General features: G+C 42.4%; 2 protein-coding genes across 7 annotated transcripts; one reads left to right on the top strand and one right to left on the bottom strand.

The window, feature by feature from the left end:
- Window positions 1-21,269: 21,269 nt before the first annotated feature.
- Plek (pleckstrin) lies at window positions 21,270-54,131 on the top strand. 3 transcript variants are annotated; one of them, XM_087583982.1, is made up of 11 exons: window positions 21,415-21,520; window positions 26,141-26,210; window positions 35,178-35,333; window positions 35,658-35,839; window positions 37,559-37,650; window positions 40,387-40,571; window positions 43,028-43,132; window positions 44,990-45,073; window positions 46,477-46,546; window positions 48,051-48,183; window positions 53,735-54,131. In XM_087583982.1, the coding sequence occupies exons 3-11, from the start codon at window positions 35,205-35,207 to the stop codon at window positions 53,736-53,738; spliced, it is 984 nt and encodes a 327-aa protein (XP_087440108.1). In that variant the 5' UTR covers window positions 21,415-21,520; window positions 26,141-26,210; window positions 35,178-35,204; the 3' UTR covers window positions 53,739-54,131.
- Window positions 54,132-65,516: 11,385 nt separating this feature from the next.
- On the bottom strand, window positions 65,517-71,795 carry Fbxo48 (F-box protein 48). Of its 4 annotated transcripts, none has more exons than XM_087583978.1 (3): window positions 71,762-71,795; window positions 70,256-71,123; window positions 65,517-69,812 (listed from the first exon to the last, which is right to left on the bottom strand). In XM_087583978.1, the coding sequence occupies exons 2-3, from the start codon at window positions 70,556-70,558 to the stop codon at window positions 69,633-69,635; spliced, it is 483 nt and encodes a 160-aa protein (XP_087440104.1). In that variant the 5' UTR covers window positions 70,559-71,123; window positions 71,762-71,795; the 3' UTR covers window positions 65,517-69,632.
- Window positions 71,796-72,089: the final 294 nt, after the last annotated feature.

The raw sequence follows: 72,089 nt of genomic DNA, 5'->3' as shown, positions 1-72,089 counted from the left end.
AATGAACATTTGCAAGATGTGTAGACAGAGGGATATAGTGTGGTACACACTGTGACACACTACATCCACGATGAAGTATTGTAGTAGTTTGAATACGCTTGGTTCAGGGAATGCACTATTTAGAGGTATGGTCTTGTTAGAAGAAGTGTGTCATTGTGGGCATGGGATTTAAGACCCTAGTCCTAGCTTCCTGGATGCCGGTCTTCTCTTGGCAGCCTTCAGATGATGTAGAACTCAGCTCCTCCTGTACCATGCCCACCTGGTTGCTGGCATGTTCCCACCTTCATGATATTGGACTGAATCTCTGAACCTGTAAGTCAGCCCTAGTTAAATGCTGTCCTTATAAGCGTTGCCTTGGTCATGGTGAGTGTTCACAACAGTAAAACCTTAACTAAGACAGATGTTTTCTATACTTTGTTTTGTTTATTTTTGCTTGCACATATTTTATTTTCTTTGGGTGGGGGGGAGGTTGTGAGGGCAGAGGGTGGATACAAGGGGACAGGGAGATGAGTGGGATTGGGGTACATAATGTGATACAAAGAATCAAGCATAAGTATTTATGGAATTTGCAGGGCATGGGCCGGGCCAACAAGGTGCCACAGAAGATAAAGGCATTTGCTGCCAAGCTTGAAGACTCGTGTTTGATCCTCAGAATTTTAATTGTCAAAAAGAAACTTTGCTAGTTGTCTTTCTCACTTCACATGAACACCATACACGTATACACTCACACATACCCACCCACATATAAATAATTAAGCAGAAATTGCATGGCAAGCTCTAATAACAACTTTTCTGGCAAGATATGCCTAATGGTACAATAGTGATGTGGATGCCATGGGGTAACTAACATCTTTTTGATTGGCTTTAAGGCCAGTTCTATAAGAGGGGACCTATACCTGGCATAATTATCAGGGCCATGAACCAAGATAGGGTCACCTACTACTGTCACTCTGCTAATGGGACATAGAACCAAATCAACTCCTAATGGCTATTACACCCACAGTTTAATACATTACTCATTTCTCATTAGAGAAGTTTGTACTTGTAATAGAGAACTATAACTGGTCAAGATGTATGGAATAAGGTAGTGCAGAATGCTCAGGCCTAAGTGGGACTTCTACACCATACAGACTTCTCCTCCCAAGGCTCTGCTGTGATTTCGGAAGAGGGGGAGGAAACGCTGAGTATGAGAGCCAGAGGCTGGATGACTCTGGCAAGCAGTGTTTTCCAGGCATGATAAAGCAATTACATGTATGAGCTCAGAGCAGTTGTGACAACATGCACAGAAGCTGTGAAAACCCAAGCTGGACAAAATCCATTGAGGATGGGGGAGGTAGGCATGAAGTGCAAACTCTAGCTGGAGAGATATTGGTGACTGATAGTTTCTGAGGGGTGAAGAGTTAACTTTCTTTAAGGATGTAGGCTTTAGTAGGGCTAAGATATCCCAGTGGGTAGCCACACACTTAAGGCTACATAGGCAACACTAATGGGACTTGCTAGTTATTTTTTAAAAATTTTTATGGGAACACAAAATTGGGTGGGTGTAATGGGGGTGCATCTGGGAGGAGATGGGAAAGAAGAACATGATCAATGTGTGAAATTCTCAAAGAGCTAATGAAATATTAAAAACAATTTAAGGGCGTAATATCAGAGAAGAGGTGACTGCATGCATAGCAGGGGATAAGAAGCAGTCTTATCACTCTGCACATTGGATCTTCTCTTATTCATTCATTATTTAAATTTTATATTGGCTGAGTGTGGTGATATATCCCAGACCTCGGTAACCGGAAGCAGGCAGACTTCTGAGTTTGAGGCCTGATTTATAGAGTGAGTGCCAGTACAGTCAAGGTTACACAGAGAAATTTTGTTTCAAAACAATACAAAATAAAATAAAATCTATGTATCTATGTATCTATCTATGTATCTATCTACGTATCTACATATCTATGTATCTATGTTTCTACATATCTACATATCTATGTATCTATGTGTCTATGTATCTATCTATCTCTCTCTATGTATCTATCTACCTACCTACCTATATATCTATGTATGTATCTATGTATCTATCTATATCTATCTATCCTATGTGTGTGTGTGTGTGTGTGTGTGTGTGTGTGTGTGTGTGTGTATCATTATCCACACACACACAGACATGCGGGGACACACACACACACACACACACACACACACACACACACACACTGCTCCTAATATATGCCAGATCCTATTGTGAATGCTGTTGAGTCACCTGTCTTACCTGATGCATTTTCTCATCACTAGTTGGAATTATCATCTAAAACCTGGACTTCCAACTGGTGAGACATAATGACACTGTGTTTTGTGCTAAACTAATTTTCTCAACAGAAATAGATTGGTGGCCAAAGCATGTGAATATCTTTGGTTTTATCAATTGTATTAGTCAGGTTCTCTAGTGTCACAGAACTTATGGGTAGCCTCTATATAGTCAGGGAATTTGTTGATGACTTACAGTCTGGAGTCCAACTCCCCAGCAATGGTCAGCAGCAGCTGTGAATGGAAGTTCAAGGATCTAGCAGTGGCTCAGTCTCACGAGGCAGGCAGGTGAAAAAGAGAGCATCTTTCTTTTTCCAATGCCCTTATGTAGGTCTCCAGCAGAAGGTGTGTCCCAGATTAAAGGTGTGTACCACCATGCCTGGATCTAGGACTTGCTTTGTTTCAGATGACCTTGAACTCAGTGATCTCCTTGCCTTAGTCTCCAGGGATTCATAGCCACTATGCCTCAAGATCTCCATGCCAAGATCCAGGTCAGAAACTTGTGTCTCCCAGCCTCAAGATCAGGATCACAGGCGAGCCTTCCAATTCTGGGTTGTAGTTCATTCCAGATAGAGTCAAGTTGACAACCAGGAATAGCCACCACATCAGTGGTACAGCTACTGATTGCTAAGATACCAATGCAGTTTGCATTAACCAGGATGAGGAACATAAGACTCATCTTGAAACATAAAAGGACTGCTCTGAATCCTGCCTGTTTTTTAATTGTTATTATTTTTTACAGAATTGCATTAATATCAGGCCAATGTTAAGTGCCATTTGGAACTTACAGTAAAAAAGACAGCTAATTTCTATAACATTCGTCATGTGTGAAAGGAAGTGTTTTAAAGGTTAACCACTGAAATGCTATCCTTTGATGAATAATAATTTGACTATACTTCAGAGGATAGAAGTATAGTTATGTTCTAGAACACACACTTTAAGGCTTTGCCAAAAACTCATTTTGTTTCAGTTTGTGGAATGACTACGCATTTACACAAAGTAATGTTTAAAGGATTTTCTTCTGAGATGTGTGTGTGTGTGTGTGTGTGTGTGTGTGTGTGTGTGTGTATGCCTGTGTGTGTATGTGCATGCACGTGTGTGTATGAATGTTCTCAGATTTTCTAAGTCTTATTTTTGAAGACAGATGGCTAGGGTTCCCTACATGTCTCCTATTGTCTTGCCAGTCATTGGAGTGAGGGTCTTTTCCACTTTGGAGTAAAGAGATTTCTTTTCCTAGATTTGTTAAGAGATTTAAAAACTCTGTGCCATAAAAATCTATAAAAAAATTAAAAAAAACCTCTGCTAAAAAATAAAAATCTAAACCATTCTAGAATATTTTATTGTGTGCCTTCTATAGTATGTATGTATGTATGTATATATGTATGTAGGTACACATGTGTGTGTTGTATGTATGTATGTATGTATGTATTTCCGTTCATAGTAGGAAATACCATTCAAAACTAAAAGTTAAAGAGAACTTTATTCCCTCCATGGACAGGTGGATTTGGGTCAATTTCCTGAATGATTTATCTTGGGTGCCAGTCAAGGTAGCCTAGAGGTGACATTACATCAGGCATTGTTGAGTCTGTAGTCCCTGGCTCTGGGAGCAGGGTGGGCTCAGCCACGTCTCAATTTTCATTCTTCCGAATGGTGCTGCCTGTGGCAAGCTATTTAACTTCTCTGATCTTGCTGCCTCAACTGTAAGACAAGGAGAATAACAACAGTAACTGTTGCCTTGTTAAATTGAGAGGACTAGATGAGATTAAAATTAGGGAGCACCATTGCATGGGGTTTGCAGAATCTAGGTATGGGAAAGAAACTCACAGGTCATCCAGTGGTGTCTTTGCAACTGTATTTGATAACTATTTAAATAAATTCAACTGTTAACTTTTCCCCATGTAAGTATCCTTTAAATAAAGTAGTGATTTGAATAATAATAAATTATGTATACATGATTTACATTTTAGCATTGTAATATTTTCATAATCAAATCATGTTCTGATGTTGCATTTCATTGGGGTTTGTTTGGGAAGAAACTTTTATCGATTTCTCTGAGAGTCTCGCCACTAGGTCTTGCCAGTGTCTGGTGACCACACCCAGCTCTCCATGGCCCTTTGCAGCCAGGCAAAACTAAGCTAAAACCATGTTGCTGTAAGGAGAATGAGATGCTGACCCAGGAATACCAGCTCTGAGCTGATGATGTCAGTGGCTTCCAAAATAGCTTACTCAAAAAATCGTTCAGTGACCTCAGCTGCATTTAATCCCACTAGCTCATCTCGATGTGAGCAGGAAATGTAAGAAGGGCAAGTGATACCTGGAGCTCCAAGCAGACACATCTGAGGAAGCCAGTTTTATGAAATCACTTGTCTGAAAACGTAGAAGAATCAAGACACCCTTAGTATCTAGTGATCACCATTCAGATGTAGATATATATCCTTTGGCTGCGTGAGTCTGGGGAACATCTCTTATCACAGGAGCAGTTGCACATGATGTTTCTTAAGTTCCGTGCATTTTCCTTGATGGCAGCTCCGGCCCCCTTCAGTGTCTGAGTATTTTGGAGATGACTGTGTGGAACCAGAGACAGTGATATTACACACACTGTTTCCTTCTTTTTGGTATTCATTTGCATTTTAATTCTTGTGACAATTTCCTAAAATCATGTGATACATTTTGCTCATCTCATCCCCACTGTATGTATGCTGTGGTTGAAATTAAAAGAGGACAGGCACAGGATAAGACAAGGCCTGTGATTGGACAGTAAAAAGTAAGGCGGGGACAGAGTTCTGGAAAGGCGAGAGAAGCCAGGAGGGAGGAAGAGGCAAGATGGAGGAGGACGAGGAGGGTCATTCTCCGTGTGGCTTTAATTAGCCACAGGTAGCTGTGAATATCATATATGGGATGGATTATTATAGGACAGTTTGTCTTGTGTAAGTGGGCAAATTATATCACACCAATTGACTCTGAGTTTATTGAGTGGATGTTTTGTGGAGTGTAAATTTACTCAGATAAATCTGATTGTTAAGTTACAAGCTTCTGCAGTTTTGACTTGCTCTAGCTGGTGTGGGTTGTGGCGGTGACCGCAGGGGGCAGTTGATGGGAGTGTGAGCGGAGTTCGGCAGCAGAGAGTCAGGAGGGCAAGCAGCTGCCTGGGACCAGAGAATAGCTAGAGATAGTGTGGTGTGGCGTCCTGGAACTGGCCGCCACTGAGATGAATATACCGTCCGCTAATGCTATATGGCTGGACGATGCCAGCCAGTGAGGGTTTGTGGTTATTTTTAATATCTACTCCAACAATATGGTTCTCTCATATGCTTCCCACCCCTGTAGAAGCCCCTATTTTTATAAGTACCCTCTCTACTTTTTTTTTTGTCACTGTTGAGTTTAATAAGGGCTCTTGCATGAGCATGGGCAAGGGATTATTTACTGGCACAGAGACTAGTAACTAGTAGCTATGGTACTAAAGGACAGGATTTTCCCCACTCCTGGAACAAATAACCGTCATTAGCTCCTCAGTGAGGGGGAGGGGCTTGTGAGCATGTCATTCCTTGATAGAATGTTGATGGGCCTCGTCTTGTGCATGTCCCGTGCATGTAACAATTGCTGAGTTCAGGAGTACAGTGGTCGTGTCACGGTCAGAAGACAGCATTTTGCAGCAGTCCTCTGTATTTTCTGCCCCTCTTATATAATGTTCCCTGAGCCTTGGAGGGGGTTATATATGTCTTGTACAGGGCTGAGAACTCAATATTTGCTTATTCTCAGCACTTTCAGGTGTGAGTCTCTGTGTTAACCATCACCTGCTATGGAAAAGAATCTACGAATAAGACAGAGAGAAGCATTAAGCCATGATTAGAAACAAAAGTGTTTACAAAGCAGTTTGATACTATGCCCATTTAGTGAAACAACAGAAAGCAGCCTTTAATGGTCTAGGACCTCCCCATGTATGACTAGGTTGACAGAACAAGCTATAACTTCCCTCTTGAGGAGCAAGCATCCAATTTAAGCAGAAAGAAGTAAGTTGCCCCATGACAACCATGCCATGATTTTACCAGTGAGCATGAGGAAGATGGCCAGGAGGGTTGGTACTCTAGCTCACAGCGTTCCAAGCAATTTTAGGCCATTGATAGCTTATCTCTTCCTGAAGGGTGAATAGCATCTTCTAGCCATATGCAAGCTAGTCAGCAAGGAGAAAGCTTTCTTCCCAGTTTCGACTTAATTTCCTACAATTAGTAATAAAAGTTTTTGGTATCTTCAGAATAGGGTCTTGTCATATGGTTCTTATGGGAAACAAAGAACAATTACAAAAGGCTGTGTCATTTTGTGGACCTCCCTGACAAGTACATAACAGAAATATATCCCTGGCATTGGGACTTTTCACGTAATAGCCTATGGCCTCTGGGGTCTACGTCATATATCCATGTACGGTACCTTATAAGAAACTTAAGCTTTTAAAAATTGCATTTAAAGATTAGCTTAAAATATAGTTTTTATAATCTTTCTCTCTGCCACTCACTCCCATTCTTTCCCCCAATTTCATCCCTACTTCAATTTTTTTTGTTTTTTCCCTACTTCAAATTTTTAACACCAAGTATTTTCAACTCTGTCGTATCACATATATTCTGCATATATGTCCCTCCCTCAAAGCTTTTCTTAACTCAGTCAATGCCACTTTTCTAGCTTTATGGCTTCTCCATGCCACTCAGAGAGAAATAAAAAACTTTAAAGTTAGTTTGCACATGTGAAATAACATGCAACATTTTTCTATTGGTCCTGGGTTACCTCACTCTGTATAAATTTTTCTAGTCCCACTCATTTTTCTGATAGTTCCAGAATTTCGTTTTCCTCAGTTGCAGTGAAAAACGCCTGGATTGAGGGTGCCACAGAGAGAGGCTGACGCTTGTCACTGTGTTGGCAGCATCTGAGCTCCTGAACAACCCAGAATAGGCCATTGTAGAAGGGCTAGCCTCAGTTATATACCTGTGTGATACTTGTCATACAAGTGAGGCAGGTACAAGATAGAATGAGGCCTGTCATTGGACGAGAAGGAAGGATGGGCGGGAGAGAAGGGAAGAGGAGGAGACTGGAACGAAGGAGACTGGAGACTCAAGGAGAAGGTGGAGAAACCTCTGAGAGAACATGGAGGCTGACGTTAAGATTCCACTCTGTACCTTTACAGGTTGTTATGAATGTTCTTAAGGGATGCATGTGTACAGAACTTTGTATGTTTAGGTGGGCAATTATATCTTATCAACTGGATCAGAGGTTATTGTGTTGTGTGTTCTTTCTTGTGGCAAATTAAGTTTTAAGAGAGTATGTGGTGGCTGAAACACCAAGCCACCACGGAATATTTCTGGCATGGTGGCAGTCTGCCTTGGAAACTGGATGGGTAGAGAGATTGCTGTCAGGCTCAGAGAGAGGCCATTGGCAGTGTGATACGGGATGGAGCAAAGAGGGTGAGAGGCTTTGCTGACTGAGATGAAGGTATCTACCAGACATCTTGGGATACTGCGGTGTCAGATCTAGTGGGGGGTAAAAGAAAAACCATTTAATGTATTTTACAACAACAGATACCCTAGCTTACTGGAGGTGTCAGGACTGTAGAATGACTGTCAAAGACAGTGGAAGGGGTGGGGGGAGCCTGTCTGATTCTGCTTGTCAAGCTGTGTGTATGCTATGATGGCAGACTGGAGAAGTGGGTCAACTCAAGCTCTTTGAAACCAAGGTAATAACAAGTGGGTCTCAGATGTCAGACACTGAGCCTTTTGTACTGCAGGATGCTTGGTTTCCTTTGCTTTGACTGTAGCCGTAGCCATGTTTTACTTCTCTCTTAGAATAAGAATATCTCTCTCTCTCTCTCTCTCTCTCTCTCTCTCTCTCTATATATATATATATATATATATATATATATATATGTAAAACTTGATTTTATTTTACAGTAACTCAGTTAAGAGACTTTGGATTGGGGATTTAGCTCAGTGGTAGAGCTCTTGCCTAGGAAGTGCAAGGCCCTGGGTTCGATCCCCAGCTCCGAAAAAAAGAACCAAAAAAAAAAAAAAAAAAAAGAGACTTTGGATTTTTCATGAGAACTTGGACTTTTCAATGGTTGAAATCATTTTAAGACAACAAAGCTTTTAAAGTTGTAGTATAATTTACATTGCAATTTTAACACGAGATCTTGGCGATAAGTAAGTAAAGACACGTTATAGCTTAATAGTGACACGCTTGTGTTTAGATTTGACAGTTTGCTGTGTTGATTAGATTTTTATCAGCTTATCACTAACAAGAGTCATCTGGGAAGAGGAAATTCCTTTGAAATATTGAGTCCATCAGATTGGCTTCTGAACATATCCGTATGACATTTCCTTGGCAACTAACTAATGTAGGCGGGACCAGATCACGATGCTTCTGAGCCTGGGATATATAAGAAATGTAGCCGAGTAGACCAGTCTACCCTGCTTTGAATTGAGAATTCAAGGGTTACTTCTGCGTACTTTATCAGAGTTCAAACTGGATATCCGTTTTTGTTGTTGGCGTTGTTACTTCCAAAACATTAGTTGGTATTGTGAAGGGTAGTAACAGAATTTAAATACTCATATTTTATTTTTGGAAAACTTTCATAGATCTAAGCCTTTGGTAAGTCTCTCAAAAGGGAAGTCAAACTCCTTTAAGCTCATATTGTTAATGTTATCAATAAACTCACTTTAATTACTCTTCAGGATTTCATTGTGACCAATTCCCATTCAACTGTCATGACCTCTGTAATTATAATCCACGAACTGTCAAGCAAGGCCAAAGGAGCCGCTCTGCATCCAGTTCATCCGGGCCTAAATCATTTTCAGATTTAACAATTTGAACTTGGCAAACGCTCAGTTATTAAAAAAAAAACCGTCCTATGGTATCGCCTGCTATCACTGGCTGGTGTCCTCATTCTGTTGTCACCCTGGTGGACAGGCTGAGACCACATTCTTTCTTTTTAGGCAGGCCCTATCTCACCCACACTGGCTCTGCCTCTCCGAAGCTCCAAAGTCGCCCTCCCCTCCCCTCCCCCCTCCCTTCCCTTCCCCTCCCCTCCCCTCCCCTCCCCTCCTCTCCCCTCCTCTCTCACTAAATTCCCATGGCTGGCTGTTGCCAGGCACACCCCACACTTCCAAATTCCCGTGGCTCTGCACTTTTCCCTGGAACCTAGTTGAGTGGCCGTGTGAAGGAAAACACCGCACAATTTTAGTTCAGAATCAACAGGTAACACAATCGCTGGGCGCAGAACTAACATCCTAATTTTGTAAACTACTGTATGTTAGAAATCCTCTGGTGGCAGATCCTGGCTGCCACTTAAACCAATAGACTCTGTCTTCCTATGTTCTGTCTACTCCCTTGCTGTCCGCAGCTCCAAAGGGTCGTTCCTCTATCCTGCCTCCCTCATCTTCTGACCCCTAAGTCCCGCCTACTTGCCCAGTGATTGGTCCCTTGTAATGTTTATTTATTAGGGGTTAATTCTACCACAGAGGAATTACTGTCCATAGTTCCTATTGCAGAAATCATACTCACTCAATTGCAAACCTTCCTGAACAGATATATTGTGAAGAGAATGTCATAAAATGGTTGTGCGGCAACCTCCAGTCATATTGAACATATTTGGAATATATTTGAACATATTCAAAGAGTGTTGAATATGGTTCACGAATTCTTACTTTTTATGAAAATAAGCCTTTGTAGAATAGTTCTCAAACCAGTGTTTCCATTGTTAGCGTTTACATTAGTATGCCACATTTGTCGTTACTAGATAGCCATTATCGGTAAGTTTTCATTAATGGTCAGGGGCACCCTTTCTTTCTAACACTACGTTTTTAACGTCTTCTTAGGTTCCTTTAGCTCTGGTGGTTTCTCAGAAGTGCCCTATTTTATGACCTTGACACTTTTGAGGAATTTAGTCAGAAATTCTGCAGAATATAAATCACCTTGGGCTTGATTTAATTGCTGATTCATGATTGGATATCAAAATATTCACCTCCACCCACTTGAATTAACCACTATTAAAATTAATGGTGGTCACTAGGCTAGGCTCTGACTGAACAAGTATCTGCCATATCTCTCCCCAGTGAAGTTATTTTCTTCCCCCTCTCTCTTTGGTGAAAAGAAGTCATTAAGAAATGGGAAATCTATTTCATTTCCTTTGGTAGCCTAGCTACGTGAATTATTTGAAATTCTTACGATGGATGTCTCTTTCTTTACGTACTCCACGTTATTTATCCGCTTTATCCTTTGGTCTATAATCCCATACAGTCATCCTTGAATACTGTAGTGGTTCGAATACGCTTAGCCCAGGGAGTGGCACTATTAGGTGTTACAGCCTTGTTGGAGTAGGTGTGGCTGTGTTGGAGGGAGTGTGTCACTGTGGGCATGGGCCTCACGATCCTCGTTCTAGCTTCCGGGAAGCCAGTCTTCTCCTGGTTGCTTTCAGAATAAGATGTAGACCTCTCAGCTCTTCTTATAGGTCTGCCTGGATGCTGCCATGCTCCTGACTTGAGGAGAGTGGGTTGAACCTCTGAGCCTGTAAGCCAGCCCCAATTACATGTTATCCTTATACGAGTTGCCTTAGTTGTGGCATCTGTTCACAGCGGTAAAATCTTTTTTCTTTCTTTTTTCCTTTTATTTTTATTGGATTTTTAAAATTTACATTTCAAATGTTATCCCCTTTCCTGGCTTCCCTTCAAAACCCCCCTATTCCCTCTGCCCCTGCTTCTATGAGGGTGTTCCCTCACCAGTTCCTTCCCACCTTCCCACCCTGACATTCACCTATACTGGAGTATCCAGCCTTGGCAGGACCAAAGGCTTCTCCTCCCATTGATGCTCAACAAGGCCATCCTCTGCTACATATGCAGCTGGAGCCATGGGTCTGTCCATGTGTACTCTTTGCATGGTGGTTTAGTCCCTGTAAGCTCTGGTTGGTTGGTATTGTTGTTCTTATGGGGTTGCAAGTCCCTTGAGCTCCTTCAGTCCCTTCTCTAACTCCTCCAACTGCGTTCAGTGGTTTGCTGCTAGCATTTGCCTCTGTATTTGTCATTCTCTGGCAGAGCCTCTCAGGAGACACCCATATCTGGTTCCTGTCAGCAAGCACTTCTTGGCATCAACAATAGTGACTGGGTTTATTGGCTGCATATGGGATGGATCACCAGGTGGGGCAGTCTCTCCATGGCCTTTCCTTCAGTCTCTGCTAGAAATTTGTCTCTGTATTTCCCCCTATGAATATTCTTGTTCCCTCTTCTAAGAAGGAATGAAGCATCTGCACTTTGGTCATCCTTGAACTTCGTGTGGTCTGTATATTGTATCTTGGGTAATCCGAGCTTTTGGGCTAATATCCTCTTATCAGTGAGTGCATATCATGTCTTAACTAAGACAGAAGTACACTCATGCACTGGCTTCAGGTTTCAGTTTTTTTTTTTATGTAAAATTGTATGGTATTTGCATGTAACCCATTTACTATTCTCATATATTTAAAATTATCTCTAGATTGCCCATAAACTTAATGTAGCATGAATCTTGTATGCTACACTTGATCTTAGCCAGAAGGCCATAAAATAAACGTGCAAACAGTTATAAAGTTATGCTACTTAGGTAGTAATGACAAAAATTCTGTAATATTTGATATAGGTACAAGTTATTGAATATTTCCTTCAATGATTGTTTTCATGAGTAGACTTAGTGTTGTAGACTGACATCATTATGCAAGTAAAGGCGATACAGGATAGAACGAGGCCTGCCTGTCATTGGATGAGAAGGAAGGATGGGCGGGAGAAGAGTTTTAGAGAGGAGAGGAAACCGGAGTGGGAGGGGAGAGCAGTTGAGAAAGCCTAGGGGCAGATGTTAAGATTTCTCTCTCTGCACATTTATAGGTTATTATGACTATTCTTAAGGGATGGATGTGTACAGGATTTTATATGTCTAGATGAAGAAATTATATCTTATCTAGGTGGGTGGTTTACATCTCTATCAAATGGTTGTTAATTGTGTGGATGTATTGTACATTGAACATTTAACATATAAATCTGGTTGATGGGTTACACTTTATTGAGTCATGTTTTCACTAGATCGTTGGGAATGTGAATAGAGTCTGTGACAGGAAGCTGTGCTAGGCTATAGAATGCTTGGGGCTAGTGTGTCATGGGGCCATGCTAGCACAGGCCCATGGAAAATGATATGTGTCAGGGATAAGAACACTCCAAGAGGACAATGTATGAAAGTGGTAACAGAGAAACAGCTAGAATTCACAGATCCGTGGGGACACACACACACACACACACACACACACACACACACGCACACACACACACACACACACACACACTATATGCATACAGAACCATTCCATGTGAATTTTCCTGACTGTTGATCTGGAAGCCTATCTACTGGGCACCAACTCTATATCCTCTAATGAGTTTAAACAAATGAGGAAATGTTTTTGCATGGGTGACTATTTTCATTGATATCTTAGGGAAAGATCCTTACGAACAAAGGCACATTCTTGATATTTGCACAAGGGAGAGGGGGGAGTGGAGAAAGGGAGAGAGGGAGGGACGGGGACACACACACACACACACACACACACACACACACACACACATACACACAGATAGAGACAGAGAGACAGAGACAGAGAGACAGCGACGGAGAGACAAAGAAAAAGAGAGAAAGAGAGAGACAGAGACAGAGAGACAAAGAGAGAGAGAGAGAGAAGAGAGAGAGAGAGAGAGAGAGAGAGAGAGAGAGAGAGAGAGAGAGAGAGTTAGTTCTTGGTTTCAGTCTACTGCATCCAGGGGCAGCAAAATAAAACCTCAGACTCCAAGACTTGCTGATTTAGGATTAGCACTAGCAATTTTGTGATATTTCTCAGGTAAGTTTAAGGTCTTTTTGAATAACCAGACCTAGTGGATAAAAGTCAAAGAGGGATATTATTACAACTATCATGAATATAAATACAATGAATTGCAGCTCAACTTCATAACTTGTTCAAAGGAGATTTCGAAGACAAATCTACACAGAGCAAAGAAGTGGTGAAATCCAGTCATAAGTGGATAAAAACCTAGGAACATGGGGCTTGATGTAGTCTCTTGAAATGTAATTCCAGTCTTAGGATTTGGGTTGCCATTAGTTATCCGTATTTATAGTTATAAAAAGAAAGGAGAGGCACAAACATTATAGAAACACATAACACAGATTTCCTGTTAGACGTTATACTGTAGACACGTAATAATCTTATTTCTTATTCCAGAGTCTTAAATTTTTCATACACCAGTGATATGTGCTACACACTTGCCAAGGTTATAGGTGAGATGTGGGAGAATCAGAAGAGATCTGGAGAAGCCTGGACATCTGTGTAAGAGAGATACTGAAAGAGATGCTGGTGTGCATACACAACCACCCAATTAGACAAGATGGATGAAGCAAAGAAGTGCAGGCCGACAGGAACCGGATGTAGATCTATCTTGAGAGACACAGCCAGAATACAGCAAATACATAGGTGAATGCCAGCAGCAAACCACTGAACTGAGAACGGGACCCCCGTTGAAGGAATCAGAGAAAGAATTGGAAGAGCTTGAAGGGGCTCGAGACCCCATATGAACAACAATGCCAAGCAACCAGAGCTTCCAGGGACTAAGCCACTACCCAAAGACTATACTTGGACTGACCCTGGGCTCCAACCTCATAGGTAGCAGTGAATAGCCTAGAAGAGCACCAGTGGAAGGGGAAGCCCTTGGTCCTGCCAAGACTGAACCCCCAGTGAACGTGATTGTTGTGGGGAGGGCGGTAATGGGGAGAGGATGGCGAGGGGAACATCCATATAGAAGGGGAGGGGGAGGGTTTGGGGGATGTTGGCCTGGAAACCGGGAAGGGGAATAACAATTGAAATGTAAATAAGAAATACTCAAGTTAATAAAGATGGAAAAAAAAAGAGGTGTCTTCCGCAGAGTAGTTTAAGGCAAATCCCATATTGTGACCCATAAATGCCTGTCAATTAAAGAGAAGCATTAAAAAAATAAAAAAAGAGGCTCTGGTGATCCAGGCTAGGGCGGGGTCTAATGTAGACCGTTTGCTCAAATTCAAACTCCTTAGGGAAATTGAAATCTTTAATTTAATTTATTAACCATTTTATTTGTTTACATTTCGAATGTTCACTCCTTTAGCGTCTCTTCTTTGGGGTATCAAGCTTCCACAGGACCAAGCGCCTCCCCTCCCACTGAGGCCCGATGAGGCAGTCCTCTGCTACGTACGTAGCAGGAGCCATGGACTGGCTTTGCTTATGTGTCTCTTTGGTTGGTGGCTTAGTCCTTGGGAGCTCTGAGGGGTCCAGTTCTTCCCATGGGGTTGCTATCCCTTTTGGCTCCTCTGCTCTTCCCCTAACTCTTTCACTGGGGTCCCTGGGCTCAGTGGAATGGTTGGCTGAGAGTATCTGCATATGCGTTAGTCAGGTGCTGGCAGAGCCTCTCAGAGGACAGCTGTACCAGTCTCCTGACGGCAAGCACATCTTGTCATCAGCAATAATGTTGGAATAGATCGCATGATGGGACAGTCTCTGGATCCATCTTTGTCCCTTTCTTTCCTTTAGACAGGGACAATTCTGGGTTAAAATTCTTAGATGGTGGGTGGCACCATCCTTCCACTGGGGGCCATGTTTATTTACTGGAGGTGGTCTCTTCAGGTTCTATCTCCCCTCTCTTGGGTATTTTGACAAATGCCATCCCCACTGGGTCCTGGAAGCCTCTCACATCCCTGGCATCTGAGATTTTCTAGTGGTTCTCCAAGTTCGCCACACTTCACTCTTATTTATTTCTATTCATTCTCCGGGTCCTCTGGACTTCTCTCTATCTTTTGCCATAGTTGGTCCTGCCCCCTTTTCTTTCCCTTTCCCTCTTTCACCTAGGTCCCTCCCTCCCTCTGCCTCACATGATTATTTTGTTCACCCCTCTAAGTGGGTTTGAAGTTTCCACACCTTGGCCTTCCTTCTCATTAAGCTTCATATGGTCTTTGAGTTCTAGTGTGGGCATTCTGAGTTTTTTGGGCTAATATCCACTTACCAATAAGTATATACCAAGCCTATTTTGGGTCTGGGTTACCTTACTCAGGTTAATATTTTCTTGTTTTATTCACTTGCCTACAAAGTTCGTGAAGTTGTCATTTTTAATAGTTAAGTAGTATTCCATGTGTAAATGTACCACATTTTCTGTATCCACTCTTCCGTTGAGGGACATTTGTGTTGTTCCTAGTTTCTGGCTATTATAAATAAGGCTGCTGTGAATATAGTGGAGCATGTGTCCAGTATGTTTAGATGTTGCAGCATCTAAACAGACACAGTGAAACCAACAGAAATCTACAGAACACTTCACCCCAAACAAAAGAATATATCTTCTCAGCGTCTCATGGTACCTTCTCCAAAATTGCCCATTTAATTGGACACAAAACAAGACTTAACAGATACAAGAAGATTAAAATAATCCTATGCACCCTATCAGATCACACACAGTCTAAGGCTTGTTTTCAATAACAACAAAACAACGGAAATCCCACATACTCATGGAAACTGAATAACTCTCTTACTCAATGATAACTTGCTCAGGAAAGAAATAAAGAAATCAGGGACATTGACACAAAGGAAGGTATATTATACTCACATTTATGGGGCACAATGAAGGCAGTGCTAAGAGGACAAGTCTTGCACTGAATACCTTTATAAAGAAATTGGAGAGATCCTACACTGGCAACTTAACAACATGTTTGAAAGCTCTAGAACAGTAAGAAGCAAATACATCCAAGAGGAGTAGATTCAAACTCAGAGCGGAAATCAATCAATTAGAAATAAAAAGATCTATACAAAGAGTCAATAAAACTAAGAGCTGGATCTTTGCGAAAATCAACAAGATAGATAAACCCTTAGCCAAACCAACCAGAGGGCACAGAGACAGCATCCAAACTAATAAAATCAGAAATGGAAAGAGAAATAGGTGACCCTATTTCCAAATATGTTGCAGAAACTGAGGAAAATAAAAAAAATCACTAGATCCTACTACAAAAGACTATACTCAACAAAACAGAAAAATCTGGATGAAATGGATGATTTTCTAGAAGTTGAAATCTTGAATTATGACATTGGTTGAGAATTTCCTTGAGTGACCAGCAGGTGTTGCTAAGAAGGCATGAGGAGCGTAGGCAGGGCAACATTAAATTCTACATGAACTGGGACCAGTAAACTCATGAATGGCCGTGAACTGAGACAGGTAAACTCAAGAAAGACAGCTTCCGTTGTCTCTCTAGATATACTAAAATGTCTGTCTGAAGACAGACAAATCAAATCGCCATCTTTATATGTCTCTGTTTTGTATAAGAGGCATCAAACATTGATCCTTTCATCCAGCTATATTTTCTAATAATTTCTAATTTATGTCAGCGTAACAGGGAACTGTTAGCAACCTTTTGAAATTTTATGTGGTGAGTTCTTGTGTAAAACATTGAAAATAGAGGTAGTGACTGCCTGTTAGAAACAGTACAGAAAAATAAAACAAACGAACAAAAAAACAAAAAAACCAGAGGGGTATGAACTGGAAGGCTCCCCTTTGAAATGGCAAATGGGTTCTTTCCAACTCTGTAGGCTCTCAGGTTCCTTTCCCCCTTCTCTGTTACCTCCTGTGCTTATAGCACCTGGGACTCACGCTTGGGAAACTATCCATTCCTTCTACTGTTCAGGGTCCACTGTGTGTGTTCGGTTCTCATGCTGCCCCTTCAGTGATCAGAGGAGGGAGTCTGAGGTCAGGTGAGGCCCATCAGAAGCCTGGAACTCAGGAACTGTGTGGGGACTGCAAGTCCTGGGGTCACTGTCTTCTTGATATCCTAAAATGACATTCTGGTAGCTCTTCCTTCCTAGAAGCCCAGAGCTGCCATGTTCCCTTCCTTCCCAAGACACTAGTCTTCATTCCTCCTTCAAGTTTATGTATCATCTTGCTTTCCTCAGCAAATCCCCATTTGCTCCTGTCATAAAACAAAACAAAACAAAACAAAACAAAAAACAGCTCCCAAGTCAAAGGAATAAAAGCCATGATATATTCTGGAGCAACTATGAGAGGCCATGTCCACAGACATACATTTAGATCTCTCTAAATATAATTTCCCAACATGGAAGCCGTTTTATGGAGTTTTCATACAAACAACAGAACAAAGAGTGTTACAAATCAAGGCATTTCAAAAACACATCGGCAGGAACATCCAAGGGGTTACACGGGATGTGGGAATCCTTCTTATGGGCCTGGTGACATTTTTAGTTTGGGGTTGGTAGAAGATGATGGTCTGTCGAGTTGATAAGTTACAGAGGCTTTTGTTTATCAGTCACAGGATTTTAGTCTCCACACAGAGGAGAGCAACAGAATGGTTAAGATTAAGTGCAATCAGGGTCTTTGTACCTGCAATTTCCAACCTGTCCAGAGCTCTGCAGTTCTGTCATACTATGAGACTTGTTGCAGACATAGCTTCTTTCCATGAGTTCTCCCTCACACCTCCATTAGTCAAGATTGGTTTCCATTGACTGCAGCCATCGGATTGTAACTGGTCTTCTAAGTAAACTAGTTAACTAGTTTAACTCTTCAGAACCTACCCCAGTAGATTCTACAATATCCAACGGATTGTAATTCTGTTCAACTCACTGCTGAGAAGGCCTCATCTCAAAATGATAGTGACTTCGTAATGAATAACTAACATTTACAGACTTTCCTTGACTGCACTCCACACAGTGTTCTAAGCATTCACATCTATTATCCTATTGAATATTCAGAATAGCCTCATTGGAATGGCATTATTATCCCTGTTTTACAGATGATAAAACATAGGGTGAATGGCTAAGTAACTTTCCCATTATTTTAAAGGTTTATTCTTTAGAATATTAGCTTTCCAAAACTGCATTTAGTTTTTTATGGCAGACATAAGCAAGCATCTCTAAGTGGGCAGCTTAAAACACAGAAACACCTTATGTCATGCTTCTAGAAGAAGCCACGTTTTCTGAAAGACAGCCTTGCTTATGTCTTCTACTTGGTACCCTTGGCATCTCTTGGATTATAAACTCATTACTACAATTCCGCCTCTGTGCTCACAATGGGGTTTCCTTTCTGTGTGTCTCTTTTCCGTAACAGTTTGGTGCCACTCTGTCCAAGACGACCTCATTTTCCATAACGACTCTCATCTATGGTGACCCTATTTCCAAATATGTTGCATTCTGAGGTATGGGGTTTTCAGACTTCTTTCTTTAATTTAATTCACAGTAAAATGTTATTAAAGATTGCTCAAAAGGAATTCTGCAGTCAAATAAGTTTGAGACACACTATTAAAGGAATTTCTTCTGTAAAACCCCGAGGGAGGAATAATGCTAGTCCCTTAGTCTTCTCTCAGCCCCCTGGGAGGATCATGGTGTAGGTGCCTTCCCTTCTGGCTTTACCTGCTGTGCAACCTGAGACAAACACTTTTCTTCTCAGAGTTCTAGCTTCCTTATTTATAAGAAACAACACTATACTTCCCCCATGGATTTCTCTAGTGACTAAGCTAAATGAGGTTGACTGAACAACATCTGCTATAGTGTCTGGCATAGAAGCAGGTAGGCACCTTAAGAGTAGGCCCTTTAATTATGCTAGGCAGATACTTTTACTTTTTATTTTTAGAGAACTTCATATGTGAAATAATTTCTACCCCTCATAAAACCCACCGAATCCACTTATTGTTTGGTGTTGCTTTTATGTATACGTGTTTAGGTCTAACCACCTGGGAAAGGTTAGCTTGTCAGGGGGCTTATTCCTGGAGAACACAGATTCTGATTCTCCATCTCTCAGAAGACATTGATTGACTGTAACGCCTTATTTGGGGGTGGGGTGGGGTCTTGTGAGATTTCCCCTGTCCATGTTGGTATATCAACTGATATCATTATACGTGTCATATTTAAACAACCATATTGTTGAGATCTCATGGGTGCAGCCTCCCTGTCCCATCTAGAAGATACTATTTAGCAGTAGGTGTCCTGATCTTTTGGTTCTTAGAATCCTTCTGCCCCTCTTCCACAATGTCCTCTAAGACTTAGGTATGGGGTTGTGCTGTGGGTAGGAACCCCATGATTAGATGTTCTTTGCGTTTGACTAGTTGTGGATGTCTGTAATGATCTCAGTCTTCTGCAAAGGAAGCATCTTTGATGAGGGTCAGGAGTGGATGGATATAAGCATTGAGAAAACATTTAGAGACCACACCATTAGGAAAATGGCAGTACTATGTTCTCCGCCAGGATCTAAGACCTGTCGAGCAATGGGTAGTTGAACAGAGTAACAGTGTCAAGCGTGAATTTTGTCCTGATGTGTGAGCCTTAAATCCAATTAGGACAGTTGTTGGTTACTTCCAAAATGTAAGTTCTACTACTGCACAACTGTGTTATCTTGCTGGGCCGCTCACTGTTGTGGTTCACAGGCTGTATAGCTGGATAAAATTGTTGGTTAGCTTTTCTCCCTTGGCAGCTTGCACAGCTTCTTTCTGAAGAAAAGAAAGAACTATGAGAGCTAGTTCTCACGGAGGAGACTTCCTGGAACTTCTCCCTCAAGTCTTCCAAGTCCCTTGTCTGAAGTATGTGTTGTCTTCACAATAGGATCGTACTCTCAAGATCTGGGAGGCATCCAAGGGTAATGACAACAGGGTATAATAAATATTTTCTCTCCCCTAATTGAGACAGGGTCTCACATGTAGCTCTGGCTATTCTGGAACTCATAATGTAGACCAGGCTGGCCTGAAACTCACAGAAATCCACCTGTCCCTGACTCCTGAGTGCTGGAGTGTATACCATGTTGGGGGAGGGCAGAAGGGGGGCAGATGGAGAGGGGGAACATCCTTATAGAAGAAGGGAAGAGGGATAGAATAGGAGGCTTATCTCCATGAAACCGGGAAAGGGAATAATACTTGAAATGTAAATTAAAAAAACTCAATAAAAGAAAAAAAGTGATTTCTATTAACTTGAAAAAGAAATGTATACAAACACACTTCATTTTATTGTTTTGAGAGCTTTCTGGACCTCTCTGACCAACAATTTGAAGGAAGTTTTCCCATGCTTTCCAGGCATTGCATTTTTTTTTTGTTAGATAATCTAGCCTCTTATGGTACAACTTCACTTCAAATACACACACACACACACACACACACACACACACACACACACACACACACTCATGCAAACACACACACACACACACACACACACACACACACACACACAGCCCACATATATATTTAAAACAAATAACCATATAAAATAATGTTTTCCCCAGGGCTTTCCCACACATCCTCTGTGCTATTTGTTTCTTCTTCCTTCTCTCCTTCTGCACTACCTTTCCTCTTGTATCCCCATTTAAACTTGGTCCTCCACTTCCCCCTTTCCCTGTTCCTATTAATGGGGATAACAGCTGTATCCCATTAAATCCATCTCTAGAGAGCATTGTTCCCCTTCCCCCTCAGATGATCTCTTGACTACCTGACTTCTATGATTACTACAGGTAACATTCAAACCTAGAGATCTGGAGCTAGGGTTCATAAACAAGAGAGGAAATGGGGGTCTTTCTGAAGCTGGGTTACATTAGTATAATATTTTCCAGTTCCATCCCCTTACCTGAAAACTTCATGATTTCACTTTTCTTTATAGCTGGTCCTCCTAGGATTGGTGAGGACAATGAAGAGGGGGAGGTGTCCATCACTCATGTGGCTGGCTGGTGTGTATACCAGAGTGGGGATGGAGACAGCTTCTTGGCATTTTTATTAAGTACGTTTTTTTTTTAACATTTCAAGAACAATTGGACAGTTTCAACCAATAAAGTTTTATTGTTCACCTCTTATTATCTTTTTCGCTTTAGGACAGAAGTTTTACATATGGGTACGTATTTGACTAAGCCGTACTTCATTATTTCCATCATTGGGAAAGCATGGGCTATTCAGCTATCTAGTTCCTTTTTCTGACTTGTCACCCCAGTGAGGGGAAAAGGATGTCATCATGCAGTCACCGCCGGCAGAAGAGAAATTGCGAAAGAGACCTCACTGTATAAAGGGCAGCCCACAAGCGCCTAGGTCTCCAGAGGAGCCTGAGCTCCTCAGAGGTCGTGTCTGAAGTGGGGACCTGTGCGACTGTCTACCAGGCATGGAACCAAAGCGCATCAGGGAGGGCTACCTTGTGAAGAAGGTACGTAGGGAAGTCACTCACAGCGCTGGACTTAGAGAGGGGCTTACAGGGGATTAGTGTTTGCTCCATACTCCGCCCATCCCTTCCAGAGACAGTCCATGTTGGATCTATTGGGTTAGGATGAGAGTACTACATCATATTGGCGGTGTGCTGGCATGGGGCTTCCTCCAGGGGTTCCTCTACCCTGTTTTTCTTAAAAGGGAATTAATCTACCTCAGGCTTCAGCACGATTAGCCCTTCCGAGCCTGAGAATTCCAGGATTCAGGGTGCGGAAGACGAAAATCCAGATTTAGTTTTTCATGATGTAAAACACTTTGCAGCCCCTAAACATTGCCTTCTGTGGGAGAAAAGTCTCAAATTTTTCTGTTAGAGAAGTTGCTTGGAGGACTGGTTGTTCTTATTTAAACTGAGAGGGCTGTAGAAGGGTTGTTGGGGGTGGCACAGGGTTGTAGAAGGGTTAAGGGTGGTCAGCGTTGGTGTGAACAAGCAGACGAAACAATGCAGCTAATTTCTTGGGCGTTCCCCACTTTACTGCATGAAAGACCTTATGTTTCTGTTTCAAGGGTGCGAAGGTGGTTCCTGGTGGTGACAGTGGCCGTTCTTACCCACGATTTAATACATTTGTAAAACGGACCCCTGAAGTGGCAGGTCTTAAAGAACAGAAGTGGAGACGTGAGAATGATAAAAATAGTTTAGTGTTATGGAAAATTCAATTTTGATGGTGCTTCTAGTCTTTCTTCTGCTGCTGGGTGCGCTTTGAGTTATGAAATTTCCTCGCTGGGTGAATTCACACATCAGAGCGGCTGGCATCCTGTGGGCAACACTCTGTGCACAAACACACTTGCATAGAGCCAAATGGGCCCAGCAGCTCAGAAATGCTGCTTCTGACTACACTCACAAGTAGCTTTCTAACCAAATGGGCAGCCAATGGGACTCTCGGCTTCTTAAAACTCAATGCAGTCAATTAAGTACCTAGTTTATCAATTTTTGAGAAAGGGTTTTACTCTATACCTCTTAATATATTTCCAAGGCTAACCTTGAACTGGTGACAAGCCTCCTGCCTCAGTCTCCCAGACCCTGAAATTAAAGGAATGAACAATCGGGTCCAGCTGCATCTTTATTTTAGATCATTTGTTTGTTTCTTTTTTAGCTTAAAATGTACTATGTCTATGGATACAGAACACTAAACGGTACATATCACACAGCCTGGTTTCATTTTTTATTTCGAATTAGAAAGAAACTTTCATTTGTCTGTGAGAGACTAAGATCCCCGGGTCCAGGGCTGTGGCAGAGTCAGGAGAAATACCCTCTCTAGCCCCTGAGCACTGAGATCGCTCTTTAGCACCCCAAGTTTTTTTCTGAAGGAAAGCAAATCTCTAATCTCCACTAGTGTTCACGGTGTATCTGGGGTGGTGAGAGTTCTGAGTTGGTGCTGGAGAGCTCAGGGGCCTTCAATGTATTCTCTTAGGATAATTGGATTTTGAATCATTAGTAAGTGAAACAGCTAGGTGTAGATGATTGGCAGTTGGCATCCATGGTCTTCCTCTCTGAGAACTGAGGGGAACTGCTGCTGAATGATCTCTGTCCTGATCAGACTGAAAAATTGTGTGTGTGTGTGTGTGTGTGTGTGTGTGTGTGTGTGTGTGGTGTTTCTCTGTGTCTGTGTATTTGAGTGGGACACCTTCCATGATGTGTGTGTAAAAGGTCAGGAGACAACTGAGTCACCTCACAGGCTAGGCCTTGTTTTAATACAAAACAATAAAATTGCTGTTATAAAGTTTGTATGCTTATATGTTACAGTCACTAGACTACAAAACTATAGACAATTCAATCTGCATCAGGTGAGGCCATTTCACTGGGGAGGGGGAAGGGTAGATTCAGGACTGTGGAGAATCTAGATTTAAAAGCTTTTAATTAGTCACAGTAATTCTCTCAGATTATGACTAACAAGTATCAGTCTAAGAAAGACTCTAGACGAGAGCACAGTGAAACCTCATGTTGATATTTCCACAATGTGTATTTCCCATCATTCTTGTGGAGATACTCATTAATATTACACTTAAATTTACATTACATTTAAACTACTGTGCATCTTTTCATGGTGTTTTGCATTTCCTCAGGGCCATTCAATTCCAGGGCCTTGCATACGGTTAAGCAAATGTGTTTTACCATTGAGCTGTGTCCCCAAATGTTTGCCATTGAGCTGTCCCCCCCAGATGTTTGCCATTGAGCTATCCCCCAATCCTCTCACTTGGTGCTTTTGTCAGTCCTGAGTGTAAACCTGAAACGAGGATTTCATAATTAGGCATCAAAATTCGTAACTTCCCTATATTTTAAGTTTCTTTCAGTTATATAATATGTTGGTTAAACTCGTCTATCTGTCTAGGAACCTAGGAAACAGAGAGTAGCCCATAAGTGAAGATAGATATCAGCAAGTACATACACCAACAGTCTGTGAGGTGGTGATGGTTCCAAATCACTCCTGAGGAAAGAACCAGGAGACCCTCCTCCTGTGGAGTGTGGCTGCTCAGTTGCAAGCAAGCCAAGTAACAACAACTATGAAATTCAAGATCCTGGCATAGGAATTAAATATGCTCTTCTCCTGTGCGTTATGAAATACTTATTTTGAGGTAGAATATTTTGGTTGGAAAACTATAGCATTAGAAAGTGCTGATATAGGAATTTTGTCAAGTCTTCAGGTTGATGGCTACTGGTATATAAACTCTAACATGTCTCTTCTTTGTTCCCCCTTCTTTCTTTAGTCTCCGTGTGTCTCTGTTTGCCTCTCTGTCTCTCTCTCTCTCTGTGTTTCTCTGTATCTCTCTTTGTCTCTCTCTGTGTCTATCTCTTTCCGTATCTTTCTCTCTCCCTTTCTCTCTGTCTGTCTCTGTCTCTGTCTTTCTCCCTCTCTCTCTCTGAGACTCTCTTTGTCTCTCTGTGTAAGCATGCACCATAGCGCATATGCTGAGATCAGTGGACAACTTGTGGGTTTGGTTTTGTCCTTCCACCATATGGTTCCTGGAGATTAGACTCAAGTCACCAGGCTTGGCAGCAAGTGCATTTCCTACAGAGCCATCGCATGAGCCCTTGGTTCTGTTAGAGATAACTGTCCACATTTCACAACTTATGTTTCCTCTTTTGCCCCCTGGCTAAGATCTTTAAATAGAGATTATGATTAAGAATGGGAGAAGAAAAGTGACTGTCATTGTCTACCCTTTCCTTCTAAACAGCACTCCTTGCCCTGAGTCTTATCACTTGTGCTTATTTTAAGAAGAATTTGTGACCCTGTAGGGACATCCGGCTGCTATCTCAATGTGATCTCTCTCCAGTCCTATCACCTCACAGAGAGCAGGTGACTTGCTCATTATCAAGCAGCTGTAATAGCAAAATCCCCATCCCATGATGCCATGGTGCTCTGAAAGGCATAGGTGTATTGCAAATAACACTGGGTGTAGGAACTTTTTTTTCTGGTTGGGGGATTAGTTTTTGAGAAGTAAATATATTGGTTGTTATGGAATACATATAATCGGATGTTCTTATAACCATGACTTTGAAACAAGAGAATATTCCTTCATGTTATGTCTCTCGTTGCCAAAAACTAGTTTCCATGACAACAACCCAGCAGTTACTCGGTACTGAAGGACAAACTCAAAGAGCAACTTAAGACTTGAATGTCCTGTGAGGTTGATAGCCCAGAAACCAGGGTCGTGAGAAATACAAAGACAGGGGGACCAGGTCGGGGGATGTTCCACAAAGTTATAGCAGGTTGCTATATTGTTGAGCACAGTATTGACTGATGTTGTGAAGAAAGGGTTTGGTGGAAGTGGGAAAGACATGAGAGAGGCTGATAGGATAGAGAGTGTTGATCAAAGTACTATGACGATATTGTTAAAGTGAGTGAGGTAATGTGAGGTAAGGTGAGGTGAGGTGAGGTAAGGTGAGGTGAGGTGAGGTAAGGTGAGGTGAGGTGAGGTGAGGTAATGTGAGGTAAGGTGAGGTGAGGTGAGGTGAGGTAAAGTGAGGTGAGGTAAGGTGAGGTGAGTTGAGGTCAGGTAAGGTGAGGTGAGGTGAGGTCAGGTAAAGTGAGGTGAGGTGAGGTGAGGTGAGTTGAGGTCAGGTAAGGTGAGGTGAGGTGAGGTGAGGTGAGGTAATGTGAGGTAAGGTGAGGTGAGGTGAGGTGAGGTGAGGTAAAGTGAGGTGAGGTAAGGTGAGGTGAGTTGAGGTCAGGTAAGGTGAGGTGAGGTGAGGTCAGGTAAAGTGAGGTGAGGTGAGGTGAGGTGAGTTGAGGTCAGGTAAGGTGAGGTGAGGTGAGGTGAGGTAATGTGAGGTAAGGTGAGGTGAGGTGAGGTGAGGTGAGGTAAAGTGAGGTAAGTAAGTAAAGGAACCAGAAGCACTCAGGTCAGATTGGGAATTTTATACGAGAATTCTTTTCTAGAGCCATGTTGTCTTCTGAACAGTATCAAACAATCTCCAGGAGTTTTGTCCCCCTCGTGTGGCAGTTAACACATGCGCTCACCCTGTTAGGGACAGTCCTAAGCACTTTGTGCGTTAATGCATTTATAGAACATTCCTAGGCCAACTAATCCTAGGAAATGGATACACATATCCATTACTTTGCAGATGAGGAAACTGAAGTACACGGTGGCAGAAGGTCTTGCTTGAAGTCCCCAAGATAAAGCATGGCACGGTGGTACGGATCCAGGAGTTGGTGTGGCAGTGCACCAGTATAACCCAGAGCTGTGTGGAGTGGCTGTAACCATGTTTCATGGGGTCCTTATGGGCTTAATCTGCCGTGGTTCCTTTTCCAAATAATTCTTTTCTCTGATAGATGGGACCAGGGAGACTCTCAGGCCAGAATCATTCCAACTGTAATGTTCACAAAATTGGACTCTGATCTATCTGTATTATGGCCATTTCTGAGGCCCCACCACAAGCTAACAGCGTGCTCTTTGAAATGTTTCATACATATTCTTTAATGTTTATAAGGAGAAGCAGGTACTGATGTTTAGAAAAAAATGAACAGTTTGTTTAAGGTCACAGAGCCCAAAGACAAAGGTAAAATGTACCCACAAATGGAAAATTCAGGAAACCAAGTTGGAAAAGCACACTGAGCTTCTGTACAGCTTATTTAATATGTTTTTGTTAGGGGAAGTCCCATTCGGTAGAATTTATTCATATAAAAATACACTACCAATTAGGCTCATTCTCTTGCTTCCGAAGGACTTATGTACATGTAATACAAGTGTCTGAGAAGTTGTGCAAATAGGGAACTAGATGACATGGTTTATAACGCAACGGAAGTAAAAGACTGATTTAATAGATTCTCACTTAAAACAGAGTGCCTATAGATGTGGAGGAGGAGTATAATGATGCACCACTCTTACATAGTTATGATTATAAAAGGATTCTATACATCTGGGCTCTGTATAGACGTGTGAAATGAGAGTTTGAAGGGAAGGGGAAGTGAGAAGAGATCTCCATTCCAGGAAGTATTTGGGAGGGCCCTGCGCACACAGTCTGCTTCCCTCAGCACTGAGCCTCCAGGGGTAGCTTCTGTCAGTGGAGCTGGACGTGCTGAGCAAGAGCTGATCGTCCCTTCTGTTAGACCTGAACTGTCTGAGGACGGAGAGCGCACCATTTTCATTTTTATTCTCTTAACACACAGGTCAGGTCTAAAACTTAAGAAATACTCTCTCTTTTCTGGACTGAAGTTTTTGCAGAGACCAGAGGATCAAGGTTCCATATTGTAGTAACACGTAAGGTATTCAAAAAAGGGGCAGAGAGCTCAGCTAAGCTGGTCATTACATGACCACATTAAGCATTCTCCTAGCAGTTACGATTACTTTAGCATTGCCAGAGAGTGACAGAGGTTGCCAGGGTGACCTGGGCATAGGACTAGAGGGATGAGTGTGCCACAGGACAAGTGTGTAGAAACTGGGTGGAAATCTAGGCATGTGAAGTATGTAATTGAGTTTTTCATTTGTGCCTTGTATATTTTGCTTAATATACAATTAGCATTTAATACATCTATTGTCAGAGAATTCACACGTTGACTTTTTTCCTTTGATTGATGCAAAATTTGTTTACTAAGACTTCTAACTAGTGGAACAAAACCTAAGCTAACTGCTACCAACAACAAAAAAATACAAAAGTTAAATACCTTTGGAGAAAACACTTATCCGTTTGCCTGTCTCTTGTTGGGCTAAAACTATTCAGTTTCTTCAGGACCTCTCCTAGAGAGATAGTACCACTGTGGCATTCTCTTCTAAACAGGGCCCACTTAATTTGCTGCAATCGGGGTCCCTGCATGATGGGTTCCCAACATACCTGAGAAGCATGGAATTTGCAGAGTTAGTAGTCTATTCTTGTGAAAAGCAGAGCACAGACTGCGTGCAATGCAGGACCAAGTCTGTCGTCAGTTCATGACGTGAGGCTCTGTGTAAATAGGACACTATGCACAGCTGAGCAGCGTCACTGACCCCGCCCATCCCTGAGCATCGTTGTCTGGGATCTGGGATGTTCTGGAAGATGGCTGGTTGTTGTTAGAACTGTGTGAAATCTCTTCCAGGCTGGCAGGTTTCTCCTTAAGCTGGCCCAGGAGCACAGCATTCCCTTCCTCCCCAGCATGTGATGCCCATGGACATCCTATTTGCTGGAAGTCCACTGTCTCACAGCAAAGGAGGGGAAAAAATGTGTAGAAACTATTCTTTCCTGCCCTGTTAGTTATGATTCCTCTCTGTTTTTAGACTTCAGTTTCCAGTGATTTAGTCCTGGAATGATATGCTGGAGTTTGTAGCCTTAGATTCTTCTCTAAACCTATTTTATTTAGGGTTCTCGAACACTTTAATCTCCCTTCCAGCCCACTGACCGGAGGTAGGGAGAAAGAAGGTTTACAGGAAAAGGGGTTTATGGACCCGTTTAGAAGTACGTTCATTGTGGGTGATTCCACTCTTCGCTGTCAGGACACCGGAAGTCCAGTCCAATAGCAATCGCTAAACATGAGTCAGTAGCAGCAGCTCTATCCAGCAGAAACCGCAAGGCTCTGACAAATTAGCATGAGTCAACAGAAGTGGCAATAATCAGCCGGAATGCCACAAGGAGTTCTTAGGCATATTTCTCTCTGCAAAGACCCGCGAAGGCCCGCGAAGACCCGCGAAGACCCGCGAAGACCCCCAAAGACCCGCAAAGACCCGCGAAGGGTTGTAAAGCCAGTGAAGCCTAGAGAATTCCAGCAAAGCTTCTTCTCACTGTTTATGAGTTTCCATTTATATATTCTTTCCAAACATCATGCAGCCTCTCAAGCACCTACTCCGGCGAAACATCGCATGCCCCTTTACGTGTCTTCTTCAGCAAAGCATCCTCTCATAAGGCAGCTTCCAGAAAAACGTCACATGGCACAACCGAGCTTCCAAAGAAACCAGACATTTCCACTTGAGGAGTTGGGGTGAAATTTCCTGAAATATATCTGTAACAAACATGATAAATAGAACTTAAGTAGGGCCAAGGCCAGAAGACATTCATGTCAGGGGACCACGTGTAATAATGTGTAATAACCACCTCTGTAACCTGTGGGCTTCACTTTCAATGTTCTAGACTGTTTTCTTTAACAGATTCGTTGCTGGCTTTGAGATAGTACTTCACTGTGAAGTTCAATCTGCCCTCAGAATCCTTCACCTGCTTCAGCTGGGGACTACCGGCAAATTCTACCACGTCCAACGTGACTTCAATTTCAATTCGAGAACTTCCTTCCTCCTGAGACACATTTACAGAGTGGCAGATAAATGTAGCCATAGGGGGAAAAATTGCCGATCAATCCTAAAATTACCCTTTTACATTTACATCTTAAGTTTGCCTAGCAAAATGTGGTTTAGAAATACTCTGTACATTTAAAAGAGGATATATTATCAGCTTAATCATCTTTAAAATGTACGATAGTACTTACTCTTTGTTAGGATTTAACACAGCTTGTTTCTTTTTTAAAGTTATTTTGATATTTTGTTGCATTAATTTTTTTCTACTCAAGTATATCTCCTAAAACACTTAATATAATCCATTGTAATGTAGTTTTCCAATCCCGTTGTCCTTTCTTTGGTCAATCCCTGTAAATAGTATATGCACTTTAAAGTTCTTTGCTTAGTATTAGGGATAAATTTTGCAATGGCCCACCATTTTATGTCTATATCTAGCCGTTTTCAAAGCTATGGCCTGATCATTCACTTTGTAGTGTTCAGAAAATCTGTGAGAGCAGTTAAGGCTCTTAACCTCTGATGCACCTCTCCAGCCCTAGACACTTTCTTGACATTCTATTTTCATTATTTCAGGGATTTACAGCTCATTCCCCTAGTATTCCATAGCCCAACACCAGTGAACACTCCATGCACAGCTACTTTCAAATGGTTCCTTTTTAGTCCAGCAAACGGAGCACTGGCATCTTCGTACGTTTTGTTATTACATCATTACACTTCACTGTTACTCATTTCCTCTCCCACCCCCTCCCTCTCCTCCTCCATGCCCTCTCACACCCTCCAGCTGGCTCCTTTCCCTTAGCTGGCTCCCTTCTGCTTACCTTGCCTTCTTTATTTCACAATTCTCTTGCACCCGCTTCCTCCCTTCTTACACTGTCTTTTCTAGTTTCATGACATGTGATCATATGTGTGCGCATGAAGAGAGAGAGAGAGAGAGAGAGAGAGAGAGAGAGAGAGAGAGAACCACAATAAGAGAACACACACACACATAACTTTAAATCTAGGTACATGTGATACTTTTTGGGGTCTAGCATGTTTCACTTAACATAACAGTTTCGAGTTGTATCCAATCTTGCAGATGCCACAATTTCATTTTTCTTCGTAGCTTCATATAATTGTGTATGGGTCTTTATTTACTCAGCTGGTGATGGACATCTAGACTGGTTCTTTGGCTTGGCTTTTGCATTCTAATTAATTTTAGAAGTACCCATTAATGACATTAACCTTTAACTCAATGATGCTATATTATAACTATCATGAACTTTCAATTTGTTTTCAGTTTTTATAAGTATTTCACAAAAGTCCATCTTCAATATGATCAAAGATTTCATTTTTATAATTTCTTTCTGTGTCATATAACGCATCGAGATACATCATACCAGGTCCTATGAGGATGACCAGTTGTACAGTGAGAACTCTAAATACGGCTCATAGCCTAAAACCTAAAATAATTAAAATATTATATGAGATTTCTTTTTAGCTGGGTGTGTAAGGTGTTTATGGCTCACAACTGAATTTCATGCTTAGACATAGTTTCTATTCTCAAAATATATCATATTTCAAAGTCTGAAAAAATTTAGAAAATCTGGAGCAATGGTGGTCCCAGACATTAGTTTTTAAAAGCACTATCTCCTCTCTCTCTCTCTCTCTCTCTCTCTCTCTCTCTCTCTCTCTCTCCCTCTTTCTCCTATTTACCTACCTACTTACCTATCTATTCATCTTTCATCTATATTAAACGGCAAACTCTTGTTAAATTGTATTAAGGAATTGACCCAGATTCCAGAATTAAGCAGCTACTCCTGAACCAAAATGGAGATGCTGCCTGAGGGGAAGGGAAAGAGCATTAACGAGGAGTTAAGAGAGCAGGATTCTACTCCCAGTTTCACATTACCCAGGCAAGGGTGCTAGGACAGGCTACTTTTGCCTCAGGCTTATTCTTTGGGTGAACAGAAACTCGAGGACAGAAAGGGAAAGATATAGGGCATTAACAAGCATAGGCTGTCTGACTGACAAACCGGTGGCTTATAGCAACTGCAAGTCAACAGAGAAACTACTCTAAATCCCTTCATCGTAGCTCACCACACCACTTGGGAGAAAGGTAAATTTTTATAAGTGGCAGTATAATTCTTCTTGTGCAAAGCGCCTGCCTCCTCTTTGTCATAATGACCTCATATTAGCTTTCACATGAACTGCCAGACATTCGTCTATGGGCCCAGGCATGTATTCCAACTATTTTACCTCATCCATCAGTGAGGCTGTGCTCAACCTTTATAAGCATTAGGTATGCTACTGAATGCATAGCAGCATCTCACTGTGCTCTGGATCTCTCTTTCCATGATAAATAACTATGTTGAACATTTTCTTGGTAGGGTATTTGGATGTCTTCTTGAATGGCATGCCCATTAAATGCTGTGGTCCATTTTTAAAAAAAGGACCTATTAGTAATAGTTTTACCTATTAGTTTGCTGGGTATATGCTTTGTAAATTAAGATGATCGAAGTTGTAAACCAGGAGAGAATTTAATGAAAATTATTTCATGTATTGTCATAGTGTTCATTTTTGGAAAAGGCTAATCATTGCTAGTCTAGTCAGTTTTTCTTCCAGGGTGGAAAAAGATAGCACATTTTCGCAGGAAACATTATTTTAGGCCTAGAATAAAGGAAGTGTTTGAACAGGCAAAATGACCATCCCGTCAGTGTTTATCCTCTCTGTATACATAGTTTTTGTTTTGACAAATGGACCCTTATAAGGGGGCCTTGTGTTTCCTGATGTGCATTTCTCAGGATATCCTGGGAAATGGTTGATAATTCTATTTTTGGTTGTCACAAAAGGGTGTCACTGTTAGTTAAAGATAGAGGCCAAGAACTTTACTTCCTAAACCCTCTGAGCATAGAGACCAGAAAGGACTTCCTGGATCTAGCACAATGGTTAATTTTTTTAATTTTGTAATTATATTTATGTACAGAAAACGTAAGTGTACATTTAACCCAGTTTAGAGGCGAGTTCGTTAGCCTTTGCCTTTTCCAGCTTGGCAATGTGAGCCACAGACTTAGGACCCAGGACGTTGTCTCCCCCGTGGCGGTGGATCTCGTTGTATCTGTCATTATAATTGGTCCTAAGAGCTTCCACCAGCTTAGCCAGAGCACCCTTGTCTTTCGAGTTAACCTGTGTGAAGGCAACAGTGGTGCACGTCTTCCTGTGGACCAGGCGCCCCAGCCTGGCCTTCCCCTTGATGATGCAGTAGGGCACCCTTATCTTTTGACACAGGGCAGGCAGGAAAACCACCAGCTCAATGGGGTCTACATCATGGGCAATCACCATCAGCCCAGCCATCTTGTTCTCCACCAAGGTGGTGACTGTATTGACCCCTGCTCGGAAGACAGGAGTTTCTTAGTTGGGACGCCTTCTTTGCCAGCAGCTTTCTTCTCAGCGTGGGCCAGCAGCCTTTGCTTCTTCTGCTTTGTCTCTGGCCTGTACTTGTGGGGAAACTTAAGTAGCTGGGTCGCTGCTTGCCTGTCCAGGGCCTGAGTGAACTGGTTAATGGCAGGAGGCACTGTGAATCGCTTATAGAGGATGGCTCTTTGCTGCTGCCTGATGTAGTGGGGCCATTTGACGAAGCGTGTGAGATCTCTTTGGGGCTGGATGTCCTGCCCAATGCTGAAGTTCTTGGGCCTTTTCTCAAGCAAAGGATTGACCACCGTTTTGGCCTCCTGTTTCTTGACAACAGCGGGGGCCGGGGCCACCTTCTTCCCCTTGGCCTTTCCTTTGGGTATCTTGCTTGGCTGGAGGAGAGAGCTACAGTGGTTAATTTAAAAACAGTTTTATTAAATTTTCGACAATTTCATATATATTCATTATATCTACTCCCTACTCCTCCCTCGGCCCCTCCAGCAACTGTCTCCACATCCTTGTCCTGTCTTTTTTTTCACCATTAACTCTAATTTATTCTACTCTTCCACCACCAGGAGCCCCATTTTTTAAGGAACACTGGCTGTTCCCTCCTGAGAGCTCATGGATGTCTATGGCTCCCCACTGATAAATGGAGGCTTGCCAACTCCTTCCACTCTATTCTAGAATGCTGACTGGCTTGATCCCTTGAAGGTCCTCTGCAGGCGACCATAGCTGCTGTGAATTCATGAGTTCTGTGTCCCAGGAATGTCCAGAGGGCACTGTTTTCCTCTGGTCCTCCCTGGCTTCAGGCTATTATCTTTCCATTCTCATTTCTCCGGGGGTGCTTGAGCGTGGAGTAGAGGGTGTGTGACGTCCGTGTTCCGTTTGTGGTTGGACACCCACTGACACTTGTTCTCTGTACTTTAACCAACTGTGTGTTTCTTGTTGACCACTGTCCACTGCACAAAATGTTCTCTGATCTACAGGAAGATAAACACAAATTAAGAGGCAGTTTGATACTTCGTTCACTTAGTAGAATAGCAGTAGTAGGTTCAACCCTGGAGCCTGTGAGCTCCCCACCCATAGGTTTTTAGTCCAATTTACAGTAGCAGACATGCCTTTGCTCCTAAGAGTGGACTTGAAAGCCCAATCAGGCAGTAGTTGACTATGTCTCTCCTATCTTGTGTTTGAATTCTGGTCATTAGCCTTGGAAGCATGAGCCTTTCACCTGAGCAATTTCACAAACTCTACTTTATAGAATATACAAACTCCACTTTCTGCCTATGTTGTGGAAAGAAAAAAAGAAAAAGAAAAGAAAAAAGGCAACCATAAGTATTTTATTGAAGAGATTTTTCTTTTTGAGAAAACTAATCCCCACAATACAAATATTGTGACAGTACATGCACACACATGTACAAACACACACACACACACACACACACACACACACACAGAGAGAGAGAGAGAGAGAGAGAGAGAGAGAGAGAGAGAGAGAGAGAGAAGCTTGCTGATAGTTCTTTCTCATAGCAGTTGGGTAAGAGGAATGTGGTTTGGTTTTAGCCAAGGGTGGTGGAAGGTAAAGGCTCTGGTAATGAGTAGGCAGTGAGAAGGACCAGTCATATTTCTCAGTAACTTGGCAATTTTGAAATAGTCTTCTCTGTCACCATTTTAATGAACATGAGCTACGTACTCAATAACATGGAGTAAAAGGACCTATAAGAACAATCTCTGGCAAGGAAAGATAACCCCATGATGACAACTTAATTGTTGGTCTTTGTCAACCTGACACAAACCTAGACATATCTGGGGAGAGGGAGTCTCAGCTGAGGAACAGCCTCCATCAGATTGGTCTGTGGGTAATTGGCAAAGAAGGGCTCAGCCAGGAAAGGTAGAAGGATGTAAGAAAAGTAGCAGGACATGACAGGGAAAGCAAGCCAATAACCAGCCTTCCTTCATGGTCTCTGCTTCAATTCCTGTCTCCAGGATCCCGCCCGGAGCTCCTGCCCCGACTTTTCTCCATGATAGATTGTAAACTGTATGCAGAGACAAACCCTTTAACCACCAGGTTGCTTTGGGTCAGTGCTGTTACCACGGGAGCTGAAAGCTGAGCGAGACTGAGTGTTTAAGGAAGCACACACAGCCAAGCTTTAGGATGCAAAGAACAGTCAGTGGGGAAAGAGGGAGGTGACCTTCAGATCAAGGCCATGAAGGGCAGTTTGGAAAGCCTTCAGCAGTTGTCTACTAAGCTGACCTTAAAGATGGAGAGGGGGAGGAGTGAGCTAAGAGAGGCAGAGTTTGGAAGGGGGCAGTCAGGGAGTAAGCAGCTAGAAGAGGCAGGCAGGGAATGTACTGATGTCCCTAGAAGTCATCACTTTGAGAGGATTCGTGCTGTGTCTGCAGAGATTGTCACAAAACACTTTTAAAGTCAACTCTAGGAAGGTGTGAATAAGATCTGTTAAGTAGAAAGTATAAGTCACAAATTGTCCTGTCCACATCCTCGTCCCATCTCTTCCTTGTTACAGGGAAGTGTGTTTAACACCTGGAAACCCATGTGGGTTGTACTGCTAGAAGACGGAATTGAGTTTTATAAGAAGAAAAGTGACAACAACCCCAAGGGGATGATCCCGCTGAAAGGAAGTACTCTAACCAGCCCCTGTCAAGACTTTGGCAAACGGATGGTGAGTTGATACCAAAGAGCCACCAAGACCCTTGGGTCACCTGTTGACCTCCTATGCTCTTTTCAAATTCTGCCTCTCCTAGCTCCCTCCACCCTTCTCGTTTCTCAAGGCTCAGTTTATGGGCTGAGCTCTGTTACCTGCTGACCTTGGAGTCTGATTGATGTTAGCAATGCTTTCTGAATAAGCATCCCCTCTTCTCAACATCCTTTTGTTACCCTGACGTTGGGCACTCTCTTTGCCAGAACAGGTTTTTAGCAATTGTTTCATGAAGGGCCTTAGACCTTGAAGGGGGTCATTTCTAATGGAATGTCTTTTGGTTTTCAGTTCGTGTTAAAAATCACTACAACCAAACAGCAGGACCACTTCTTCCAGGCAGCCTACCTGGAGGAGAGAGATGCTTGGGTTCGGGACATCAAGAAAGCCATTAAATGCATTGAAGGAGGCCAGAAGTTTGCAAGAAAATCCACAAGGAGGTCCATTCGTCTGCCAGAGACAATTGACTTGGGGTAATTTTCTGAGTTTGCCTCTCTTCACCCTTTGACATTAGTGAAAGAGAGGTGGCAGGGAACAATAGGTAATCCTAGGCCTTGACAGAGACTGGGAAATGGGTTCTTTGCGGTGTTCTTTACATCGGCTCTAATCACAAGAGCTTCTTTCTCAGGGATGGCCATTCCTCTTGGTATATTTGCCTTTTGTGTTAAGCCTGGCCTGAAACTAGAGACTCATTAGAAAGAACCTCGTGTTGGCTGTTTAATACATCTGATAAGAGTTCAGTTCACACAGGCTGGATTTAAAAGCAGTCTCTGAGAGGGGACAAGACAGATATTTTCTGTACAACTAATGTAAGAGTTGGCATGCCACAGGAATAGAATCACGTTAAACTTAATGAGACTTAGCACTTCTCTCACCTGGGTCAGGTCCCAAGAGCAGAAATCTGGTTTGGGTATAGCCGATGGTTTCAGACATCATGTGATTGGCTGGCACTGTCAGCATTAAGTGGGGGAAAGATGCTCAAACTACAAGGGAGCACAGAGACTTAGAATTATTCTGACGAGGCTACTTTTAGTTTATTATTCAGGGTAAATTATTATTTACCTTACAACTTTCATGGGAAAAAAGATAAGCTTAAAAAAAAACCCCACTTTCTTTAAGGCTTACCTTAAGGGTAACCAATAGCCTGCTGAAAACCTTGTGAGGAATTGGGAGATTTATCTTTCCATTGCTTTAACAAATATCTAGGAGAATCAGCATAGGAAACAAAGAGGTTTATGGTGGGTCAACATGTGCCCTTTGACCTATTGCTTTTAGTTCCACAGTGGTGGTTGGTGTCAGCACATCATGGCAAATATGACTAATAGGGCGTATCTGTCCACTTTGTGGTTGAGGTATGAAAGAAAGAGTTTGGATTCCTATATCTCCTTCAGGAGTATAACTGAAAAGCTCTCACTCTGTGTGTGTGTGTGTGTGTGTGTGTGTGTGTGTGTGTACACAAGTGTGTGCACCTGCATGTGGGTCCATGTGCATATGTGTACAGGTGCATATGGAGGCTGGAGGCTAATTTCAGACACTTTTCTCAAGTGCCCTCCTCCTGACTGTTGAGTCAAGGTCTCTCTGGAGCCCACGGACTCTCTCAGTTAGATTAGCTGGCCAGCCTGACACAGTGCTCCTTCTGTCTCTGTCCCCGCAGTGCTGACATTATAAGGCACCGTGTCCCACTTCCTCTGTGTCTGCTGTGGATCCAAACTCCAGTCTTTATGCTCCTATGCAAAGCACTTTGCTAAAAGAGCCACCCCTCTCCCCCGGCCACATTTCTTGAAGTTTAGACCAATTCCAAAAAGCCCCAAGCTGGGGCAGAAGCCTTTCAGGCATGGGTGTTAGCAGGACATTCCAGGTCCAAACTATTGCAGGGACTTTAAAGGTCTTTGTTCCTGCATACATGGCCCTGGGAACCCCCACTCTTTAGCAAATAATAGGGCAATACTTCATCTCAGGCACCAGGATGAAATCAACAGGGAGATTAAAGAATTTAGGGTTATTAAGCACATCTGCTAGATGCTTTGCATGTCACATGATTATGCAAGTTGGAACACTGCCCTTTAACCACTGCTGGTCTGACAGACAGGGTAGGCTCAGGGCTATGCCCTGGAGTGAGGAAACTTAGCCTGTCCAAGGTGGTTCGCCATTCTGAAATGCTTCTCCTTCACCTCCGTTTTATCTCTGTGCAGGGCTTTATATTTGTCTATGAAAGACCCTGAGAAAGGAATCAAGGAACTGAATCTAGAGAAGGACAAGAAAGTTTTTAATCACTGCTTCACAGGTAAAATGATGTGAACTCCCAAAGCGGGCAGCCGAGGAGGGGAAGTGGCGTTCTCCCATAGCCAAATGTGTGGAATGGGGCGGGGTGGACAGGATCAAGGAATGCAGATCTGTGAACAAGAGAAAAGGATTCTACCTGTGTAGAAAGAGTAATAATGGGAGAAAAGGTCTTTATTTTTGTTCAAGACTTCAGAATCACAGCTATTTGACCAAGCATTTCTTTTTGCCAATATTTGGCATTATGTTGAAAAAGTATGAGGAAAGGGCACAGCTCAATGTACTGCAACCCACATTGTGATAAACAAGAATTCAGATATGTGGTATAAAGTTCTATATAGTAATGCTAGGGTATCAGACGCTGTACACGATAGGGTATTAGGTGTTTACTCCAAGTGTCGTAGCTGTGAAAACGCATTCACTGAAAACACACTGCCCAGTTTCAAACCCTCGATCTGCAGCTTCAGCTTACAAAACCTCTGGCCAATAGTCAGTCACTCTGTGCTTTCCATCGATACAGTGGGGGGGGGGGTGAGCAGAGAGCACCTACCTCCCAGGCTTGCTGTTTTGCAGAGGAACAGTACCTGACGCATTGAGAGCATTTCGAGTGCTAAGCTTTCAAATAGCTACTATGATTAAAGAGGTTCTATGTCTAGGTCAGGGCACCATAATTTTGGAAAAGACGAAGAACTAAGAGAACTGCTGAGGTGAACAGGAGGCAGTGCCTCAATTTGACCTCACAGTAGAGAGAGTTTGTGGGGAAGACTTCTGAGGTCAGTTGTGGTGGAAATGTGCAGAACATAATCTGGAAAATTGATGGCTCATTATGGAAAGCCATAATGGGATGTACAGTTTGGGAGTATGTCAGACACTCCACATAGTAAACATGCTTGCAAGAGATGCCACAGGGATACGGGTGGAGGAATTTTAACAGTTTAAGCATCTGAGAAGATGTTTGGTCCATAGAAAATCCATGAAAATGGCTTAGGTCAGAGTCAGGAAGGTGAAGAGGAAAGGATGTGATTTGTACCATGGCACAGTATCTCACTGGAGTGAGCTTCAGTCAGGACTAAGCTATGGCATCGAGCTACACAACAAAAGCAAGGCAGGGCCCTAAGGCTGTAGGACTGTGGTCACTATGAGGCCAAAGGAATGTGAGGGGGTCCCTGTGTAGACTTGGCTGGCGGATCTGGCCTAGACTTGTTTTCTGTTCAATATACTCCCCGAGTCTCAGAGTATTCACTAAGACTTAAATCCTTCCTGTGGATGGTCGTCATAGGTTCTAGAACTCTCCCTGAGGAGTCTTCATGTGAGTCAGGTGGTCTCAGCTGAGAGGCAGAGATGGGGAAGCACTCAGCGCTCACATGCGATGGCTGCCTTGACATCTCTCTCATGACAGAGAACCCGGGCTGAGGTTGTCTGTCAGACTCCAGCACACCTAGTCAAACAAGCACCACTCAAGTGTGAGCTATACAAAATGAAGGCCGAGGACAGACTCCACTGAGTCCCCAGGTTATTCCAACTCCCTGAGCCTTAAGCTTTTCACTTTTCAAATGGAGCCAGTAATTGCCACCTCTTTCTGGAGGTTGTGAGGATTGAAGGGAGAAGCGGTTGTCTTCACAGAGAAAGAAATGGGGGTAAAGATTTCTAGGCGTGAAACATCACGGAGGGCTCACTCTCTGAAAAGGGTCATGGGCTCTTTCCAGTGTCCCACACCAAATGGTGCAGCCCCAGTGACCCGGGACAGGGAGGCTGCTGTGTTGGGCATCACTTCGTGAAGTTGTAAGGAACACACTTTGTGTTTCACACACTTTCATTTTTAGCTTGCGGGTAATCCCACTGAGACATTGTCTTCATTTCATTCCCTGTGCAGTTTTTCTCTTGAGAAAAAAAAGCTAAGAATATGGCGACTCAGTGTCCCTGCCTGACCCTTTAAAAGTTGCATGATATAAACACAAGTAATGTAACCCAATTTTAATTTAGGACACACCTCCCATTGTGCTATTTGATAATTTGACAACTTCAAATGTCTCTTTGTTGACAAGTTTCTTAATGCAGCACCAGACTCTCCTCGCTGACCCACATCTCCCTCCTCCTCATGACACCTTGCGCCTTCTTCTCACCAGCTCCAATCTCTGGTCTCGTGGGCCGCCATGTGCTTCTGAGCTTGTCCACAAGGCTGCTCCTTGCCTATGCTGGACCCTCAGATCCTGCCTCAAATACTTTGCAAACGCCTTCTCCTACTTTAGGTCTCAGCCCAGTTACTTTCTCTATAAATCAGTTTCCGATTTGACCCAATCATTTATTGTACCACAATATTGACTTAACAGCAAAATTCTTTAACTTTAATGCTTACATTTTCCCGAGTCAATCTGCCTCCTACTATCTCGTACCTAGTAATCTAGTATCTTGGACAAGCTCAGTAAATGTGTGAGGTAGTAAAAATAATTTATATATTTCTGTTAAAGTACTGTATAACTATATATGCATATATTCATAAATATTTGTGTCTGCGTGTGTGCACATGTGTCAAGGTATGTGAGCACACATGCTTTAAGTTTTGCATGATTCCTTTTGTTTCCAAATAATTGTCTCACTCATTTTCTTTTTCCTTTTTGGAGTCCCAGAGAAGACGAGAACAGATGGACACTTGTGTGCATTGGAGCCAGTGCGTGGTTGGTCGTTGGTGGCTTGTGGCTTGGAAAAGAGACTTAACTTTCCCTCTGATGCTGTCTTCTAGGTAGTGGTGTCATTGACTGGCTGGTTTCTAACAAGCTAGTTCGGAACCGCCAGGAAGGCCTCATGATCTCCGCCTCCCTGCTCAGTGAAGGGTACCTGCAGCCTGCTAGCGATCTGTCCAAGAATGCAGCAGATGGAATAGCTGAAAACCCTTTCCTGGACAACCCTGATGCCTTCTACTACTTCGTAAGTGTGAAAAGCTGTCTTGTCACTTGTGCTTCCTAATGTAGGATCGGGGTAGATTTTCTAAGGATGACCAGTTTAGAGCCACATATGCAAACAGAATGTCAAGTCTTAAAGAGAATTGATGGGTGGGAGGGCTGCATGGAGAAGAGAAGTTAAGAACAAGCTGGTGAGGTGCCTCAGAGGGTAAGGTTCTTGCTGCCAAGCCTGATAACCTGAGTTTGGTTCCTGGAACTTGTGTGACTTGAAGGGAGAGCCAACTTCTGTGTATTGTCCTTTGACTGTTGGCTTTTCACACTAACTCAAGCTTTCTCCTGCTGTGAACTCCCTTCCTAAATGTTGTAAACCTTAAGGCAGGAAAGTGGCCAGGCCTTGACCTGAGGATCTCCGCTGGTCATACTGGCTATATTCTAACAGCTATAGTGGCCACTCCTAGCCCAGAGACAGAAGAGTGGCTAAATTCTGCCCAATAAGAAAAGAAAATCCCACCAATCCCTGAGTTTACCCCAAGGGTCAGGCCACATAATTCCTCCACGGTAGGCCACTCTGGAAAGCCATCCTCCCCTGGCAAAGAACCATATGTAAACCTTTTGTTCTGCCCAGTTTGCTGCTGTTTCTCACGTTCCTGGGTTTTCCCCTCCCAATACATCTCTTGTGTGAAGTTTTTTGTATCTGTGAGTTTGTGGCATTTCGTGGCTCTCAACTTCTGCTTCCTTTCAGAGCAGAGCTGTAACACTTATGCTGGATCAGAGCTTTCACTGGGGAAACCTCTCGTTTCCACAGAGGAGCTGTAACACTTTTCACTGGGGAAATCATCCCCACACAGAGCGAAGTTGTTGTTATACTTGCACTGGGGAACTCCTCCTGTCTGGAGGAGAGCATCTGTAGGGAAAGCCTTTCCCTTAGGAGCCACAGTACTTCACTGACCTCTGTCCCCACTCAGTGACATGCATATTCCCATATGTATTCACCCCCCACACACAAATAAACAAATAGTTTAAAAACGTCTACTAGAAGCTATGAAGTCACGAGGCCCATAAAGCAACTCTTACTTTCTAGACTTCACAGCTGCTCCCTCAAATGCTGCTCTTTCCACGTGAACACTTTAAAGAAAATGCTTGCTTACTTGAACAGTTTCCAGTCAGCCCCCTTTGAAACCTTACTACTTCTAGTCTAAGTCAGTGGTTCTCAACCTTCCTAATGCTGTGGCACTTTAATACAGTTCCCCTTGATATGGGGATTGATTCCTGACCACAAAACTATTCTTATTGCTACTCCATAACTCTAACCTTGCTACTATTACTAATCTAACACAAATAGCTGTGTTTTCCAATGGTCTTAGGTGACCCCTGTGAAAGGGTTGTTTGACCCCCCCCCCCAAAGGGGTCAGGACCTACAGGTTGAGAGCCAATGTTGTAAGCAATCGTTTAATTACTTTTATTTTCAATCTACTTTGATTAAAATTAAATTGTGTGTCACTGCTTGGCACATGCTGTCCTAGATAAAGAGAACACAGCAGTGGAAAGGCAACAACATCCGTCCTACTACGATGTCCTTTTCAGAGGGCCAATGTGAAACCACAAGTGTTGTGAGCTAGCTGTCTGTGTTTGAGCATGTAATAAAATATCCACTGTGCTTTTGTATACACGTTTACCCACCACCTCGTATGTTCTTTATGCTACGTTTACTAAGATTGATAAACTCGTGTTATGTAACATGAGCCTAAGTAGGGGTCACATGACAACTTCAGCAACTGTGGACTTCTAGGGGGATTTTTGACAGTTTTGTTTCTATTTCGGATCAGAATGCAGAAGTTAGGAAAGCTCCGTTGAGGACCATCCAGCTTGTACAAAGGAAGCGAACATCCCAGACAGCTGTTCATTTCACTTTTGGGGAAGTTCCTCTACCAGGACCTTTTCACGCTTCAGACCTTTGGTCTAGCTTTTTATAGCCATTTAAATGAAGGTGGTAAATTTACTCCCCACAGCAGCGACTCCTCTGCATGGTTTGTCACTCTCTTAGAGCTCAGAAAATCCACCCGTTATCCTGACCTCGGGCTGAGATGGTACACAGGCCCTTGGTTCTCTTTAGGTGAGGGATGGGTGGAGCCCGGTGACACATCATGGTGGAAAGAGTTGTGTCAGAGTGCTGTCCGATTTCAAAGATGTGGCCATGATGTCCTGTGAGAAAGAAGACATTCAGATGGGATCTTACCTGAAGAATCATAGAAAACAAAAGGCTACTGGTCAGATCACACTTGACTAGAGACATGTAAGGGGCAGCAACTGGGTGGGAGAGGATGGCAGAGGCTTAGACAGCAGACCCAGAGTAACCCTGACGCCTCAGAGCAGGGTATATGCAACAGCAGAGAGGCACAGTGGCTGGCAGGAAGGGCGCGGACATCAGTATAGCAATGTGCCTGAGACCAGTTAAGAACCTGCTGTGTGGTTTCCCAACAGCCAGACAGTGGATTCTTCTGTGAGGAGAACTCCAGTGACGATGACATCATTCTGAAAGAAGAATTCAGAGGCATTATCATTAAGCAGGGATGTTTACTGAAGCAGGTGAGTGACTGCCTCCACCTCACCCTGGCCTTCCTCCCCTTTCAAGCCTAACACTTTTTTCTAAATCACTAATATGAGCAGAGATGGCGACGCATGTGTATAATCCCGGCACTCACAGAACTGAACCATGGAGATGTCTGTGAACTCAAGGCCAGCCTAGACTGAAGAGGGAGACCTTAGCTCAAAAAGACAAAATGAAACTAACAAATGAAAAAAAGGTCAAAGTTATTAAATAGTATTTAGTTTGTTTGACCAACAATAAACTGAAAAATGAAAGCCAAAATGTGAAAGACAAAATGTTAAGTAACTAATGAAAGTGATTTTGGGTTAGGACTTGGGCGGGCAGGGCAGAAAATGCCCTGAGAAATAGTGAGGTGCTTCTTTTGCCAATATCATGATGAAGAAGTTGGCCAAGAGATGCCATTAAAAAGATAAAGATATTTCATAGTAAAGTCCTTCAAAATGAGCAGAAAATAGGAACAGGCCACACTCTCTGGTAACCTTTCAGAGCAAAAAAGTGCCATTGCAGACTGTGGAGAAGCCTAGTCAGACCTAAAGCTGTGGCAAGAGGCCAACTTTATAGGAACCATAGGCTAAGGTCAAGTTCTGTTTGAGGTCATGGGCACAGGCACAGTACACATGTGCAATTTCAGGTACAACGTAGCTTCTTTACAAGGAGTTCAGAAGGAGGAAGCATTAATTTCTAGGGGGCATAGTTTGGGTGGTTCTGTTTTGACTGATAAGCTTGAGTCTTGGCTTATATAAGTTTTCCTTTGTTGCACGTATTTTTGCCATAACCTTTGAAATTAATCACATTAATTCAAAGTTATGGATATGATTATAGGGTATTTTTCCTAACAGTTCACTTTATTGCATATGAACCCAAAATCTGCTCAAGTTGACTTTGTCCTGTCTCTAGTTCCCACCTGTGATTCAGGACATATTTGAGCAGAAGGTAACCACAGAAAGGGAATTACCCAGGGGCTGCTAAGGGAGGAAGGAGAGTTCCATTTTATTTTGTGGAAGAGGATGTTTGTGCAGATCCAGGGAGGTGAGAATCCAAGTTATCAAGTGCATTCATTATAAAGAAAGAGGTGTGTTTGTAGCCCACGCCAAACTGAGTTACTGAATATTCCTCCTACTTGCCTATCTCAATCCTTTACCTCATGAGTAACCCTGGTCCATATCAGAACCACTTGGGAGAAAATTTAAAAATGTTTTTTATGCTCTTCAAAAGATCAACTCTCCTTCCATTGCTGCTTGGAGTTCACCAGAGTTGAAGCAGCATCTAACTGGAGAACTGTGTCCCCTTCCCGCCTCTCACTTTTATATCAAGAGAAATAAGCATACTCGATAAATGGAACCAGGACAGGGATGAGTGAACAGCTGCAGCTTATACTCAGACTAATCCTTTTTGAATAATTTTTCTATTATTACATATCTCTCGTTTAATTCTTTTGAACTCCATATTTAAATGTACTATTTTATTTGCGTCTTGTCGTAGCCTCTTTGCTTATGCATCATTGACTCCTCAAAGAACAGAGCCAAGTCTTGAACTGAGTTATATGCCCAGCGTTGCTCAACATATCATGTACCATGTCACGTGTGCCATTTCACATAATTCTACAGCCGGAAGACAGCAGAGGAATATTTTCACTTATCTACGTGGTCCAATAACATCTGCCTTATAACATCTGGTCTTGGTGCTGGCTCCCTGAGAAAGACATGGTTCGGGGCCCAGTAAATCACTGTGGCCTTCTTTTATCCTGTAACTTGGCAGACTTCTTACCTATGCACTGTGTACAGAGCGATGCTACCGACTCATCCTTCCCTTCCCTGCCTTGTTTCTTGGTACAGGGGCACCGGAGGAAAAACTGGAAAGTGAGGAAGTTCATTCTGAGAGAAGACCCGGCCTACTTGCACTACTATGACCCTGCTGGGGTGAGGTTTTCTGTAGATAAGTCGATTCAGACACAAGCTTTGCAGTGTGAGCGAGCCGGGGCCACACCCTGCTGTTTGATCACTTCTGTTTCCATTCTCAGGTTTCTTCTTAGTTTGTCACTCTTTTCTATTATTTCTCCTGGCAACGTCTGAGTTCTTGTGCTTCTAGGACTTGAAGACAATATAAGCATATTATATGTATTTGGTTAACTCAGTATAACTTAATTTGTCCCATACAATATCTCTATCTATCTATCTATCTATCTATCTATCTATCTATCTATCTATCTATCTATCTATCTACATATCTATCTATCTATCTACCTATCTATCTAATTGCTCTTAGCATTCAAATAATGGGTGGTTTTATTGTGACATTTACACACACACACACACACACACACACACACAGCTTTGTTTTCATTTCTCTGCCTCAATGCTCTCTCGTGTCTTCTCTTCTCACTCCTCTCACTCAATTCTTCCTCCTCTGAACAGACTTTCTGCTCTCACGTCCCATACAGTCTTCACACCCTTACACCCCTTCCCTTTATACCTTTCCCCCTCATTTTTAATCCCCACTCTACTTTCTAATGTCTTCCCAGGAGAAAACATGAGAGCCAGTCACCTTTCTGAGTCTGGCTCATCTTGCTTTAACAGAGTGGTCTATAGTTCCATCCGTTTTCCTACAAGTGTCGATAGTTTGCTATGTTTTACACATTTTCATTACCCATCCATTCAATCCAACTGCTAGGTTGAATTATAGTGTATTTCCTCTCTCTAGTCGTTAGAGAAGCCTCCACACTTGATTTACGTAGTGGCTGTCTCAGTCAACATTCCCACCAGCAGTGTGCAAGGGTTCATTTTTCTCTATATCCTTGCCAATGTTTATTGTCTTATTTTTATGAGAGCCATTGTGACGGGTGAAATAGAACCTCAGTGTGAGTTTGATTTGTACTTCAAACACGGATTGACTGCTTGTGGTTCTTTTGAGAACTGTCTATCCATTTCATTCGCCCAATGTTTAATTCGATGATTTGTTTTCCTTGGTATTTTATTTAGGAGTTCTTCACATATTCCAGATACCAACTAATATCATGTTTTGTGTAGAATTGGCCAAGGTTTTCTCCTGTTCTGCAGGCATTCTCTTCACTCCGCTGATTTAACTCCGCCCATGTGGAGAAGGGTTTCAATTTCCTGCATCCCACTTTTCAATTCTTGTTATTTCCTGGGCTGCTGGAGTCCTTTCCAGGAAGCCCACTCCAAACATCATCTTGAAAGGGAGAGTAGACATTCTCCATCCCTCTTCTCTTCCCAGTCAGACTGACCCTGTACTAGGTCTCCTGTTGGATGAGGCAGGTCCACACTGTGAACTTTGGAGACACAGAAGCCTCTCTGTCCTCTAGGGTGAAGATCCCCTGGGAGCAATCCATTTGAGAGGCTGTGTGGTGACTTCCGTAGAGAGCAACCCCGATGGTAAGAATGAACTTCGCTATAGCTCGTATGTTAATAACATGCATAAATTGTCTGAAAACTTTGGAGGGAATTAAGTGTCATCCCTTCCCAAGAGCTGACTCGCCTTTTAGAACTTGGGAAAAGGGGTTGCTTTATTCATGCCTCGAGAATGTCACTGAATAATGATAGACAAATCCACTACCTCCAAGCTGGCTTCCATAGAGAGCTTGACCACAATTCTTGATGCTGTGACTTTCCTTAAAGGAGATGATGATGTACTGATCCATATAAGAACATGTTCTACAACAAATGGAACACCAATGCGTCGATGCAGAATGCTCAGAGGGGGAATACCAGGCGTAGTTGGCTAGGTCTGTGCTAGTTAGTCCTCCACAAAACCTACTGTGAGCCATGCCACCCTGTTGGATCTCAGTTCCTGCTCTGAAAGTAAAAGGCTACACTAGATGCCTTTGATTGACACACGGGTTAACCATGTGCCTGTCACCTGCCTGGTCTGGCCCAGAAGACCCATGGAGTCATTGAGATGTGGCATTCACACAGCCGGTTTTCATTTTCCTTCCCTGTCACTTGCCAGATTTTTTCTTTCTGTGTTGTTTTATTTAAAAAAAATCATATTTTTGAGCACAAAACAATACAGAAAACTATGTCACGATGAGCAAATTTCAGCTGCAGTACCTATACAACAATTTGTTTAATGCATGCTTGTTGACCTCATCTCTTGATAATTTATCTTGAATCAGATGAAGACAGACCATTAAAGGGGAGCAAACCATGGAATCATTCTGGCTTGACATTTTGGCTTCATTTGCCTTTTCATCTTTTATTAAGAGTTCAGACTTACCAGTGGAAGGGGAAGCCCTTGGTCCTGCTAAGACTGAACCCCCAGTGAACGTGATTGTTGGGGGAGGGCGGCAACAGGGGGAGGATGGGGAGGGGAACACTCATAAGGGAGGGGAGGGGGAGGGATTAGGGGGATGTTTGCCCGGAAACCGGGAAAGGGAATAACACTCGAAATGTAAATAAGAAATACTCAAGTTAATAATAATAATAAAAAAAAAGAGTTCAGACTTAGGCCTTAGTTTAGACTATACTTACAAGATTGATGTTAGATCTGTTCTGGGTTTATTATATATGTCTGCTTGCAGATATAAATATATGTACCTTTTAATATAATGTGTATTGAGGTTGGCTCTAGGTTTATATTATGAGAAAAACAAAGAAACTTCTTAAACACCATCGGAAGTTACTTACTAGATGCTATTGGTGTGACAAGCCAAGAAATTTAGCATTACTTACTAATGATCAATGAAAGTGTTTCTCCTTGAGTATTATACATGTTTCTCAATAATCATACTACATAGCTATCTTTACAAATACTGCATGTATCCTTGGGGAATGAATGTAGACTTTAGGACACTGCGAACAGGCATTTCAAGGCTTGGGGAAGGAAAAGGGACAGGGGAGTTTCTGGTACTCCGGGCTATTTTACTTTCTCTCTCCCCAGGTAAGAAGAGTGATGAGGAGAACCTCTTTGAGATCATCACAGCAGACGAAGTTCATTATTACATGCAGGCAGCCACTGCCAAGGAGCGTACTGAGTGGATAAAAGCCATCCAGGTGGCCTCACGGACTGGGAAGTAAGGACAATGTTCAAGTCCTCATCCCCTCCTGAGGGAAGGCCATGTGTAGATAAGTGCATGTGTGACTTGTCCATGGCCATGGCAATTCAACCAAAAAAATACAAGCAAACAAACAAACAAACCTAGGAGTAGGAGGTGTTTGCTTGCATGTGGCTAACCAGGTGTCACATAATGTTGTTTGTGCATCTCCACTCACTCTGCCTCTCCACCCTATCTGTGTCTGCACGCCAGATAATGAGCTATGCCGGTAGGATAGGCTACATAGCCTTTCCAAGCCTTAAGGACACTTGTGGAAAATGAAAGCATGGAGTAGGATATCTCTGAGGTCCTCTCTAGGTTGAAAAAAAAGAGCCAAACAGCAAATAATTACATAATGCCCTGTGATTATAACCCCCATGGAAGGCAATCTGCTTCCCTCTGATCCTGGTGTCCTGTTTTGGTCAGGTAGTGGGCTTTTGCCTCTCACCGCATGTGGCTGTCTCTTTTAGACATCACCTGTCTTTGAAACTGTGGCCAAAGAACACTACGTGGTGCTGAGAACACTAAGAATTCTCCTTTGTTTTCTGGTCAAGTAGCTGTTGTTCTTGGCTGGGATTATGTGAAGTAATGAAGTAGCATGTGTGCTTTCTTGTCTGATCATGCAGACACTTATCAAGAGCAGCGTTCTGCCTTCAGTGGAAGCCAGGGGCAGCCGAGGGTCTTTCTAGATGCCAAAGCTGCCTAGATCAAGATCTGAAGGAGGGCCTCCCTTTGTTCTTTTCTGGAACATGATGCATCATTTCTTACAATTATAGGGCAAACCCTAAGCCCTTCAGTTTCTCTTCAGTTTTATAGAAAATTAACTCATTTAGTGTCCTTGCATGTGTGAGGGGCATGGGCCTGGCTAGCACCTCCCTGATCTTCAGAGAGAGGATGGGACTGGATTGTAAGGCAAGTTGAATAGATGATACAGCTATACAGGGTCAGCACTGAGAGCCTGGAGTCTACACAGAGCTTGTGATGGAGGCTATCAAAGTCGTGAACTTCCTTTAGGTCTTCTGATCTCAATGCCATGAAATTCTTCCGTCTTAAGAGTAAGAAACTCCTATTTGGGCTCCGAGAGCTTCCTGGTCCTGTTATTAGTCAGAGCTGGTTGAAAATAGGAACTTGTCTATGACTTTTTTCAGTCTGACTAATTACTTCCCGTCCTAAGGTATAAAACCAGGTATTCATGCAAAGGGGTATTTTTTAAAAATATTATTTATATGTGTATGGGTGTTTGGCATGCATGCATGTATGTGCTACACCTGGTTCCAGTGGAAGACAGAAGAGGGCACTAGATCCTTTCGAGCTGGAACCATGTGTATGGTGTGGGAATTGAACCTCGGTCCTCTGGAGGAATAGCCAGTGTTCTTAGTCCTGAGTCAAATTGCCAGCACTGGGACTGTTTTCCTAACTCAATACTTAGTTCTGTGGTGTCAGTAAAGGAAGCAGTAAACCTTTCCCTGATTCTACAGCTCCTCTTCTGCATGGGTTCAATTCCCTTGTGCCAATCATGCAGCTCTGGTTATTCTCTGGTTAATTTATTGATGGTCAAGAAGCAAAGGGCTATTCTTTTCTTTGATTCTCCAGCACATTGTCTTTATAGAATCCACACAACATTTTATTTAGGGCTAGTTTTCAAATAATTATTAATATGGTGTCAGCATTACATTTTGAAATGGATAGGATTCAGCTTAGTGTCTTTTTGGTGTGTTGATTTTGTTTTGCCTCTCATTAACTGCTTTCCCTTTCATGTTCTGAGGAGGGTTTTATTCTACTTCTCAAATCAATTACATATACTTGTCATTTAAAACAAAACAAAAGTCAGGGACTGAAGAGAACTTCAGAGCACTTTCTATTTTATGCAGAGGACTGGGATTCCGTTCCCAGGTCCACATGGTGGCTATGATTCTATGTCTAGGGGATATAAGACCCTTTTCTGGCCTCCAAAGGTACTGGAGACATATGGACTGCATGCATGCATGCAGGAAAGTGCTAACACACACAAAGCAAAAGGAAATATATCTTCTTTTCAAGGCAGTTTACACCCACACTGTAGACATGGTTTAAGGATAAGGCAGAACATGCTTCTTGTTTTTAACATGCAGGCCTCAGCTATAGTCCTTAGAAATGAAAAGACCCATTAAGTACACATTAAGTACACACCTAAACGTCCTTCTTTAGGGGTGCTAAGGATGCTGAAATTTCATCTCTACTACAGCCTAGTGACTGTTTTCCCCTGGGACTTCAGGTAGATAGTAATATAGGTGTGCACAGTGGCCTGTAGCATTGTGAAGGCTCCCTAATGTAAGCAGTTTTCTTCTCTTCAGGAGAAGTTGTCTCTCGACAAAACAGGTATGTAGGGACTATTTAAATGTGCTCTTTATACCTGAACAACTTTTTGGCCTACAAATAAAACTCAGATCCTGCTGGGCATATCAATCAGATAACAGACATGATTTGAACACTGTCGTGGTAGCCAAGACCCTCAGGATGCATGTGGAGGGTGAGGAAGCCGATGATTCTCCTTGCAGGATGGCTGACACTGTCAAGAAAGACATTTTTCCCCTCAGTATTCCAACTTAAAGTGGGAAGAAAGCAGGCTGCGTTAGCCACAGAGGTTTTAAGAAATAATATATTTTATCTTTATATATATATATATATTATATAGTGGCATACATATGTAAGCCCAGAGCTTGTGAGATTATGGTAGGAGAATAGTGAGTTTAGAGTGAGTTTAGCAACACAGCGAGACTACTGAAATAAGGAAAGAAAGAAGGAGCAGAAGACAAGGTGATAAAAGGAGGCAATGATCTTCATGCCTCATACAACAGCTGATAGTGAGTCAGATAAATAAAACGTCAGTCTGAAAAGTAAAACAACCACCAGAAGTCAAGATACTGAAATCTTACAGCATGAAATGAGCATCAATGTTTGGTTTCTAACACACACACACACACACACACACACACACACACACACACACACACACACTGCACCATAGTGAGGGACTTTCAAAGCAGAATGAGGAAATTATTTAAATGAAGACATCTATAACCATTTGGTGCTTTCAAGAGATAATAAAGAAGCTAAACAGAGGCTTGTAGCTCATTGCTTATAGACTTTGGAGATTGATATAAACACCTCTGGCACCGACATGTAGGGCAAGAAGAAGACAGAAAGGTAATTGCCCAAGAGTTCAGAATGTATTCTGTGTTCTCTAAATACAGGTTTTAAAACCATGCAGGATGTATTAGGAGACGTAGAGGAGATGGTAACGGAAAAAGAAAATAATGGGGGAAGTTCGAAAAGTTTAAAAGTTGCTTAAAAATAGAGTGAAATTATACCCTCACTGTGTTTGGCCTAGTTTCAGGGCAAAATGAACATTAAATTTAGAAGTCAGTGGAGGAGACAAAGCAGGTGGGAGGAGCTCTATTGAGGAGAAACACACAGAGATGTTTGTGGCAAGCCTTAGATATGATGGGGAAAACACTGCTGAACCTTGGGATCAGGGCTCAGATGCAGTCCCACAATTTACGTAGTTACAGCCTCCTTTAGTGCCAACTTCTGTGTCAGTTAGCATTCCGTCACTGTAACAAATGTCTCAGAGAAACCAACTTAGAGAAAAGTTTATTTTGGCTCACAGTTTCCATTAATGGTTGGCTGGTCTCTAGTTTGGGGCTTCTGGTGACTATTTTATACCAGCAGCGAGCAGGTTCTGGTTGTGGGTGTGGTTAGGAACGGAAAAGATTCTGAGGTTCTCACCTCCTTTCCAAATACATGTTGCCAGCGACTAGAAGACCTACTACTTGGCCTCTTACAGATTTTCCTGTCTCCTAACGGCAACATGGGAGCCCAAGCCTTAGACACATGAACGTTTCTGCGACATCCAAGTCTGGCACCCTCTTTGTTGTTAAAATGAAATTGGTGTTGCTGTTAGGACCAAAGTAGATCAATATGCATGAACTACCTGGCATATTTAGGAACATTACAAACCCTAGCTTCCCTTCCTTTGTCTCTTCTTCCACTGAAGGCATTGATGGTAATCTAAGGGAATGGCTTTCGATTTTTTAAAAGTTTATCAAAACTGCCTAGAATTCCTTTGCTGAACATTTGTGTATAAAACTTGCTCAAGACCCCTTACCTTATAGTTACAGGATATTTAAAGCTCAGCTTACCTGACTTCTGAATCTATGTTCTTAAGCTCACCATCTTGTCGTGGATAGACTTAGCTCTTCCTAGCTTTTGGTGTCTATCTTGTTTCCATAGCGACCCTGTTAACTGTGCCCTGGTTCCTGCCCTATCAGCTACAGCAGCATTTCCTGTTAGCACACTGTCAGCCCTGACTCTGGGTTCTGAGCTTTCTGTGGCCTAAGGGAAGCCTCTATGGTCAAATGTAGCTAAGCGAAGGGCTCCACCCATGGGCACTGGTTTTGAGGTTTTGGGGGATTTTACTCTGTGATGTGTTATAGCAAACATTTTTTTCTGGACTGATTAGGATGTATTTATACACACGTACACTGGGTACTCGTGTGTTTTAAACTTCCCTCTGTGGATGAGCAGCAAGAAGTATTCACACAGACACAGGAAAAACCTGCCGCATGAGATTAATGGTAATTGAGGGCCAAATGAAAGATGTCTCTTCTGGTGGAGAACTGAGTATGTGTGGATCCATTGCAGGGCTGTTCTGAGTTTGAAGTCAGTCAGAGACACCCCTGATCTCGAATTGTTTCGAGAACAGAAGCTGAGATCTTAGCAGAGAGGAATAAGATGTAGATCCTTATATATGGGTAATTAGAAAGCAATAGGGCAAATGCCCAGGTTCTGAGGTAAAAGTACAAGAATCTACTGGGGTCTCATACTTGATACTTACGTTATATAGCTTTTCTCTTTGTCACACGTGTTTACAGCACCAATGTGATTGCAGTTACTGTAGCACACTGTGCATATCGGCCCCCAAATCAAGGAAGCAAATGCAAGTTTCCCCAACTGCATTTGGATAGGAGCCAAATGACTTTCAGATCTTCACGTTCTGATTGTGACAGAGGCCCAGACTTAAATGAGCACTGGAGAATGCTATCCCAAAGGATTGGCATTAATGCGTCAGGTGGCAAGCACATGGAGGGGATAAATACTGCATACTGACTTGTGCATTTGGTAAACCTGTCCTTTTTACGATGTTTACCTGTAGGTTGTACTTGAACTATAACCAGGCTGTATCTATGTGTGAGAGGATAGGGAGGAACCCAGTCTGCCTCAAGAATCATTGTCTTCCTTGGGGAAGGATTGATAAGGATTGATAAGGTGCTCGATTTAATCTTGTGAAATGAATACTTTGTTTGCAGAGGTAACGAAGGTATACTTTGTTTGGGCATTATTATTATTACCTGAGGAATGACATGTTTCCTGAGATTTGCCAATAGCCAGTTATATGAGATGTAGCCCAGACCAGGAACCATATCAACTATGTTGTTACAAATGTTGTTTTATTTCAAACTCACACTAAGCCTTCTTTATGGTTGTACAGATGAGGATACCAAGAAGCATTGACGCGAATCCGACTGGCCAAGAGTCTACAACTAGGAAAATAGAGAGGAATTCAAGACCAGACTTTGAACTTTCAGTTGGCGTTCTGTCTTCGCCTTCCTCAGATGGGTCCCAGCTGTAGCATTATTGTTTATTTAATATTCACTGAAGCAAGAATTCTCACTTTGTATGTTTGTTCACCGCATCCCGGCACTCAAAGAAAACAATCTTGTGCCTGTATAACTTGCCAGGGGAACTCTGGAGACCTCACGGATATTCCAGAAAGTCTCAAGGCTGGAGGAGGACGAGATGTTCGTTCTTTTGTATTCTGAGTTCTCCCACCTGTTTTCTTCTCACCTGAATAAAACAATTTCTGTGAGACTCTACACAACACATAAGATCTCGGCCTACATGTGTCCCTTGCTTTTCTGCCCGTCTGCTCAACGTTATGTCTCCAGTGTACAAGGATGTCAGCTGGGTCCTTAGGAAAGCCCAGCCTGAGATAGAGCAAGGAGTGAAAGAAATGTATTAAGAAGGGGAAAATGATGATATTAAAGTAGACAAAAGTTCAAAGAAGTAGAAATTGGGTGAGGAAACTTTAAAGCAAATGTTTAACAACAGGTTTGGCCTAGAAAGAATAGCAAGGGGCCATCTTCCCCTGACCAAGCAGGGCATCGGGTCCTCTGTCTTATGTGGAGAAGCGACCCAAAGTGATAATATTTTTATGGACTACTTAACAGAAGTGTATGGTTTCTCTAATTACTCAGAGTCTCTTAAGGAAAAACGGCCGAAAGATCAGAGACAAGGGATCCTTGGGAAGAAGCATAAGGGTAGACATCTGGGAGTGGGTGTAGAGTGTGAGCATGTGTGTGTGTGTGTGTGTGTGTGTGTGTGTGTGTGTGTGTGTATGTGTGTGTATGTGTGTATGTGTGTATGTGTGTGTGTGTATGTGTGTATGTGTGTATGTGTGTGTGTGTGTGTATGTGTGTATGTGTGTATGTGTGTATGTGTGTGTGTGTGTGTATGTGTGTATGTGTGTATGTGTGTGTGTGTGTGTATGTGTGTGTGTGTGTGTATGTGTGTATGTGTGTATGTGTGTATGTGTGTGTGTGTGTATGTGTGTATGTGTGTGTGTGTGTGTGTATGTGTGTATGTGTGTGTGTGTGTATGTGTGTATGTGTGTGTGTGTGTATGTGTGTATGTGTGTGTGTGTGTGTGTATGTGTGTGTGTGTGTGTATGTGTGTATGTGTGTATGTGTGTATGTGTGTGTGTGTGTATGTGTGTATGTGTGTGTGTGTGTGTGTATGTGTGTATGTGTGTGTGTGTGTGTATGTGTGTATGTGTGTATGTGTGTGTGTGTATGTGTGTGTGTGTGTGTATGTGTGTGTGTGTGTGTGTGTGTATGTGTGTGTGTGTGTATGTGTGTATGTGTGTGTGTGTGTGTATGTGTGTATGTGTGTATGTGTGTGTGTGTGTGTATGTGTGTATGTGTGTGTGTGTGTGTGTGTGTATGTGTGTGTGTGTGTATGTGTGTGTGTGTGTGTATGTGTGTATGTGTGTATGTGTGTATGTGTGTGTGTGTGTATGTGTGTATGTGTGTGTGTGTGTGTGTATGTGTGTATGTGTGTGTGTGTGTGTATGTGTGTATGTGTGTATGTGTGTGTGTGTATGTGTGTGTGTGTGTGTATGTGTGTGTGTGTGTGTGTGTGTATGTGTGTGTGTGTGTATGTGTGTATGTGTGTGTGTGTGTGTATGTGTGTATGTGTGTATGTGTGTGTGTGTGTGTGTGTGTATGTGTGTGTGTGTGTGTCATATTCTAATAGTCTCAGAAACTTCCATCACCAAGTCACTTGGCCTGCAATCACCACAGCCCTAGCACAAAGGACACGTGAATGGGTGGTCACAGTGGTGGATATAGAGGTCACATACAGGGACAACACAGCATTGGCTTCAACCTCCCAAGGCTTATTTAGCTATTATTATTATTTGGCTCTGAGTGTCCAGCATGTGAACAGTTAAGACCAGTGCTGGACACTCTGTGGTATTCTTCAAGGGAAAGAACAAGTTATTTGATAGGCTGGTTATATTCATTCTGATTATTTTGTCCTCACAAGACTAGATGCTGAATTTAGCAGTGGATTTCTCTTCTTTATCACAGTCCTCTATTTATAGACAAAGGGTCCACATATTATAGTGTCTAGTTAGAGAGTAATTTTAGGTGGGAAAAGGCAATAGAGCCATTTTATGGGTCTAGCACGTCCCCCAATCACGTTATCTCCTTGAGCCTCTGTTTAGCTCACCAGTTACCAATTCTTGATTCATGTTAAGACCATCCTTCCTATATATTCATATTTCTGTGATTAGATAAGAACCCTACCATGTACTGTTTGGGTCATTTCAAGAGTCTCCAAATGGGCTTCCATACCCCACAACTCTACTCCAATTTACTCTCTTTTCTCTATTTATCACTAAACTCTATAAGAAAGGAAGGACCCTTAAATAGCTAGTGTTGCTTATCTTCTAAACCTCAGCTCATCTTCAACTGTCCCATTGCTTGTACCATAGAATCTAATGTTGGTGAACTGTAATGGCTGAAAATATTGACTTGACTAAATTGGGAGATGCTTAATGTGTAGAGGACCGGTTTAGTACATATGTAAATATGACTATAGGGAGAATTTAAAAAGATAATTCCTGAGAGCTCTGACTAAGTGAACGGATAGTTTAATCCATTGGTAGATTCAAGACTAATGGGGGGTGGTAGATCACTGAAAGTTGGAGGAAGGTCAATGTGGGTGTATCTTTGGGGAGGTATATTTTGGCCTCTCCTGTTGCCACTCTGCAATGATTCCTGCTTGCCATAATGTACCCTGCTTTGGTTCAGCACACTCAGTGACCATGGTGGACTGAAACCCTTGAATCTGTGAACTAAAAACAACTCTTTCTTCTAACTTGTTTCTGATGGCCATTTTGTCACGGCCTCAAACAGAGCACATAAACTTGCACATAAGCAAAGGGGTGTCCTTGTTTAGTCAAACATTAATTTTCATAAAATTCGGGAGTAAGATGGGAAACTTAAGGAGGTCTTATATTCAAACAGAAAAGTAAACGAATGGCTGGGCAGGCAAGAATTGTCCACTGGTGCTGTAGGGACATGGCTGATAGGGTATAACCAATGGCTTTCTGATTGGACCATTCCATGGAAGACAACTGGTGTCTAGTACTAGTGTTCGAATACCTGTGTCTAGGGAGGACATAGGCCCTACCAGGAAGGTTGTTACTATTGTTTTGCTAAATGTACACGTGTCTATCAAATTGTCCTTGAAAAGGCCTCTAGTTTCATGAGTCCCAAAGCTAGGGATGTCCTTAGATAAAATTCAATACCTACTTTGCTGAAATCTATACAACATATCTGATGTTTCTACCAATGTATTTGGAAAAAAAAAAAACCCTTGATTTAGGACTTTGTTCCGTTACTATGAAAATGCATGTAAGTTATACAACACTGTGTATAGAATTTTTGAAAACCCTCAATCTATATTCCTTAGCCATGGTCAGTCATATTTTGCTCTAGAATAAACTCTAAACTTTTATTACTTTGAAGGTAAGATCAGTATTTTTTGTGTCACTGATGTGGAAGCTCCTATGCATGTCTCTATCTGGGTATTCTTGAATTTAGAATCTTTAAAAATAAACTGGCATTTGTACAGAAATCACTTTCTTTCTGGGTTTTGCAATACATTCTTATCAGATTATGCCCTTAATTTGTGGATCCTATGTTAACTCTTGGTTGATACTAAAACATAATGCTAGGACACAGGTGGTGTCTACAGAATGACTTCATATGAGGGAAAGTCCCACACACTTGTCAAAGCCTTATATGTAAGCAGATATAAACCTCTTTTTTAGGGATGGTGAATTGGGAAGGTACAGAAAAGAACTTTATATATTTTCTACAGATTGACCTTGAAGTTGAATATAACTTTGGATTACTGCTAAATATTAAAAGGTAAACATTCAAGTTGGCTACTTAAGATTAGTATATTTCTTATATTTAATTATATTTTTCTAAAAAAATTTATTGCATTAGTTTTTTCTTGCTCTTTTAATAAATCACCACAGTTTGTGGCTTACAATGATACAAATATATATCTTATAGCTTTGGAAGTTGTAAGTCTGAACTTGGTCTCAAGATGTGGGCAAGGCTATATTCCTTGAGGGAGTGCTAGGAGAGTTCCTTATTTTTCAAGGTTTATAGAAACAGTTCTCATTCCTTGGCTAGAAAGTCCATCAGATGGTCAGTCTTGGTTGTCAACTTGACTGGATCTGGATTCAACAAAAATGCAAGCTTCCAGGCTCTGGTGTGAAGGACTTTTTCAGCTCAAATTATTTGAAAGATAAAGTGCCCAGATAAAAGGTCATGAAAGAAAGAAAGCGTTGTCTTTTGCTTGCTTGTCCTCATTCTTGCTGACAAGTCCACCCATCTCACCGCTGCTGCGTTCCTTCACTGATACTAGAACCAACTTCTTAGGGTTTCCAGTCTACCCTGAAGACCAAATGCTCTTCTGCAATCCTTCAGGCCTTTCACCAGACTGGGGCTGCTGAGACACCTAGCCTTGTGGATTGGGTAACTACTGGATTCTTGGCTGTGGCAGTATGAGACAGCCATTGTTAGACTACCTGGATCTTTCTGTGTAATTTGATCTGGTAAATCCTTTCTTAATATAAATTCATTCTATCATTGTCTTCTAGAGAACCCAGCATTTTCACCTTCCAAGCCCACCCATGTCCCACCCCAAGCAGTCCAGTGAGCTCTGAGCACTCAATGATTTTTTTTTTTTACTGTGAAGTCCTAGATGTCTCCATAATACTCCCCAAACCCGCATGGTCAGGTCTGTCACAAAAATACTATTCCCGGTACCAAATTTCATCCTCCTTGGGATTTTAATTGCTGTGATAAAGCACCATGACCAGAAGTACCACCCCACAATGCACCACAGAAGGAAGTGAGAGCAGGAGCTCATTCCCCCAGCTGAGGTTCCTCTTTCCAGATAAATCTCGTTTGTGTCCGGCTGACAAGAGCTAGCCAAGACAAAGTTCTGTCCTTAGCACCGAGAGAGAAATAAAGGAAAACAAGGAGCAAACATGTATGTCCCCCTGTTTGCAGATGATGTGACACTTTACCCGAGAGACTGTAAAGACTCCCTAAGAAATCTCCCGGAGCTGTTCAATATGTTTGAGAAAGTGGCAGGAAACAAAAGAAAATTAATGACGATCAGGAGCTCTCCAATATGCCAATGATAGGCACACCAAGAAAAAAGAAATCAGGGGAGCAATTGCACTTACCTTAAAACATTTCTGTTTCCCTTTTAAGAGGGAGAGGGAGGGGGAGGGGAGAGGAGAGGGAGAGTGAGATAGAGAATGAATAACCTTGGAGTAACTTAAGCAAGGAGGTAAACGCCCTTTACAATAAAACCTTATACAAGTTACTAGAATTATGTGTGTGCCTGTCCCATGGCTCTTGTGGCTGCCTGATGAAGACTTGAACAAGGAGGACATCAGTGGACATCCCCATGTGGAAGGGGGCAAGCTTACAAGGCCTCAACCCTAGACAAAGAACTACAGCCAACCGGGCAAAGAGGACACCAGTTGGTTATCCGATACCAAATGGACAGTCCCGGAAGCATGTGCCTACAGGCAATGTTATACAGGCTCAGTGCATTGTTACATTGTACAAATACCCATGTCGATGAAACAACAGTTAAAGAAAAAAGGCCATGAGTTTTAAATAAAAAAGGGAGGATATATGGGACAGAGTGGAGAGAGAAAAGGGAAGGAGAAGATGATGTAATTACAATCTCTAAAACTAATCTTACTTTTCAAAGCCACACTAATTTGACCAGGAATCTTCTGATTGACGATTCTATAAATGCCTTGGCTCGGCTATTTCTGTGGCGTAATTGCCTTTACGTGCCGTTTTGGACACAGGTTTTTGGGACAACGTGAGGTTACTGCAGTATTTTTATTATGAAGTGCTCTTCGCTATAGAAGGTCAAAGCTACAGCAGAGCATTTCAGCCATCAACACATGACTACTCGGAAATGGGAAAAGTAAGGCAGACATCAGGCGTGCTTCCCAGAAACAGACGAGATTTTCTGAGAGACCCTTGATACCTTCACCCACAACACCTCAGGTCGCTCCTCTATCTGGGGGGACAAAGCTAGTCACGCTTTGAGAGAGTGTCTTCAGTGTTTATCATCATGTTAAAAACAATTATAGGTCTGAACACAGTGCCTCTTGCCTCACAAGGGATACGTTCAGGTGTTACGGTTTCCTAATATTAGCAGCCCTTCAGGGAACTCTTATCCCCCCCCCCCCTCTCTCTCTCTCTCTCTCTCTCAACTTCTTGCTTTCATTTAGGTGAAAGAAAATGAGCATTTTTGTTGTTGTTGTTTGTACAGATGTTTAAAACCAGTCTTTGGATAAAGTCTACTATTTCCCAATCTATATTACAAAAGTAAGGCGAAACAGTGAGAAACAGTTTATCATCATCATCATCATCATCATCATCATCATCATCATCATCATCATCATCACGGTGTGTGTGTGTGTGTGTGTGTGTGTGTGTGTGTGTGCGTGTGCGTGTGTATGCATGTGCAGTGAGAGGAGGTCATTCCCTCCTTCTGTCTTTATGTGTGGTGAGCACCTTTACCTGATGGTCCACCTTGTGGAATATTCAATGAAAACTTCAATGCATCTGATGTTTTCTTCAGCAAACGTGGCTAGAATGAGGAACACTGGGCTTTCATTCAAGGCCACGGGGATGCAGTTGAAGTACTGTTCCCTCTGCTGGCAGCTGATTAAATACCATCTTAAAGATGATGTCCGATGTGCTTTGGAGCTGCTCTGGAGGACTAAATATTTGGAAGATCTTTTCATTTTTGTTCTCTTCTGATTTAAAAGCAGAAGAGAAAAATGAATAAAGTTTATTTTTGCCCTAATAAAAATATTTTATAAATATTTTCATACTTCTCATCTTTATTAATTGTAGAAAATAATGCTTCCTTATGACATTCCATACATTACATAGTACACTTTCATCATCCTCAATACCTTGTTATCACAGCAGGTGACAGATTCTATGAGGGGGAAATGGGGAAAACGAGGGGTAGGGAGGGAGAGGGAGGAGGAAGGGAGAGGGAGGGCTGTCAGAGGGAGAGGAAGGAGGGAGGGATAAATAACACTGAGGATATTAAAAAGCCATGGGGAAAATACAAATATTATCTTATGTACAAAATCACACATGACATACATACATATGTGTACATACACAGAGGGAGTTATGTCAGTATGGGTGATTCAACAAATCTCAGTACCAGGAGCAAGAAACCTTCCTAGTTGTTGGTCACGGGAGTCCAAGAGGCTGCCAAATAATATAGACTACTGTGGTTGCTTTTGCTTGCCTTCTGGAATTTGAAGGTAGGTCCCTAGTGCTGAAGGTATTTCAGTTTGGACATAGGACTTGAAGCGATTGAGCTGGACTGAACCCGGAAGCCCCCTCCCTCAGGACTAGCTGGTAAAGTGCTAGAGAGTGCTTTGCAAGCTGCCAAGGGAGGAAAACACTCAGAAGTCCTACTCAGCCGCCATGCTCATAAGTACAATGAACAGCACAGCAAGATATCCTATCTTGGTGTTGACTCGTAGCTTGGTCCAACAACAATTGGATTTTTGTCCTGTTTAATAGAGGGGATTCAAGACTGGTACGGTAATCCTAGCCAACTACTCAGGGTAGTCCTTATATTTATATGTATATATGTCAAGTAACAATAATTAAAGAAAGGAACAATTTAGGCTCAGTGTGGAAGAAGGGGGAATGGGGGCAGGATAGGATATACTAGAGGTTCAAGATCATTAAAGCGTATTGTATGTATGGAGTGTCAACAAAACTCCTTAGACAAATAAAAAACGGTAATAAAAACTAAAACTAAAACTAAAACTCTGCATCTCTGTAGACCATCTACATCTGAGCTATATCCCAACCCTGTTTCTTAGTTCTTGGAGACCTTTTGCTACATCTTTACATTAGTGAGTTTTGTCTGATTCTATAAATATAACTGTATATAACTATGAACTCTCTCTTAGGGCTGCCTTTGCTATATCCCGAAGGTTCCGATTATCTGTGGTTTTGGTTTCATTTGACTCTAGACATTTTTTTATTATCTTTCTGATTTCTTTAATGATACATTTACCATTCTAGAGTGTGTGGTCCAATTTCCAGATATTGGTTAATTTTTGTAGTTTCTATTACTATTGATATTTTTTCCAGAAGATTCTTCAATTTAAACTGGTGGCAGGACAAAAAACAAAAACAAAAACAAAAAAAAAACAACAAAACAACAACAACAACAAAAAAAAACCCCAAAAAACCAAAAAACCAAAAACCAAAAACCAAAAACCAAAAACCAAAAAACAATGGCCCATGAGAAAAGAGGGCAAAGAAAAGTGACAGTAATTCAGGAAGGAGGTTAATAAATTGAACCTGACTTTCCTCATGGTTCCAGCCAGGAGCTAAGTCAGCTGACTCACGGTTTACTAGTGTTGGGATATGGGGAAATGAGACCTTCCATGGAGGGAGGGAGGAAACCCTGATATTCCAGAATAAAATAGACAAGGAGCAGGGGCAGGGATGTTGCTCATAGGAGCTGCGGAGGGTGTAGAAATAGGAGTTTTTCAGTTCTGTGGCATGAGAATCCGTGTTGAACAGAACCTAACTTTCTGCCCAGCTGCGTCCCCGGGATATGCTAACTTGGGGTGACGCTACCAGGAAGAAGCTTCTCTTGGGAAGAACTATCTCAGTTTCAAGGTCCTGTTGCTACTTGAGGGTCCTCCTGCAGCTCTGAGGGCAGAAGCTAGGGAGTCAGGAACCATTGAAGCAGAAGCATCCCAAATCCATGTATTCTCCAGCCATTAGCATTTCGATACCTTAGTACCCTGGTATGCATCCTGGGTGCCAACTAGGCAGACAAAGGAAGGCAGGGAAGGCCAAGCACTTTGTGTTAGGCCTGTTTGTGCACAGAACAGGGCAGAGTGGAGTGAATGAACAAGTCTCTCTTTCAGTGGCAAAGACAGGGTTCCAACTTAGGTCCTGGGACTTTGGTAGAGAAAGGCAGGATTTCCCCACCCAAGTGGCTGCATTAGGGAAAATGTAGGGAAATTCCACAGTGGCAAGCTATGGGAGGATTTGGGAGGTGTAACAGTTCAAGAATACAGTCAAATAAAGAAGTGGATCCCAAGTAAGGAATTAGACAGCACTAAGACAACAGGTTAGTCCGGAGGATGAAGATCTGGGTCTCGGTAGTGGACAAGAGCCTGGGATCCTCTAGTGCTATGAGGCCAATGACTGTTGCAACACGTTAAGAGAGAGAAAGGTGGTTTACAGCTTATAGAATGCCCCTGGGCCTAGGTACCAGTGGAGGGGGCAGCTCCCAAATTCAGGGTCTCTGAAGAACAGGCTCAGTGTGGTTGTTCTCCTCGAAGACCACCTGCCTTGCCCCAGGAGGCCCTAAATCTTTCACAGGACCTACTACCACAGTGGCTTCTGTGACATTGTGTAGAGGTCCTGCATAGACCCTTGTGTGTATGCATGTGTGTGCACACATGTGTGTGCATGTGTAGGACTGGGGAAGTTTATGGAAGGTAAAGGGAAGTTGGTGTTCAGAGGGCTGGTGGGGGAAGAGAATCCTTTGTGAGACAGAAATGTGAGGCCTGCATCATTCTGGTGTTAGTCTTGAAGCAGTGACACCCTTTGGAGGGCCTCATGAAAGGCGACGGCAGGTGCTAGTTCTCAATTTATTGACAACTCCTCTTAGAATATTGTAATTATCTTCTAACCTTTCACCCTACTTTGTGCTTGTAGTTTCAGCTCTGGCACTTTCATTTCTCCCCCACACCATGGTTTTCTGTCAAAAGTTCCTATTTTGATCTAGCTTCGTTTACCTTTATCCTAGCTACCCAAACATATTTATTATCATTATCTTCAAATTACCAATAAACACCAGTAACTAGGCCCTGTGGCTCTGGCTCTGTTATCTGATCTTTTCATCATTACGTTTAATCAGCTACTACTGCCTTTTAGCATTCTTTCTATACGTATTTCATACAGGTGCTGTGCATGGGTAATTGGAGTGGCTCCAAGTGACCGCAAAAATACTGTCTCTGTTGCCTCACAGACGTCCTTTCCTTACTTCCTCAGCCTAGGGAAGAATTACTCAATATTTTTCAGCCAGATCAAAATGTAACGACAGCATCAGATAAGGAATAGCCCATAAGATGATCATGGTTACAAAGGTAGCAATAACGTGGGGAAAACAAAACAAAACAAAACCAGTCCTGAGAGAGGGAGGGATGGAGGGCGGGGCAGAGGGAGGAGGGAGGCAGAGAGATTGAGAGCTGTAGAAATAGAGTAAGACAGATCTTGATGCACCATCCTATTTGGATAACAACTGAAAAAAAATCATAAAGGACATTTGGGGGAACATTGGGAACTTTTACACGGACTGTAAATTATACAGTGAGAATAGCCATCTTCAGACACAATGATAGTGAATATGGAAAAGCACCCTCAGACGATCCATGCTGAACAATTTAGGGGTCAAGTATCAGTTTAACAAATGCTTCAGCAGAAAGTAAGTAAGCATGTTAACTTGTATCTCTCTGATGTTCACACACACACACACACACACACACACACACACACACGCACACACAGACACACACACACAGGTACTGCAACACTCCTGGTGTTTCCACGGTTGCTCAATCTGTGTACCGAAAGTCACTTGACCTGTAGCCATTCACATCCTCTGAACTCACCGGATGCTCACCATCCATTACATAAGCTCACAGGGCTAAGAGCTGCACTGCAAGATCACTTTCTTTCAGTTAATTCATAAATGGAGGTGAAGTAGGGGTGCCCACGCCATAGGCTCAGTACCTGGTACAGAGCAGGCTTCCGAGGAATGCTGGTTACTGTCATAACCGACTTGGCTCCCGATGAACCCACTGTCCCTGTTTGATGTTTTGTGGATTCTGACTTAACTTCAAGTGAGAGCACAACACTGCCCATCTTATGCACGCTTCTCCATTTGCTTCCTGATATTATTACTAAAAAGGTTAGGACATCTGAAGTCTTAGAGAACAGGTAAAACAAAATCAAAGCAAAAGGGAAATTAAAATAGGGATGTGCTATATTTCTCAAATTAAACATATAACGTATATACAAATGTCTTAAGGTCTATAGTAAATAAAATAAAAACCAGTAAATTAAACTGATTAACAATTTAAAAAGTGAAAAAAAATTTCCCTTTTAATTGTCTTGTCCCTTTCACCAGTGTGCGCAGTCAGCCTGGTGTTTTTTTTTTCCCCCTTTTCTTTTTTTTTTTTTTTCTTTTTTTCTTTTTTTTTTTCGGAGCTGGGGACCGAACCCAGGGCCTTGCGGTTGCTAGGCAAGCGCTCTACCACTGAGCTAAATCCCTAACCCCAGCCTGGTGTTTTATCTACTCATGAGGGCACAGCCTCTTCCACTTGGCTCCCCATACTCGTGCTCTAGATACAATGGTTTGGTCTGATAAATAAGTGTTACCTTTAAGCCCTTACCATGCATCTTGTTATACAAAGACTTATTTCAATAAATGAGAAAACAACTTAAGGTTTATTCATTTAATTTGCAAAGATAATACCAGAAATTGACTGTGGTAGCCAATAACAGAAGAAAAGACATCTGTGATATTTTAAAAATTGAGTTTATTTTCAAGTGCTTATTAAGAATACAGCAAAACAGTTAAACTTCCACTTATACCTTTGAAGGAGATTAGGCCAATCAACTACATTTTAACATTGAGTATATCAAACATTGCAGGAATTATAGTTTGCATTTGAATATAGTCTTTTTTTTCTTTTTTCTTTTTTTTTTTTTTTTTTTTTTTTGGGAGCTGGGGACCGAACTCAGGGCCTTGAGCTTCCTAGGCAAGTGCTCTACCACTGAGCTAAATCCCCAATCCCTGAATAGAGTCTTATTCATTAACAAATAGTAAATTTGCTACTATAGTGACACATAGTTTATATTATTCACAACAATGCATTTTCTTATACACTCTGTATGTGACTCCTACTAATAAATAAAACAATAAATAACTCAGAAATTTTAAAAATAAACCTTGTAGCAAGTTTATGAGGCAGAAAATAATGAGTTAAAGCATAGTTCCTAAAACATTCACCCTTTACATAAAGGGGCAGGTAGGGAAACAGACGACACAGCGTGACAGCCTCTGACAATGTTACACAGCAACGTATAAAACTTTAGGAGGGAAACTTGATCCAGAATACCCAATCGTGGATGGTTTGTGGGAAAAGATCTTTGCGAGTCAAGAGTTGGTGGCGGAGGAAGCAGAGAGCTCTGCAAGTGTTCTGTCACGTGATCTGCACAAGGGGGCAAAGGTAAGGGGGCAAGCGTGGCCAGGCAACTGCTAATGGTTTGGTGTGCCTCAACTGAAAGATACAGAACAGGAGAGTGGTGAGAGAAGAGGCTCCTGAGTAAGCCAGGGCGAGTCATAAAAAGCCTTCCTCGATTTACACATACACCTGGTCTCTACGTGACTGTAGCTAATGGTCTAAATTAGAGGGGACGACATGCTAATTTGAGGACCTTTAGGCATACTGATCCATTGACAGTAAAAGGAAGGCACATGGGTTAGAAGGTTACCATAGCCATATCTACTTCAAATGAGGGTAAGAAGTAGTGAAGCAGAGAAAACCATGGAGGAAGGTTCGACTGCTCAGATGGCTCCATAATCAACCAAGTAAGAACTGACAGGCACGGAACAAGAAAAGCAGAAACAAGTTAACTACCCCGGAGCCTGGCCCCTTTTCCAGGTAGGGACTGAAAGTAACAATCTCTGGTTCTGCTATTACTGACTCGAGTAGGATTCCTGCAGATTGGGACGAGTGTTTCTGGAATGGAATGGGCAAATCGGATGGCAAGTCACGGACATAGACAACAGAAACACCAGCAGTCGTAGTGGTGCTGGGCGAGTAGATGTTCAGAATACGAGAAGAGGACCACAGCCTGAGCCTTCATGGACACCATCACGGAAGGAATAGTTTGAGGACAGTGAGTCTCCCAAGAGAACTTAGAAGACTGGTTAGAGCGTGAAAAGAAATGCATGACATGCCTGCCCGCCCACTAAGAACCACAAGAACCGAGTGTCCAATGAAACAGGCACCGAAGTGTATCAGCGACATTTCGGAGGTAAGTTACTCTTGACTTAGCAACATTGCCATTGGGTGGGAAGAACAAGTTATCGGAGATTGAGAAAGAATTAATGCTGAGCAGATCTGAGGCAAGGAACTACTGAGGAAGGACAGAGCAAGGCTTGAGATCTCTAAAACTAAAATACTAGTGTGAACTACAAGCATCACACACTTGACAGCTGGGCAAACGGGGTCCTATAGGTAGGGCTCCTTGCGTAAAACTAAGATAATAAGGTAAACTGCCAGTGCACTATTAAAAGAACAGTAAGAACACCTTATGGGTAGCGCAGGGTTCAAGTGCAATTTGTACTATACAAACTTCAAGTACACAGACTAGGATCAAAGTTGCACGCCACAAACTCCTCTTCTACTTCCTCTGTTTTTCTGTTGGATGAGTATTCATTCTGACTGAGAGAACTCACTTCTCTTTGAGGCAGGAAATGGTTTCATCACTTGTCTTCCAGCTTAAGAAACGTGGTTTCAGTCACATTCCACTTTTAGACTCCTTACGGTGGCTGACGGAGCGATGCTGGGAGTGAGATGGGCAGCTCTCCATGAGTGTATTCTTTATCACCAGGAAAAGGTAATCGGTAGAACGTTCATCACAAGAAATAGCTAATAACACCCACATATGTACGCTGTTGTTGTACAGTAAGACACTTTCCTTCACTTTCCTTCATATTTCCAAGATTTTAGAGTGCTTTTTAAATTATCTCTTCTCAAATTAAATCTGCAGGGTATCTTCCTTTCCAGGGACACTTTTGTTAAAAGGGCATAAGCAGTAGACGATGCCACTTGGCTTAGACACTATAGCATGTGACTATCAGAAATAACTGGGGAGAAGACAACAGGAAGGGACAAGCCAACTGTATTTAAGCAGTCAAATAGCAAACTTAGAGAAGGACTAAATCAGTGTTATACTAACAGGTAGAAACAGGACTAGCTAAAGGGACAATTTCTAGTGACTGCTCCAATCCTGGGAGAGAACTGTCTTATGATATGATGGGGAAATTACTATAGACTAGATGGTTTTGAGTCCGGGCTGTTTGAATTCAGGAAATTCCCGAAGAGCTCTGGAAACTGCTTTGCCTGGTTTTCAAGGTCATTTCCAATTTATTTTATTTTTAATTTACATTAAAACACTAGTAGATAATAATCACCCATGTGAGACAACAAAAAAATGTGTCTATGAGGGGAACATTTTTCTGATGGCTATCTGTCTAGTTATTAAATTCTGGTTTCCTAGACTTAAAATAACTGTGGTAGTTTGGTAAGAAATGTTTTACATAGGCTCTTGTACTTGAATACGTGTTGGTCCCTGGTTGGTAGGGAAGTTTGGGGAGTTTTAGGCGATATGATTTTACTTGAAGAAGTGTTACTGGCACCAGGCTTTTGAGAGCTTAAGACCTCAACTATATCCAGTTTGTTATCTCTGCTTCATGCTTTTGGTTGAGGATGTGATACCTGGCCTCTCGCTCTAAGCTCATGCCCAGTTATTAAATAACTGGTTTCCCAGTATTTAATAACTGCTGCCATGCTTTTCTTGCAGTGATGGACGCATATTGCTCTGGAACTATAGGACAAATGAATTCTTCTCTCCATAAGCTGGTTTTGCCCATGGTGTTTGATCACAGCAATCAAAAGGCAAGGGATACAGCTACAGAAGACTCCATACAAATGAGCATATTTGTAGACACCTTCTTCTGATTTACAGATTCAGGTGGACTAACCGGGTAGATGGAATGTGCTACATAGTATCCTCTTATAAAAAAAGGTGAACAAAGTTGGATAAAAAGTTCCTCCTTGGAAAGATACACTTTAACAAGGTCAAACAGGGCTTGGAGAGTAATTTTCCCTTATGAGTAAGGAGAAGCATCCAGGAGTGCCACTAGGTGGCGCTATCAAGTGTTGGAAGCAAGTTTGATAAGGTAAATAAAGCCTTCGGTGGTTCTAAAAGCCATTAAATGTCCTGAAGATTTCCATGCATTCTCAGTCTTTGAGACTAATCTCAGGTTTGTAAAAAAAATAATGAAAATCTTAGTCTGAGACAAGTTTAAATAAACTCTAGGTTTAACACATTTTAAAATAGTTTCACTATTTGACAATTCAATCAGTTCCACTTCAGTGCAAACTGTTAAGTTACTAACATGTAAATTTATTATCAATTTAAGCCTATTGCAACTATTCACTTCAGTATTACTCCTATGAGTATATATCTATACTTAATTTATAATGAATCTTTAAATAAGTTCTTCAGAAATCCCCTGAATTCTTGAAGGTTTAAATAGGAAACAACGGTAAATTCTACTACTTAAAGTAACGCACTATTCTAACATAAATACATGGAACAATACATTTCAAAATCATTCTATTAGTCTACTATTTCTTATAAAAATAACATTTCATGATTTTCCTACAGTATAAGACCAGAACAGTTTTTTTTTTAACTAAAGTGCAAAAAATATAAACAAAGTTTCATGTTCAACTTTGTTTTCTTTTAAATGTTAAATATTTAAAAGGCTGACAAGGACATTATCAGATTTTAAAAAGTCTCCTGGAGCCTGAGTGATCTTGATAACGTGGCGTCAAACTATTGCAATTTTTCAACTTCTCTTCCCAGCTCTGCATCTAGAATTTCCCCCCACGTATCTGCGTCCATCGGGCACATGGCCTTCTCTGGCAGGCTAACGGGAGAACGGATGTTGCTGTATCGGCCGCTTAGCCACTCGTTTTTCACTTTGCTCTTCTGGTAATTTCTCAGGAGTATTACCTGAAAGCATAGACATCATCGTTCAAAAGGGCTGGCAGTGTGGTTGGTAGAGAAACTCATTCACAGGGCTGAGATTAGTTCCTGATGTGGAAAAACACATGCTAATCGCATTGACAAATTCATGTGTGCACGTATGGATTAGTGTGTATACAGAGAGCGGCCCACTGTATGTACTGGAGGTTTTCATAAGGTGGAAGGAAAGGCAATTGGCTTCTTCACCTCCCTTCTGCTTAACAAGGAAAGTTCCCGACTTTAGGATCTGAGATGTACAAAGCTGAGTAGAAAACATCGTGGAAACTATGCTAGTGGAAAGAGGATAATAGTTCAACTTCCTAAAGTCAGCACACTCTGCATGTTAACCCTCAGTAGAGAACTTACAGTATTATCTTAACTGTGTACGACCCCTTGTCCAAAATCATAACAAGTTGGAAGATTGAACTTACCCTCCAGGTATAACCATTTTCTATATCATCATCTACTTCTCTTTGGCACACAGCTCTTATGCTCAAGCAGTGAGGTTTCCATAAGGAGTCATTGTTTCTTATTGCATGGTTCCAACTTGTGCACGTCCTGGACGCGCTACATAAACTCGGAATGTCTAGCTGGCTGAAAATGTTAAAAGTGACTTCCAGGGGCAGCAGGTCAACAAAGTTACTTTGATTCTCTTTTCTCCCCCCTTCAGCATCCTCGGAATTCAATTCCATACCGGGAACCTTGGCATTACTGTTCTTGGAAGTTTTCTTCATATTTTGCCAACTGTCTTCATAGGTAACCTACGGGGCAGAGTTTAAATATACTCAACCTCTTCCGACCAAACTGTGCATCCTACTCCGAGCCCGATAGTTTGGGCACCATTTAAAGAACTTTACATGTCTTGACTTTCGGCCTCGAAATCTGCAAGGTGGAATCCATGCCATGTCTCTTGTGTGTTTCTCGAAGACTGCCAGGTGGAGTGGGTAAAACCAAGAGGCCGCATATCTGAACTGTACCCGGGAGACCACGGACACGTTCCCTTCTCTTTGAACATTAATGTTTAGCAAATATGATTGCTTCTACATGTTTTATTTCTTGCTGCTCCGGAAGAACGTTATCTTTAAAAAGCAGAAATGATTCTCTACATCATGCATTCACTGAGTTTAGTAATAATGGCTACTTTAATATTTATTAAAAGTCCCCGTGTGAACTGATGCTTCACCATTGGGCTCTTCAAGCTGACGTAGTCACAAACCTCTGGACCTTTAGTAATTTATGTAAGAACTACTTAAGTACTTGGATGTAGTGGACAGGTGCATACTCTTGACATAAACTTACCTAGAATGGTCCAGGATGAAATTCTGGTTATAGTTACAGAGTCTCATATGTTCAATTAAGCTTCAAGAGTAGTGTCTTAGAAATCAATCTATCTTATGTGCCTAATTAGGAGCTACGGATAACTGCCCCGGAATCTATCAGTGAGGGACAACTACAGTCTAAACAGTTCATAATTCAGCTAGGAATAGTATATCGCTATAGATTTAAAGCCTGATGTCAGCTAATGCTCTCAAGGAGCACGGTGTAAGCTTCTGGAAGCAAGCCTGTAAGCTTCTGGAAGCACGACCACACACATCATCCTTGAGCTGCTTTGCAATACAAACACAAGCTGTGCTTACCTAGTTTATAAAACGGGAATAACAGTCAGTGGCGAGCCCCCTCTGTGGGTACTGGGAACTAAATCTGGGTCTTCGGGAAGAGCACACACTCTGGGCTACCTCCAGACCCTCCACCCACCCGTCCTGTCAAATGTCACTTGGAGTGGGCAAGCGGAGGTAGAGCACCGCCGGGCAAGACTAGTTGTCAGGGAGCCCACACCGGTCTTGCCCAGCAACTGCATCCCTGTTTGCTGTGAGAACAGGCACCACGGGAAGAACCGATCGACCGCCCACAGTGCAGTACGGAGCGACCACTCCTACCTAAACGCACGCCGCCGGCTCCTCCCGCGATTTCAGACGTAGGGATTTGAATCTTTTCCGGAAGACCTTCATGTTCCGTCCTCTCAAGTCACGCTCCGCCCATTTGCGCGCGCGGTGCCTTCTGGGATTGGTAGTCTTTCCTGAGTTTCATCACCATGAGGGAAGGAGAGAAAGGCTGCCCAAGTGACTGCAAGGTCCAGCGTCCCCGCTGAGTGACAGCCGCTGCATGGGCGGGACTCCCAGTGGGTGTTAGTGGTTAGTTGAGGGCTGTGAGCCCGCCCAGAGTTTGCGCGCGTACGCCATGTCTCGCTAGGAGACTGCAACCCGC

This window comes from Rattus norvegicus, chromosome 14, assembly GCF_021556685.1.
Source record: "Rattus norvegicus strain SHRSP/BbbUtx chromosome 14, alternate assembly SHRSP_T2T, whole genome shotgun sequence".
NCBI lineage: Eukaryota > Metazoa > Chordata > Mammalia > Rodentia > Muridae > Rattus > Rattus norvegicus.
Note: the sequence above shows the minus strand (reverse complement) of the source record. Positions and strands in the feature narration are given on the sequence as shown.

Excerpts from the sequence above, each read along its gene's own strand:
- Fbxo48 (XM_087583978.1), bottom strand. The coding sequence starts at position 70,558 with ATGAAGAAAACTTCCAAGAACAGTAATGCCAAGGTTCCCGGTATGGAA. Across the intron at positions 69,813-70,255 it reads AAAATGGTTATACCTGGAGG|GTAATACTCCTGAGAAATTA; the intron begins GTAAGTTCAATC and ends CTATGCTTTCAG.
- Plek (XM_087583981.1), top strand. The coding sequence starts at position 21,479 with ATGGAACCAAAGCGCATCAGGGAGGGCTACCTTGTGAAGAAG. Across the intron at positions 37,651-40,386 it reads TTTTAATCACTGCTTCACAG|GTAGTGGTGTCATTGACTGG; the intron begins GTAAAATGATGT and ends GCTGTCTTCTAG. Across the intron at positions 40,572-43,027 it reads CTGATGCCTTCTACTACTTC|CCAGACAGTGGATTCTTCTG; the intron begins GTAAGTGTGAAA and ends GTTTCCCAACAG.